Source organism: Lampris incognitus, chromosome 10 (assembly GCF_029633865.1).
Source record: "Lampris incognitus isolate fLamInc1 chromosome 10, fLamInc1.hap2, whole genome shotgun sequence".
Lineage (NCBI taxonomy): Eukaryota > Metazoa > Chordata > Actinopteri > Lampriformes > Lampridae > Lampris > Lampris incognitus.
In genome coordinates, this window is record NC_079220.1 from 6472622 (window position 1) to 6544710 (window position 72089).

General features: G+C 47.4%; 1 protein-coding gene across 1 annotated transcript; it reads right to left on the reverse strand.

Moving 5' to 3' along the window:
- Window positions 1–2380: 2380 nt before the first annotated feature.
- ciita (class II, major histocompatibility complex, transactivator) lies at window positions 2381–49643 on the reverse strand. The gene is made up of 20 exons (XM_056287629.1): window positions 49589–49643; window positions 49076–49120; window positions 46291–46353; window positions 45949–46041; window positions 44369–44422; window positions 40684–40719; window positions 38741–38953; window positions 36925–37038; window positions 35447–35512; window positions 34873–35093; window positions 30551–31887; window positions 24535–25074; window positions 23820–23999; window positions 21691–21762; window positions 20792–20872; window positions 20611–20694; window positions 17863–17946; window positions 17617–17700; window positions 12434–12517; window positions 2381–3333 (listed from the first exon to the last, which is right to left on the reverse strand). The coding sequence occupies exons 1-20, from the start codon at window positions 49641–49643 to the stop codon at window positions 3258–3260; spliced, it is 3582 nt and encodes a 1193-aa protein (XP_056143604.1). The 3' UTR covers window positions 2381–3257.
- Between the last annotated feature and the right edge of the window lie 22446 nt (window positions 49644–72089).

Here is a 72089-nt window from a genome sequence, read left to right on the forward strand (position 1 = left end):
CTGCATGTCCTCCCTCACCACATCCATAAACCTCCTCTTTGGCCTTCCTCTTCTCCTCTTCCCTGGCAGCTCCATATTCAGCATCCTTCTCCCAATATACCCAGCATCTCTCCTCCACACATGTCCAAACCATCTCAATCTTGCCTCTCTTGCTTTGTCTCCAAACCGTCCAACCTGAGCTGTCCCTCTAATATACTCGTTCCTAATCCTGTCCTTCTTCATCACTCCCAGTGAAAATCTTATCATCTTCATCTCTGCCACCTCCAGCTCCACCTCCTGTCTTTTCATCAGTGCCACTGTCTCCAAACCATATAACATAGCTGGTCTCACAACCATCTTGTAAACCTTCCCTTTAACTCTTGCTGGTACCCTTCTGTCGCAAATCACTCCTGACACTCTTCTCCACCCACTCCACCCTGCCTGCACCCTCTCCTTCACCTCTCTACTGCACTCCCCGTTACTTTGGACAGTTGACCCCAAGTATTTAAACTCATCCACCTTCATCACCTCTACTCCTTGCATCCTCACCATTCCACTGTCCTCCCTCTCATTCAAATATAGGTATTACATCTTGCTCCAACTGACTGTCATTCCTCTTCTCTCCAGTGCATACCTCCACCTCTCCAGGCTCTCCTCCACCTGCGCCCTACTCTCACTACAGATCACAATGTCATCCACAAACATCACAGTCCACGGAGACTCCTGCCTGATCTCGTCCCTCAACCTGTCCATCACCATTACAAACAAGAAAGGGCTCAGAGCCGATCCTTGACGTAATCCCACCTCCACCTTGAACCCACCTGTCAATATCTATCCACCCTTCGACAGATATTGTTTATCAAAAATAAATCAAACTAAAGCAAAAGCAACCACAGACATGTTGTACAGTGTTTGTGAGGTTTTCCCCCCCACTGCAGTTATTTTCCGAAAGCCGCTTATCTTCCCCTTTCACTGTTTACATCTGCTTGCTGCTGCACACTTCCTGTTTCATATGGGGACTAATAAAGCATATTCTAATCTATTTTGGCCCATATGGAAGTTTTTGGGGGTTTGTTTGTCCCCCCCCCCCATCACATCAACGGGCACAAAGGTGTACTAAGGATAGGAAAGGCCTGTTCTCAATCTTTCTCAAGCGTTGAGTCGTTTGGTTGATAAGTGACAGTTTGTGAAGAAATACATGATCAATTTAGTATCACCAAGGTGTCACTTTTCAACCAAATACAGAACAGAAACACACTGGAAGGAAGTGAAAGGAAGATTTTAGATAAAGCTGTGCGTGTAAAAACGTGAGACTCGATTATCAAAGCATAAAAACACGCACCCCACGGTGCGTGTGTGGAAATATACATATACATAATATATATATAAAAATCCAATGGGTCAAGGAAATTCTTTATGAGACAGTCTCATAAAGAATTTCCTTGACTCGCTGGATTATTTTGCTCCTTATTTGTTAAGCGCTTTCCTTACCGTTGAGCGTTTCTTTTAACAAACACACACAAAACACACGCACAAAATGCCTTTCACAATGAATATCCAGGTAACAGAAACTAACCTGACCTCGAATGCACGGCCTGTTTGATATCTGTGCGCAGATTTTCAACAGTATTCATGTCTGGGGACTGCGGTGGTCAGTCCAGAACCTTCTTCCATCTTTCCTGGGGGTACCTCATGGTACATTTCAGGGCCCACTACAGATAGTTGTTTTGCTGAAATACCCTACCTCCCTTCAACTGCAATGTCTGGACTGACCTCCGAACATTACCCTCTGGAGCAGGGGTGAGCAGTCTTATCCAGAAAGGGCCGGTGTGGGTGAAGGTTTTTGCTCAAACCAAGCAGTTACACACCTGATCCCACTAATCAACCAGTGGAGTCTTTGCTGAGGAACTTGATGAGGACACACAGGTGTGTAACTGCTTGGTTGCAACAAAAACCTTCACCCACGCCAGCCCTTTCTGGATAAGCGTGTCCACCCCTGCTCTAGAATTTCTTGATAATTTGGGGGAATCCATTCTTCCTTCCACCCGCACAACATTTCCTGTGCCGCCAGCTGCCACAACCCCAAAGCATGACGGGTCCACCTCCGCGATGAGCAGCTGGCAAGGTGTTCTTCTCTACAAATGCTTTGCCCTTGGGGAGAAATGCTCAGAAAGACCCACACAATCACTGCAAAAGAATAGCAGTTTCATGGCCAAAAGGGTACCATTATCCCGGCTATTTAAATGAACTCCCACGTTTAGTAGAGATGGAGGGAAGATCAAGTCATCAGATGACAGCTCAGAAAGGAATTTAAATGTTTTTCCCTTTAATATCCAAACGTGAAACGACCCCCAATTCTGTTGCAAATCTAGAAAGACAACTGAACTTGGTAAAAAAAAAAACCTGCTTTTATTTGTGTTAGTGTCATGGATCTTAAAATGCAAAGCAGCTCACAGTTAACAGAGTGCAAACCAAAACTGCAAAAAGTGCATTTACAGTGCCATCACACTTTGACAAAACAGAGTCGCACAGACTGATTTAAAATAAACAGTAAAAAAATAAGCGGATTTGTAGTAACACAAGATACAGCATCGTCGACAAAGTGGTAAAATCAGTGTAAATCGTTGTGCAAATATCTCGTATCTTACACCAACAACACCCACACACCTCCCAAAGTAAATAGCAGCCTCTCAAATTCTCTCTCTCTCTCAATCATACATACACACACACACACATAATCACAGCATTCCATGAAATTCCTGAAATACTGAGTTCATACCAGAATCAGAACCAGAAACCCGTTAGCATTTCATTTCCACAGACCACAGCAGCGCAACACAATGACAAAAACACATATCCAAGTACACATATATTCAACCTAACACACATATCTAAACTAAACCACAAAAAAAAAATCACTGCCCAGGAGAACGAGGGCCAGCCAGGATGACCGTCGGATATACCGGTCTGCATGGGCTAGCGGTTAGCTTAGCCTGCCCCGCGTCCACGTCCTGCCAGACCGCCCTCGGTGTTTCCTCTTCGGGCGCAGCTCCGGGCAGGGCCGTGGTCCCTGAGCCTACAGGACGCAGCAGACCAGGCTCCCTCAGCCGACCCAGCACCAGCTCTCCCAGCTAGACACCTTCGACACACCTCCACACGACGACACTAGAAACCCAGTCGAGGCCAGGCGAGGCCTCCGCCAGACCGCCAGACCAGACTGGAACTGCCGGTACCAGTGGAGGAACAAGGTCATGTCCTGCATGTGTTTGGGGGACCTTCTAATGGTAAAGGATCCTGTGGTCCCGCTGCTGAAGTCTCTCGAACGTTCCACATGGAATATACTGGTTCCACATCCTGAGGGGGAATACAGGATTCATATCAGTTAAGTTCATCATTTCCTTAAAGTCTATCAAATTCTTTTTTCTTTTTTTTTGGTTGATTATCTTTTCCACTCCAGACTTTTTTAAAATTATTATTATTATCATTATTATCACAATCCAATCTCTCTCCCTGCAAGTTTATTTCTGTGTTTTTTAACTAAAGCTGACTGCTCTGCCATCATTTCCAGCCAACACAAGCCGCGTTAGCTTAAAAGTGAGTTTACCAAGAACGTCACTCGCCGTCGCTAAAACGCGTCAGTTGTGCAAAGAAAGTTTGTTAATTTAGGGGTCATCACAACAATAACAAAGAATTTGGTAACACTTTAGTATGGGGAACATATTCTAAGTAAAAAAACTTAATTACTAGTGAAATAGTAATGATCAAGATGTCACTTTAGTATGGGGAACATATCCTAAGTAACAAAACATAATTACTAGGGAATTAGTAATGATCAAGATGTCACTTTAGTATGGGGAACATATTCTAAGTAACAACAACTGAATTTAGAGTAATTTAATACTATGAACACTTGTAGTTTTGTGTGTTGTTATGTAAGAACAGACCATATTCATTAAGTGTTAGTAAGGGAGAATAACTCTTCTTGTGGTACTACCACCTTATAAAGTCCATACTAAGCAAAGCATATTGAGATGGTACTACTGATAAGCAATACTTCTGAGGTTATAGAGGGAAAACTCATAGTTAATGGCTTCCGGTTGTATAATAAGGCCATGCGGAATACGGCATTAATAAGTGCTTCATAAAGACCAACGAAGAGCCAATATGTTGCTAATTTGCATGCTAATACGCACCTAATTAATGGTGTATATGTTCCCCATACTAAAGTGTTACCAAGAAATTTATTCAGCCAAAACACCACAGCAATACCGGTCCGCCATGCCGGAGTAATTCTGCAGAACAGACCGGGCGTCTATCCCAGGCGGACACGTGGCCTGTCTTGCCCGAACACGTTTCAGGGTTGAAAGAAGCTGAGGTTATTTTAAAGTCACGGCCAGCGAACTGTAACATGACATATATCTGTAATGTGAAGAGCCAACAGACGGCAGACACCTGTAGACTTATCGCGGCTTCCTGTTTACCCCAGGAGGCGCCCCCACCCATCTCTTCCCCACATCCATACGTTGCTATGTATATACCATCACTACATCTCCGCCTTTCTTTTTTTTTATCACTTTAGTTTTTATTGAAGTTTTTAGGTCAATACAAACATGGCATCCGTATTCAGAAGTAAACATTAAATTATCTCCATTTACTTGCACACAAGCCCAACAGGGCAACTCAAAACAAACAAACAAAAAAACACACAAAAAACTGAACTACAAGAGCTTCCTGTGGGACTAACTTTCCAGTCTTAAGTGTTGTCATGAATTATGTTGTCGCGTGTTTGCTCCTTAAACCATGTCCATTTCTTCCACTGGTCTTTCATCCGAGGTACTGTGAGTCTCAATCGATGAGTCAGTTTTTCCATTGTATGAATGTCCTCCACTATTTCCATCCATTGTCCTTGTGTGGGGGCCTTCTTGGCAGCAATCAGCAGTATCTTAACCAACCATCTATCACTTGGCCCTATATCGTCGTTTTTAAAATTACAGAGATAGAGGGTCATATAGCACTTAGGGAAGTCATATCCAAGTACCTTTTGTACTACATCATGAACCATCTCCCAAAACATCGCTAGCTTATTACCTTTCCAAAATATATGCGAGTGGTCTACATCCTCTGTTCCACATTTCCTCCAGCATGACATTTGGTGCTGGAGTATCTATTTTGGATTTTTGGTGTAGTAAAAAAACGTGTCAGATTTTTCCAGGAGAATTCCCTCCATATCCGCGAACTAGTGGAGGATTGATGGACTTTCCACATATTCTGCCAGTCCTCCTCTGCAATTTCTGTGCCAAATTCTAATTCCCATTGTTCTTTTATATATGTAGTTGAGTGTTTATTAGTTGTGAGAGCTTGATATAGTACAGATATAGTCCTAGATTTTCTCCCTTTATATGCGTTAATTATAATTTGAATCACACTGTTCACCTCCACGGAGGGTCCTCCCCTGATACGTTTGTTGTAATAATCCCTTAATTGTAAATATCTAAAGAAGTCATGATTCTCCAAATCAAACTTGTCTTTCATACCCTGAAAACTCTCCATCTCCCCTTTTTCCTCTAGAGTGCACCATGCTGTGATTCCCCAGTTAACCCACAGTTTAAAAACTGTATCATGCCTCGCTGGAGTAAAGTCTCTATCATATGCTACCCATCTCAATAACAGTATCTCATCTTGTAATTTGTTGATTTTTATCAATTTAAACCATAACTCCAGTGTAAATAATGTGACTGAATCCATGTGGGTTTTTGTTTTCTTGTATACTTCTTTATCCCCTAAAATATTCTGGATAGGGTACCCACCATATTCCCTTTCCATGACTTTCCACTTGGCCATGTAATCTTGCCTACACCAGTCAACAGCATATCTCAGCTGGGCAGCTTTGAAATATTCTTTTAGATTTGGTAAACCCATACCTCCCTTTTCCTTTGAGAGTTGGAGAGTTTCATACCTTACTCTGGGCTTCTTCCCTCCCCAAATAAATCTAGATATTGTCCTATCCCACCTATCAAATTGAGCTTGAGTCACCTCTACAGGCAACGATTGGAATAGGTAAAGAAGCCTTGGTAGAATATTCATTCTAACTGTCTCAATTCTTGAGCTGAAGTCAAGTGGCAGAGTGGACCATCTATCAATATCCTTGTGCATCACATCGTTGATCTTGCCGTAATTTGCTTTATGTAATTTAGACAATTCCTTGGTAATGTAAATTCTCAAATATTTGATTTTGTTTAGATTCCAATTAAAGTCAAATTTTCCCTTGAATTCTGTGGTTGCAGTATATTGAGAACTAGCACCTGTGTTTTTGAGATGTTAATTTTATATCCAGATAAATGACCATATAGTTCTAGTTGCTTCATTAGTTGAGGGAGTGATGTATGTGGTTGCTCAAGATAGGCTATGACATCATCAGCAAATAGCCCCACCTTGTGGACAGTGCCATTCACTGTCATTCCATTAATTCCTTCATTTTGGCGAATGGCCTCCGCTAAAGGCTCAATGAATAACGCGAACAGTGTGGGAGACAAACAGCATCCTTGTCTTGTCGACCTCTGCAAACTGAACTTGTCCGTTAGACTCCCGTTTATTTTAATCCGAGCATTAGGTTGTTGATATAATGTTTTAATGCACTGTGTTGACTTATTGCTGAACCCTAGTCGTTCCAATACTGCATACTCTGGTGACCCACATCTATATAACTAGAGACATTCACCTAAGAGGACGGTGTACCTTTAAGGGAAGAGGCGAGGGGTCAGATAATGCACTTCCGCTTACGGTTCAGTGTCATTGTCGAATGTATGACATGCTAAGTTGGAGCTACTAAACTACCTCGACTACGTCTACTCTCACGTCTCCTGTCTCGTTGTTTTCTAACTCCACAATACAAAAAATTACAAGACACCCGATCGAATGCTTTTTCTGCATCTAAACTTACTAATAGTGTAGCTTGTTTTCTCTTACTCGCTTGATCAACAATATGTAATGTCCTTCTGATATTATCCTGCGTTTGTCTTTCTCTCATGAATCCTGTTTGATCTTCATCTATCAAATCACCTATGAATGAGTTTAACCGTTTGGAGATAATTGTCGTATATATTTTATAATCTACATTTAATAATGAAATAGGTCTGTAGTTCCCACAATATTCTTTATCCTTTCCCGGTTTTGGAATGACTGTGATTATTGCCTCTGACCATGATGGTGGTATCTTATTATTGTGAAGTGTCCAATTGAAGGATCTCAGAAGTATCGGTGCCAGCTCTTCCCTAAACACTTTGCACCATTCTGCAGGGTATCCATCGCTGCCCGGGCTTCTATTGTTTTTCAAAGAATTTATTGCATCTATCACCTCTTCCATCTTGATGTCAGCTGTTAATTTGTCATTTTGGAGCCGTCCAATTGAGTGTAAATCTAATGAATTCAAAAAGGTATTAATTTCCGCTTCGGGTGCAGGTGTGGGTTGTGAATATAGCTCTTTATAATATCCCAAAAATATGTCCTCTATGCTTTCTGGTATATTCGTAAACTCATTTGAATGGGGGTCTCTGATTTTATGTATATGGCCTACTGCTTGCTGTTGGCGAATACGTTTTGCCAACAGTTTAGTTGCGCGCGGGCCTGTTTCATAATATCTTTGTTTGAGAAACAAGCTTTTTTTCTCAACTTCATCCAACAGTTCTTTAGTAATGTCTGACCTCTCCATTTCTCTTAACCTGTCCGTATTCTTTCTGGATATAATTGATCTTGCCTTTTTGATCAATGCTGAATGCGCTGTTAACTTTCCCCTGATGACCGCCCTCATGGCATCCCAAAATATTGTTGGGTCTACTTCCCCATTGCTGTTTTCTTCTAGATATGCCCGAATATCCGTCTTTAACATAATCTTACTCTGCTCACTATTCAGTAGACCCACATTAAACCTCCAAACCGTATTTCGCTTTCTACAATTCAAATTCATTTCTAAATATACTGGATTGTGATCTACATCTCCGCCTTTAAGCGAAGTATCAGCATGCCTTCAAATAGCTGTTATCTGCTTTTCCTGTGCTTACAAATAAACATGAGTTCCACTTTTTCACTTATGACTATGTAATAACCACTGTTACCGCACTTGCCAGGATGATGTTTCCCTTCAACACTATAAACCATTGAGACCAACTTACTTGTGTAGTGTGTGATTCTTTCTTTTTTTTTTGGACCCCCCCCCCTTTTCTTCCCAATTGCACCTGGCCCCAATTGCAATCACCCCACTCTTCTGAGCCATCCCGGTTGCTGCTCCACCCCCTCTGTCCATTTAGTCCATTTAGGGAGGGCTGCAGACTACCACATGCCTCCTCTGAAACGTGGTGTCGCCACCCGCTTCTTTTCCCCCGACAGTGAGGAGTTTCGCCAGGGGACGTAGCGCGTGCGAGGATCACACTGTTCCTCCCAGTCCCCCCTCCCCGAACAGGCGCCCCGACTGACCAGAGGAGGCGCTAGTGCAGCGACCAGGACACACACCCACATCCGGCTTCCCACCCGCAGACACGGCTAATTGTGTCTGTAGGGACGCCCGACCAAGCCGGAAGTAACACGGGGATTCGAACCAGCGATCCCCATGTTGGTAGGCAACGGAATAGACCGCTACGCCACCCGGACACCCGTGTGTGATATTCTTAAAACAAAACTAAGAACACAGGATGTGTTTCTCTACCTAGGAGTCAGGGAGGACGACCTGGCACCTTGAAGCTGTGCAGGTATTATTCTGCCCTGTATCACTACAGCTTTCTATCTATGGGACTGGTGACTAGAGGTCCAATCTGACTGGAGAAACTGTTGCTCCTGCAAGCTTGGCCAGGGTTTTGTCGATGACAGGCAAGGTGTGTCTTCGCCAATAGACATGCTCATTAACGTAGGTGAGATCAATGCAGATCCTGAGCCTTTCATTGGGCTTAAGCAGCACAACCATCTGCGCACCAAGCTGTGGGCTCTTCAATGGGCGCAACCACTCCCATCTTCTCCATCCTCATGGAGTTCTGCTTTAACCTTTGTCAGTCATCAGTAGTGGTACTCGACGTGGCAGCGACAAAGCGTCAGGCTTGGCTCCCTCCTTCAGCTTAATTCTGGACTCCCCTTGCAGGCATCCCAGGCCTGTGAAGACTTTGGCTTCCAGCTGTCTGATGTCAGCCAACAGCTCCTGAATACTGTCAACTGGGCACGGTAACTGCAGTGCCTCGATTTCTGGCAGGCCAAGCAGAGGAGTAGCTAACCTTTGTATCACAAACGCATGTTTCTACGTTGTCCGGACCTTGTATTCTGTGACACCATTGAACTGTCCTCTCACCTTTAGAGGGTGTTTCTTGGTCCACGTAGTGCCTTAGTTCCTCTGGTGAGTAGGCCACGCTCTTTGTCTGAGTAAATGGTAGCTGGAATGGCCGTCACTTCCGCACCAGAGTTCAGCTTAAAAAAGGTGGTTTGTTGCCCATTTAACTTCAGCGTCTTCTGCCAGGTTTTTGAATGAGCTCCCATGGACACTTGTCCTAGGAAAACAGTCTTCACCTCCCGTTTCTGGATTGCATCCACTGTGCCTGATGTACAAACAGCTGCATAATGGCCTTTCTTATGTCATTTCCTGCACTCTGCTTCCCGTGCAGCACAGTTCAGGGAATGCGTTGGAGCTTTGCCATATCGTCCACAGCTCTTCTGTCCTTGTTGGAACTCCTTTGACCCTTGCCATGGCCACTTGTTCCTGTCTGGCTTTCTCTGTGAAACTCTTTCTTGAATTTCACCATGTCCACATGTGCTTTTTTTCTGGTCTGTGTTAGTAGTCTCGCGCAGAGTGGGTTGCCGTTTCATGCTGTCTGATTTTTAGGACAGCTTTTGCCAGGGTTAGTCCACCATCCAGCTGCAGCCTCTCTGACAGACTGTAGTGTCTTATACCTGCCACTAACCTGTCCCTAATCATTTCCCCCTGCATACTGACAGTGTTCTGCCCGTTTATACGGTGCAGAGATGAATGATTCAGCTGACCCCCCTGGCATCTTTTGTGAAACCAAGCCTGTTCATAGACCACTTTATGTTTGCAAATGAAGTATTTCTCAAAAGCATCTCGTACTGCGCTGTAGTACTTCTTTTGGTCTGCTTCATTTACGCCCAGCGGGCTCAAGATGTCATCAGCTTTATCACCCATAGCGTAAACTATCGAGTTTGCTTGATATTCTTTAGGCCTTTTATTCGCTCAAGCGGCAGTCCAGAGCCTTTCAAACTGGCGAAGCCAGTTGGGTCAATTATAGATAAGTCTGAGAAATCAAAATGTTCAGGTAGGCTTATGGAGAACAGGGAATCCATTGTTTGTTTGTTTCTTTTTCTCTTTTTATTTCATCCACCCCACCCCACTCCCCACTCCTGGCTGGCTCCTAGCACACAGCCTCTACCCAACTCGCTAGCTCTCTCCTACACTACAGTTTCTAACTGCTAGCTAGCTTAACTTATCTCCGACTGGGACTTACTCCACACAGTTATCCACTTTTGCTTTCCACAAAATCGTTCTTCTTGGGCTCCGACATGATCTGTGACGGGATTCAGTTCTGACACCATGTCACATGATATATTCCTGTACTGTGAGGAGCCAACAGACAGGAGGCAGGTGTAGCCTTTTTGCAACTTTATCAACTTCCTGTTTGCCCCCCCCCGACCCCATCTCTTCCCAAAAATCCATACCATCCATCCATTATCTGAACTGCTTATCCTGCTCCCATCACCAACTTAAAGTCCTGCAAACGAAGAGGCTGATTGGCCTTTTTATTTATTTATTAACAAGAAGTGGCGATGCCAGACCCCCGAATCACTGGACAAAATGTGAAAAGCAGTCAGGGTGAGTGAAAGCAAGTGGCGAACAGTGATAGCAGATGAATTCCTGCGTTACCAACTGGCACCCCTGAGTGCTACGTATGAATCATGTAGTAGTAGCAGGAGTAGCCATATATTTGCTAAGCAGTAAGCATATCATAGCCACGAGTGCACGTCATGGCAAGTGCACTTAGCGTAAGTGCACATTAGATCATCAAGAGGCGATGAATATGAGACTCAAAATACAAAGATTTACACTAACTCATATCTGTATAACAGACATATTGCCATCATAAGAGCATAAAATATCAGGTACAGGTCGGAGGAGGACACAGAAGAAGACGTGTATAGTTGGTTTCTCAGCAAGTAAGGGCCCAACAGCAATGGCCAGCACCCAGCCACATTAGCTCTAATACCACCAGAGACCATTTACGGATGAATGTAGGTTCAGTGCAGGTCGGCTTTTCGACCTTTCTTTCAGGAATTGAAGAGACTTCTTAACATTTCTTCATTGGAGCCCTCTGGGATGCCACTGGCCAGGACTTCACCCAATTTCACCTTGGGGATGAATAAAGTATTTCTGATTCTGATTTCCTCAAGTTTAACGCTAATATTATTGTTCGAATAATAATAGAGAGGCGTCCGGGTAGCGTAGTGGGCAATTCAGTTGCCTGCCGACACGGGGCTCGCCGGTTCGAATCCCCGCGTTACCTCTGGCTTGGTCGGGCGTCCCTACGGACAAAATTGGCCGTGTCTGTGGGTGGGAAGCCGGGTGTGGGCATTTGGGAAACTCCTCACCGTCAGGTGAAAAGAAGCGGCTGGTGACTCCACATGTATGGGAGGAGGCATGAGGTAGTCTGCAGCCCTCCCCGGATCGGCAGAGGGGGTGGAGCAGCGACCGGGATGGCTCAGACAGTGGGGTGATTGGGCAGGTGCAATTGCGGAGAAAAAGGGGAACCCCTCCCCCAAAAAAGAGGGGAACCCCCCCCTAAAAAAACGAATAATAATGGAGGAAATAGAGGTGGCACTAAGCTGCTGGTGGACACTGCTGGCCCTCCTGACCCAAAATCAGACAGGATGACTGGCCTTTGGCTGTTTTGTCTCCGTTGACAATAATCCGGTTGCTACTGCAAATGCCTGTAGACTCAGATCAGGCACATGGTCCAGCAGCGATAACAGAAGCCGTCGCCCAAGCTTAGCGATGTGCTCTCAAGGCTCGGTGGCACAGCGCCAGAAGTTACTACACGGGCTTTTTAGTGTATTTGTGGGAATAACAGCCAATCTGGTCTGCCGCGCACAGTACGGTAAGGGTTGTTAATTGCATTTTTCACAAAAGTACGATCTTCCATCGCAAGCAGGATGCAATGATTGGGACGAGAACGTTTGATGTTTCCACGACAACCGAGCCGGTGACTGGATCAGAGGTCACTGAAGTTCAACCCGCTCTCAGGCCGGTGTTTTTTGTTCCGCTTTTGTAGGTCTTCAAGGGAATTTTGGAAATGATTCAAAATAAATCAGAGGAACTAAAAGTAATTTCCCCTTTCCCACATTCCTTCCTATTCACAAACACACACAGACACACACATGCACACACACACACACACGCACACACTGCTCTCACCTCAGGCTCCTGATCCACGGACAGTGTCTCAGACTGGCTCCTAGACTCTCTGCTCCTACGTTGGTCAGCTTGTTGTACATCACACTGTGAGACAAGATTTAAACAACGTCAGTCTTTATTTATACAGTACAATGATTGGGATGGAATGCCCAAATCGGAGAACCCCCCCTCCCCCCCCCCATGTTTGATTTACACATTAATTTGCCACCTGAACACAAGAGAGCGGCATTGAGAACAGGTCTGGTGACGTAATTCAAACTCCATTCACCTCCCAGCAGGGAGGGCTGGGGACGAGGATGGCATTACAAGGGATTTTTCGTCTCCTTTTTTTTACCCCCCCCCCCCAATTGTATCCAGCCAATTACCACACTCTTTTGAGCTGCCCCTGTCGCTGCTCCACCCCCTCTGCCGATCCGGGGAGGGCTGCAGACTACCACATGCCTCCTCCCATACATGTGGAGTCGCCAGCCGCTTCTTTTCACCTGACAGTGAGGAGTTTCGCCAGGGGGACGTAACACACGGGGGGGGGATCACGCTGTTCCCCCTCCCCCCCGGACAGGTTCCCCGACAGACCAGAGGAGGCGCTAGTGCAGCGACCAGGGCGCATACCCACATCCGCCTTCCCACCCGCAGACACGGCCGATTGTGTCTCTGTAGGGACGCCCGACCGGGCCGGAGGTAACACGGGGATTCAATCCGGCGAGTCCCGTGTTGTTAGGCAATGGAGTCGACCGCTACGCTACCTGGACGCCCGAGATTTTTGTCTGTGTGTGTGTGTGTGTGTGTGTGTGTGATGGCCTGGCAGCCTGTCCAGGGTGCCTCCCCACCTGCTGCCCAATGACTGCTGGGATAGGCTCCAGCACCCCCGCCACCCTGAGAGCAGGATAAGTGGGTCGGATGATGGATGGATGGTTTTAAGTTGTAGAGCTGAAAGGGTTTGTATTTGGATCCCGTGCCGGTCCACTATGGACTCCACACAGACGGGTATGTCCTGCTGCACACTGCTGTGGTCTTGTAGACTGTGATATATAGTAACGACTACATACTGTTGTTGTCCCGTTTCATATTCAAACCGTCTTGTGTTTTGAGCACTGAACCAAGGTCAGCCGTGTGACTTACGGAAAGACGCCAACTGCCTCGCCACGCAGGACCGATCTGGATGCCTGAGACGACGACAACAACTAAAGGCGCGAGGGGCGGCTCGCGGACGAACGGTTAGGGAGCAGATGTGGTGTTGTGCGATTAAATCTACAGAGTAGGCAAGAAAAGCTGCGGTCGGGAAATTATGATGTGAAACCGCCTGCCTTCCCCCGGCTGCCCCCCTGCAGCCCTGCCCCACGCAACAGTTCACCCACACACACACACACACACACACACATCACATGGACCCACACCAGGAAACCCCTCTGACATTTCTGCATTTACAACTTTCCATCTAGCACGCACTTGACATGTCGAGTGCAACACACAGCCGGGCTCAACGGTATCGCTTTTCCACAGGAAGACGTGCGGGGCGCCCCCTCTGTCAAAACTCCAGCAGCACAGAACGACACTCGGGGGCACATTTACAATTCGGAAAGAGCAGACTCGATCACATTTCTCCTATTAACTTGTTTTTGTTTTCTTTTATTTGGGGGGGGGGGGGGGGGTTCCACACTTTTCTCCCCAGTTGTACCCGGCCAATTACCCCACTCTTCCGAGCCGTCCCGGGTCGCTGCTCCGCCCCCCTCTGCCGAGCCGGGGAGGTGCTGCAGACCACCACACGCCTCCTCCCATACATGTGGCGTCGCCAGCCGCTTCTTTTCACCTGACAGTGAGGAGTTTCGCCAGGGGGGGGGGTGTAGCACGTGGGAGGATCACGCTATTCCCCCCAGTTCCCCCTCCCCTCTGGACAGGCGCCTTGACCGACCAGAGGAGGCGCTAGTGCAGCTACCGGGACGCATACCCACATCCGGCTTCCCACCCACAGACACGGCCAATTGGGTCTGTAGGGACGCCCGACCAAGCCGGCGGTATCACGGCGTAGCGAATTCGGGGGGCAGCCGGAAACCGCCACAGCCGGGAGGCGAACCGGTGTCTCCCGCACCACAGGCGACTGCGTCAACCAGTCGACTAAAGGGTCCGACCCGTTTGCCAAGGGCTAGCGAGTCTTTTCATCCATGCACCTTACAATGGGGATTCGTGTTGGTAGGCAACGGGACAGACCGCTACGCTACCCAGATGCCCCCCCTAATTTCTCGTATTAATTAATGAACTTTGCTGCCTTCAATTTTCGGGAAAGTTCTTCTTTAATCGTGTCCGCTTCTTGGACAAATATAAGCACATCGCTTCTGGTCGTCATCAGACGGGGTGATACCGATCACGGTTTGGTTTTAAAGCGACACTACACAAGTTTGGCACAGTAGCAGCGCCAGTTGGCTGTGAGCGGTACTTCCTCAGTGCGTTACAGGATGTGGTAAAAGACCAAGGCTTGACGCCAAAATATCCACTTTACTGTCGGCTGTACTAACCTGTTCCCATCTACTGAGGCCCGTCAGAGCTCTGTCTGCTTGTTGCCGGCAATATCGCAAGACTAAATGTACAGACAGGTGACAAATGAACCCGAACGCTTGACCCCTACAGTGAGGGGGTCTGGGGGCTCTGTTGTGCTGTGGGGGCATTTTCCTGGCATGGTTTGGGTCCACTCGTCCCCTTAGAGGGAAGGGTCACTGCAACTCAATACAAAGTGATCACCTGCATGATCACCTTTATCATATGATGAGACATGTCTATCCTGATGGGAGTGGTCTCTTCCAGGAGGACAATGCCCCCATCTGCAGGGCATGAGGGGTCACTGAATGGTTTGACGAGGATGAAAATGATGTAACTCACATGCTATGGCCTTCACAGTCACCTCATATCAACGCAGTTGAACACCTATGGGAGGTTTTGGACCGACGTGTTAGACAGCACTCGTCTTTGTGGATTTAGAGAAAGCATATGACAGGGTGCCGAGAGAGGAGGTGTGGTATCGTATGAGGAAGTCAGGAGTTGCAGAGAAGTATGTAGGAGTGGTGCAGGATATGTATGAGGGCAGTGTGATAGTGGTGAGGTGTGCGGTTGGAATGACAGATGGGTTCAAGGTGGAGGTGGGATTACGTCAAGGATCGGCTCAGAACCCTTTCTTGTTTGTAATGGTGATGGACAGGTTGACGGACGAGATCAGGCAGGAGTCTCCATGGACTATGATGTTTGCGGATGACATTGTGATCTGTAGTGAGAGTAGGGTGGAGGTGGAGGAGAGCTTGGAGAGGTGGAGGTATGCACTGGAGAGAAGAGGAATGAAAGTCAGTAGGAGCAAGATGGAATACCTATGTGTGAATGAGAGGGAGGACAGTGGAATGGTGAGGATGCAAGGAGTAGAGGTGATGAAGGTGGATGAGTTTAAATACTTGGGGTCAACTGTCCAAAGTAACGGGGAGTGCAGTAGAGAGGTGAAGAAGAGAGTGCAGGCAGGGTGGAGTGGGTGGAGAAGAGTGTCAGGAGTGATGTGTGACAGAAGGGTACCAGCAAGAGTTAAAGGGAAGGTTTACAAGATGGTTGTGAGACCAGCTATGTTGTATGGTTTGGAGACAGTGACACTGATGAAAAGACAGGAGGTGGAGCTGGAGGTGGAGGAGTTGAAGATGCTAAGATTTTCATTGGGGGTGACGAAGAAGGACAGGATTAGGAACGAGTATATTAGAGGGACAGCTCAGGTTGGACGGTTTGGAGACAAAGCAAGAGAGGCAAGACTGAGTTGGTTTGGACATGTGTGGAGGAGAGATGCTGGGTATATTGGGAGAAGGATGCTGAATATGGAGCTGCCAGGGAAGAGGTGAAGAGGAAGGCCAAAGAGGAGGTTTATGGATGTGGCGAGGGAGGACATGCAGGTGGCTGGTGTGACAGAGGAAGATGCAGAGGACAGGAAGAAATGGAAACGGATGATCCGCTGTGGCGACCCCTAACGGGAGCAGCCGAAAGTAGTAGTAGTAGTAGTGGTAGTAGTAGTAGTAGTAGTAGTAGTAGTAGTAGTAGTAGTAGTGTTAAGCAGCACTCTCCACCACCATCATCAAAACACCAAATGACGGAATATCTTCTGGTAGAATGGCGTCCATCCCTCCAGTAGAGTCCAGACTTGTAGAATCTATGACAAGGAGCATTGAAGCGGTTCTGGAGGCTCCTGGTGGCCCAACACCTGACTAAGACACGTTATGTTGGGTTTTACTTGCATTTGTCACCCGTCTGTACATGTGATATATGAGAGGACCGGGTGGCTATGCCACATTTACATCATATGGGAGAAATCAGGAGGACAGGAAGTCTGCAATTTCTCTGAATTATAGGCGCTTACACTAGGTACTCATAGTGGACGTGAGCAACAAAAACAAAGAAATACAGCTGCCATCCCAGACTGACACCAAGTAGTCATTAATGTTCACAATTTATTCACTAATGCTTCATCAGCAAATACTGAAATTAGCTTGCTAGCGCTGGTGAACGTTAGCGACCCACTATGGCTGCACCCAATCTCGGAATGTATTGAAGCAGAACTCAACAATTTCAGTTAATCACACAAAGAGTAGTGTCTGCAGATGCCCGTTATGGTGAATCCCCCCCCCCCTATTGTACACGGCTAATTACCCCACTCTCCCGAGCTGTACCGGTTGTTACCCCACCCCCTCTGCTGATCCGGGGAGGGCTGCAGACTACCACATGTCTCCTCCGATACATGTGGAGTCACCAGCCGCTTCTTTTCACCTGATAATGAGGAGTTTCACCAGGGGGACGTAGCGCACGGGAGGATCATCCTATTCCCCCCCGAACAGGCACTCCGACCGACCAGAGGAGGCGCTAGTGCAGCGACCAGGACACATATACCCACATCCGGCAATTGTGTCTGTAGGGACACTCGACCAAGCCGGAGGTAACACGGGGATTCGAACCGGCGATCCCCATGTTGGGAGCTAGGGTGAATATTAACTGAATTTATGAATTAATCACTGTGGATACGACTCCCACAGATGCTTGTGATTTTACTGTCGCACTTGGGAGCAACTGTTTGGGGGCAAAATGCATGTAAAATGCCCACCCAGTCAAGCCCAGCGCACGTGCACACACACACACACATGCACACACACATGCACACACACACACACACTTACTCCAGGTCAGTGAGAGAGGCCATCTGAGGAAGGAATGCAGCAAGACTCTTTGCTCCAACATCAGAAATCAAATTACTGCAGAGACTAAAAACACACAGAGACAGAGAAGTTAGCAAAAGTGTGTGTATGTGAGTGTGTGTGTGTGTGTGTGTGTGTGTGTGTGTGTGTGTGTGTGTGTGTGTGTGTGTGTGTGTGTGTGTGTGTGTGTGTGTGTGTGTGTGTGTGTGTGTGTGTGTGTGTGTGTACCTGAGACAGTGTAGAGAAGGTGGGGATCCCAGGGCAGGTGCCAGGTCCTTCAGGCCCTGGTCTCCGATACAGCTCTGGGAGAGACTGGAGAAAAAAGGCAGAGAAGAGGAAACACGTGGTTTAATATGCCGGAGAAACTGGGGCGACCGGGTAGCGTGGTGGTGGGCTATTCCGTCGTCTGCCAACACGGGGATCGCCGGTTCGAATCCCCGTGTTACCTACGGCTTGGTCGGGCGTCCCTACAGACCCGCCGTGTCTGCGGGCGAGAAGCCGGAAGTGGGTATGTGTCCCGGTCGCTGCACTAGCGCCTCCTCTGGTCGGTCAAGGCGCCTGTTCGGGGGGAATAGCGTGATCCTCCCACGCGCTACGTCCCCCTGGTGAAACTCCTCACTGTCAGGTGAAAAGAAGCGGCTGGCGACTCCACATGTATGGGAGGAGGCATGTGGTAGTCTGCAGCCCTCCCCGGATCAGCAGAGGGGGTGGAGCAGAGACCGGGACGGCTCAGAAGAGTGGGGTAATTGGTCCGATACAACTGGGGAGAAAAAGGTGGCCGCCATTTGGATGCTGCCTGCCCTTCCTCTCCTCACATCAGTTTTTCTTTTATGACATGATGATGCTGGTGGCGTGGCTTGGGTCCTGGACTGCTCCGTTGGCACGTGGACCCTGCCTGGCATCCTGTGCATCACGTTCTTCTTAAATGTTATGTCCATTATAATTCTGTTATCCTCTTTCAGTGTTGTATTATGTAAATTTCATGAACACAACATCCATTGCACGCTGTCCGTCTCGGGAGAGAGATCCCTCCTCTGTTGCTCTCCCTGAGCTTTCTTCCTATTTTTCTCCCTGTTAAAGGGTTTCTATTTTAGGGAGTCGTTCCTTATCCGATGAGAGGGTCTAAGGACAGGATGTTGTGTTGCTGTTAAGCCCACCGAGGCAAATTTGTAATTTGTGATTTTGGGCTATACAAATAAAATTGATTTGATTTGATAATAATATGAACATGCTGGAGAAGTTAAAGAAAAATTAAAAGAAGATCACACGATCACACCACATGATCACACCACAAGATCACACCACATGATTAGACCACATGATTAGAGAACAGGAAGCCAGTGATTATGCTCAACTTGTCAACAAACTGCTGCTGCGGCCAATTAAGCTCTTTAAAGACTGTTAAGTGTGTGTGTGTGTGTGTGTGTGTGTGTGTGTGTGTGTAAGTGTGTGTAAGTGTGTGTAAGTGTGTGTAAGTGTTCATGTCCGAGTGGCTCAGCTGGTACAAGGCCTCAGAGGTCCAGCCCTCCTGATCAGACTGTCTTTACTCCAGGTTGAACTAAGCACGCCCAGGCGACCATGTTGACGCAGTAAGGGTCATTTACACGCCCTGGTCATTGACATGCTTTTTCAAAACAAGCCCCACCCCCTTACCCCATTGGTTGTAATGTTTTCTACCCCACCATGGGTTGCTGTGCATCGTAACAACCTACCCCGTTGGTTGTAATAGTTCACACATCTTCTCCTCTGATCGGTTGCTGTCCACCGAGATAAGTGGCGTGACGCGGGGCGACGTATACTGTGTGTTTTCTTTGTTTGTTTTTTTTAAAATTTATTTCTGATTTTTCCCTTTTTCTCCCAATTTAGCGGCCAATCGATCCCTATTTTAATTCCAACACCCACCCTCGTGCTGCGTGCGTTCGCCAGCTGCATCTCTCCGGTCGGCAGTCTCGAAGGAGTCGCCTCGCCACTTTCGTGACGAGGCGACTCCGGGCCGAACCGCTGCTTTTTCCCCACACACACAGAGACGCATTCACGTGACGAACACAAGCCGACTCCGCCCCCCTCCCGAAGACAGCGTTGCCAATGATTGCTGCTTCATCGAGTCCGGCCATAGTCGGATCTGACGAGACCGGGGGCGCGAAACCCTGGTCGAAACCCCAGCAACGCCCTCCAGCTCCTCCTGGGGGATCCCGAGGTGTTCCCAGGCCAGATTGGATATGTAGTCCCTCCAGCGAGCTCTGGGTCTACCCCGGGGTCTCCTTCCAGTTGGCCGTGCCCAGTAAACCTCCAAAGGAAGACGCCCAGGAGGCGTCCTAATTAGATGCCCGACCCACCTCAACTGGCTTCTTCGATAGGAAGGAGCAGCGGCTCTACTCTGAGCTCCCTCCGGATGTCCGAGCTCCTCACCCTATCTCTAAGGCTGAGCCCAGACACCCTACGGAGGAAACTCATTTCAGCCACTTGTATCCACGATCTCACCCTTTCGGTCACTACCCAAAGCTCCTGACCATAGGTGAGGGCTGGAACGAAGACTGACTGGTAAATTGAGACCTTCGCCTCCCGGCTCAGCTCCCTCTTCACCACAACGGTCCGGCACAACGTCCACATTACTGCTGATGCTGCACCAATCCGCCTGTCAGTCTCCCGCTCCATCCTACCCTCACTCGTGAACAAGACCCCGAGATACCTGAACTCCTTCCAAGTACAAGTATTTGTAATAAATAATAATATGGCTATTATGACAACCCATCAACTTTGCTGTCGTAATACTGACATCACAACGCAATGCTGTAATACACAATAAGTATGTATGTGTATCCATGTATATGGATATATATATTTTTCTCTCTCCTTTTCTACTTGTGATGTGAACTCAAACCGGATGTGCGTTAAACGGTGCTTTGTGAACCACACACTGCTAAGCTGAATAAAATGACGGTACGAAGAACACAGAAATAAAGACAAGACGCTTACTTCAGTATCTCCAGCGAAGACATCGACTGTAAAACCTCAGCCAGTCTCGCTACTCCGCTGTCTCCTATTTTGCTGTTCTCCAAACTGCAGGAGAAAGACGTTGGTAAATATGAGGAACACACACACACACACACACACACAGACACACAACACTGAGATATAAATGTGTGTGAGTACTGACTCTAGGTGCTGTAGGTTGCATAGGCGTGGCAGGAGCTCGCATAACAAAGGAAGAGCCAGGGGGCCATTCTCTGGACCAAGACTAGAGAGAGAGAGACAGAGACAGAAAGTCTTAATCGCTCTTATTTCCTCCACCATCATCATCATCATCATCATCATCATCATCATCACCATTAGCATTCTGAATGATCCGTCTCAGCGGTTATTGACTCAGGTCCTCAGGTACCACCAGTACCGCTGGGTTTCTATCCTACCAGGAAGTTTATTACATTCACCTCCCTGACCAGGAATAAAAAAGGGGGGGTGTAGGGGTGGCGTAGTAGTCTATTCCGTTGTCTACCAACACAGGGATCGCCGGTTTGAATCCCCATGTTACCTCCGGCTTGGCCGGGCGTCCCTACAGACACAACTGGCCGTGTCTGCGGGTGGGATGAGGATGTGGGTGGGAAAAGGATGTGGGTATGTGTACTGGTTGCTGCAATGGCGCCTCCTCTGGTCGGTTGGGGCACCTGTTTTGGGGGGGGGGACTGAGGGGAATAAGCGTGATACTCCCACGTGCTACGTATGTCCCCCTGGCGAAACTCCTCACTGTCAGGTGAAAAGAAGCGGCTGGCGACTCCACATGTAGGAGGCATGTGGTAGTCTGCACCCCCCCCCCCGCCCAGATCGGCAGAAGGGGTGGAGCAGAGACCGGGATGACTCGGAAGAGTGGGGTAATTGGCCAAGTACAATTGGGGAGAAAAAGGGGAGGGGGGAAATCCACGACATACCTGGCAAAACAGAAAACTAGAACTGCCTCTGTGTGTGTGTGGTGGCGGAGGTCGGGGTGGTGGCGGAGGTCGGGGTGGGGGTGGGGTTGGGGGGGGTCAGTGTATGTGATTAAATGTCAGCGTTTCTTACTCAAATTCCAGTTTAAGAAGTTCTCCCACCGCAGGCACTCCCTCCGCAAAGATGGCGTCCGATTTGCTGGATCTGAGAGACAACAACACCAGAATCAACCAATCAACTCAGACTTGGTTTATGTGGCGCAGCTCGTACGTTAAAATGAAATACGGTACGCCCCGCCGCGAGGAAAAGAGCGTTGATGAACAGTCGACAAAGGCTGGGGGAAAAAGAGCGAAACAAACGCAAAAAGCTTAAAGAAGCAATGTGTGGGGGGCATCCGGGTAGTGTAGCAGTCTATTCTGTTGCCTAGCAACATGGGGATCACCGGTTCAAATCCCCCTGTTACCTCCGGCTCGGTCGGACGTCCCTATAGACACAATTGGCTGTGTCTGCGGGTGGGAAGCCGGATGTGGGCATGTGTCCTGGTCGCCGCAGTAGCGCCTCCTATGGTCGGTCGGGGGCACCTTTTCGGGGAGGGGGGGACTGGGGGGAATAGCGTGATCCTCCCACGTGCTACGTCCCCCTGGTGAAACTCCTCACTGTCAGGTGAAAAGAAGCGGCTGGCGACTCCACATGTATGGGAGGAGGCATGTGGTAGTCTGCAGCCCTCCCCGGATCGGCATCGGGGGTGGCTTAGAAGAGTGGGACAATTGGCCGGGTACAACTGGGGAGAAGAGGGTGGAACCCCCCCTCCCAAATAAAACAAAACAAAAACAAGTTAATACGAGAAATGTGATAAAGTCTGCTATTTCGGGATTGTAAATGTGGGAGAAAAAGGGGGTAAAATCCACACAAAAAAGGGATGTGAAAGCGATTGAAAATTAAACAAATGGAAAAAGGAAAGACCTCAGAATAAATAAACAGAGAAGTAAACACATACATACATTAAAAAGTAGCAATAACAATTGACCCTAAGTAAAGGCAACAATAATAGACGGTTAAAAGCTTCGGCTGCCCTCAGATCCAACGGGAGACTGTTGGGGCCCCTAAGTGCTAAAAGCAGCTTCACCGTGAGTCTGGGCGTTTCTAAATGAGGGCACTTGTCTTGTTTTGTTCTCGTAAACTCGTGAAATGTCATCTTTCGCAGCCCCAATCCTGTCCCAAAACAAAAGTTCTCATTTAGGCAAGAACGCTCGACGCGCCCAGATGAGTTCTCGATTCGCCCACCAAATGGAGGAGTCGTTGGATGGCGACTTGGCAGACTTGAGAGAAACAAAAGACCCCACACTCATTTCCACCTTAACAGCAATCGCAGAGAAAAGCAAAGCCCGCAAACGTTAAGTTCTTATATTTCTCGCGCTACAACTTATTAACACGGGGATCCTGGTCCAAATCCCCATGTTGCCTCCGGCTTGGTCGGGCATCCCTACAAACACAATTGGCCGTGTCTGCGGGTGGGAAGCCGGATGTGGGCACTAGCGCCTTCTCTGGTCAGTCGGGGTGCCTGTTCGGGGGAGATGGGGAACTTGGGGGAATGGCGTGATCCTCCCACATGCTACGTCCCCCAGGCGAAACTCCTCACTGTCAGGTGAAAAGAAGCGGCTGGTGACTCCACATGTATCGCAGGAGACATGTGGTAGTCTGCAGCCCTCCCCGAATCAGCAGAAGGGGCGGAACAGCGACTGGGAAGGCTCGGAAAAGTGGGGTAATTGGCCAGATAAAAGTGTGGGGGGGGGGGGATTTTCCAAAAAAAAATTAGTTATGAGAAATGTGTGGTGAGAAATCAAGAGTATATGCTAAATATTTTCCCTCTTTGGAAAGAGTAATACCGATATGAGAATCTGCGTCCACTTTTTCAGAGCCTTTCAGAAACCCTGCTAGCTCAGCGTATCGCACAATACCACCCAATTCCTCTCATCTCAAACTGTACATTGAGCATTTTATGTGTTAGCAATCTTGCTAGGTTGTACTCCCAAATCCAGTTTGTCAAGCGCATACTCCTCACCAACGAATGTTTGCACTTGGGAGTACTCAGAACCTATTGATCAACACATGGTGTTCATGTAGGAGGTAGTGAGGAGCAGAGAGTTAGTGGAACTGAGGGGTCTACCAGGGACATACTGTAGTTCATCAGCATAGCAGGAACATGAATAATACAGCTGGCATGTTTTGTCTCTTCCTGCATGCCTCTTCGGGTGTCTCACCTGTCTGTCAGCCTCCTGCATGTATGTATGCTGACCAGGTGTGCCAGGTCTTCTATATGACACACCCGTGTGGCCCTCAGAGGGTTGATGGTAAATTTGGACACTGCCCCTTGAAGTAGTTCCTCCTCCCCGCTCTCCTCTAGCTCCTCCCACAGAGCAATGACATCAGCAATACAGGCCCTGGAATTAAATGCATCCCAAATTTCAGTCTGGAAAGATTTTGTCTTGGAGATGAAGCTTGGCTAAACGGATTTAACAAGAAACATTAAAACAAGAAGCATATCATCCTGTGCATGTTAGAAATTTTAAATCTAAACTCATTGTGATGGATTACGTCACTCTTAAGTTGAGCATGTCAAAGTTACAGCCAGATATGAGGATGGGATTTTTCAACCCACTAGGTCAACCTCAAATCCAGAGCTGTAGTCACTGTGTTTAGATAAATATCCAATCGTCCGCGAAGGAGTTCTGGTCCCCACCCAACTGATGACACCCATAACACAAACAAATGCCTATTGAACTTTGCCAGATCACAATGAGGGGGAAAAATTGTGAGCTGACTTTGCTAGGCAAACACCAATGAAATTACCACTATCACTACAGGTGTCATTAGATTAGACAAAAACAACAATCTTCAGGACTGTGGCTATAAATCAAAACAAATCTATATTTTGCCCAGTTTCAAATGAGGGTTGATTTGCATAGTGAAAATTACCTGTATGCACAGATGTTGCTGAGCCCCACCAGAGTCCTGATCCCGGAGATCTGTATCCCGGTGTCTTCCAGATCCAAACAGCTTATTCTGACTCCAGGCCCACCTAGGCCCAGAACCTTACCCACCACAAACACATCCGGCGGGTCGAGGGCAACGCCGTGGAACGAGAGGCTTCCCAGAAGGTTCCTGGCGAGGCAATGGGCCAGTGTTCCTCTGCTACTATCCCTGCTGCCGTCCCTGTGGGCAACACTCATGTTGTAAATGCATTGACAGACCTCTAGGAGCTTGGCGGGAGTAAGGTCACCAGGGGAAAGGCTTTCCAGGCGTTTAGTCAGTAAAGCCCGCTTGGTCACCATCGTGTCCCTGGACACTCTCGATCTGCGTTTGTCATGCTCATGTACGTTTGTCTTGTTTTGGAGCAGCAAACCAACAAAAAACTTCTGTGTTAGATGCATTTCCTCCCTCTGCGTGCGCCGACGCCCCTTTGAGCCTGACTCGAAAAGAGAGGTCTGTTGGAGGAATGACCGCTCTACTGCAGTCCTGTGGAGAGAGATAGAGAGAGAATTTAAGCCCTGGAGATAAAAAATAGAAAGTGAGAAAGACAGACTTTGTCCTTTAACCTACTTTATTTAAACATATATCTACCACACACACTCCCACAAACACCCACCTCTCACAACACATTCTCACTCCTTACTCCTCCGCATCCCACCCACACCTGACCAACCACACAAAACACCTCCCCTTCCCCAGCTATACATAAAATGATATACCCCTAAGGATTATACATTTACATAACCCAGCCAATGAGGATGCACAAGCCAGTGCATCCTTAGTGCCCGTCCCAAGCCCGGATAAATGGGGAGGGTTGCGTCAGGAAGGGCATCTGGTGTAAAATCTTTGCCAAATCAAATATGCGGATCATAAATCAGATTCCCATACCGGATCGGTTAAGGCCTGGGTTACCAATGACCGCCACTGGTACTGTTGGCCAGCAGGGTGCCGGTGGAAACTGCTACTGTTGGGTGAAGGAGAACGAGAGGGGGAAGGCATGTCTAGAGGCAGTGGGAGAGGAGGCTGGAACTTTAAATGTTGGCACTATGACCGGTGAAGGGAGAGAGCTGGCTGATATGATGGCGAGAAGAGAGGTAGATATACTGAGTGTGCAAGAGACCAGGTGGAAGGGGAGTAAGACCAGGATCATTGGAGATGGATTAAAACTCTTCTACCATGGTGGGGATGGGGGTAATTCTGAGGGAAGAGTATGTCAAGAGTGTGTTGGAGGTGAAGAGAGTGTCGGACAGAGTGATTGAGTATGAAGCTGGAAATTGCTGAAGGTGTGATGATGAATGTTATCAGAGCATATGCCCCGCAAGTTGGGTGTGAGATGGAAGAGAGAGAAGAATTCTGGAGTGAGTTGGATGAAGTAGTGGAGAGTGTACCCAAGGAGAGAGTGGTAACTGGAGTGGACTTAAGTGGGCATGTTGGTGAAGAGAACTGAGGTGATGAGGAGGTGATGGGTAGGTATGGTGTCAAGGAGAGGAATGTGGAAGGACAGATGGTGGTGGATTTTGCAAAAAGGATTGAAATAGCTGTGGTGAATACATATTTCAAGAAGAGGGAGGAACACAGGGTGATGTATAAGAGTGGAAGAAGATACACACAGGTGGACTATATCTTATGTAGGAGGCGCGATACAAAAGGGATTGGAGACTGCAAGGTGGTGACAGGGGAGAACGTAGCTAGGCAGCATCAGATGGTGGTCTGTAGGATGACTTTGGAGACCAAGAAGAGGAAGAGAGTGAAGGCAGAGCCGAAGATCAATTGGTGGAAGCTGAAGAAGGAAGACTGTTGTGTGGAGTTCAGGGAGGAGGAGTTAAGACAGGCACTGGGTGGTGGTGAAGAGTTGCCGGAAGGTTGGGCAACCACTGCAGAAATAGTGAGGACACACCAAGTACCTTCCTAGCTGTCTAGCTAGGAAGGTCAGCTATCTGGACAGAGGAAGGAAGACAAGGAGACTTGGTGGTGGAATGAGGAAGTCCAGCAAAGCATGCAGATGAAATGGTTGGCAAAGAAGAATTGGGAGTCGGAGAGATGAAGAAAGTAGACAGGAGTACAAGGAGATGCAACATAAAGTGAAGAGAGAGGTGGCAAAGGCAAAGGAAAAGGCATACATATGAGAGGTTAGACACTAAGGAAAGAGAAAAGAACTTGTACCGATTGGCTAGACAGAGGGACCGAGCTGAAAAGGATGTGCAGCAGGTTAGGGCGATCATGGATAGAGAAGGAAATGTGCTGAAAAGCGTGGAGAGTGTGCTGAGAAGGTGGAAGGAGTACTTTGAGGGACTGATGAATGAAGAGAGAGAGAGAGAGGTTGGATGATGTGAGGACATTGAATCAGGAAGTGCGGTGGATTAGCATGAAGAATGTGAGGGCAACTATGAAGAGGATGAAGAGTGGAAAGGCAGTTGGTCCCGATGACATACCTGTGGAGGCATGTAAGTGTTCAGGAGAGATGGCAGTGGACTTTTTAACTAGATTATTTAACATAATCGTGGAAAATGAGAGGATGCCCGAGAAGTGGAGAAGAAGCATACTGGTGCTGTTTTTCAAGAATAAGGGAGATGTGCAGAACTGTAGCAACTACAGAGGTATAAAGTTGATCAGCCACAGCATGAAGATATGGGAAAGAGTAGTAGAAGCTAGGTTAAGAGGAGAGTTGACAATTAGCAAGCAGCAGTATGGTTTCTTACCAAGAAAGAGCACCACAGATGTGATGTTTGCTTTGAGAATGTTGATGGAGAAGTACAGAGAAGGTCAGAAGGAGTTTCATTGTCTTTAGAGAAAGCATATGACAGGGTGTCAAGAGAGGAGATGTAGTATTGTATGAAGAAGTCAGGAGTGGCAGTGAAGTATGTAGGAGTGGTGCAAGATATGTATGAGGGAAGAGTGACAGTGGTGAGGTGTGCGATTGGAATGACAGATGGGTTCAAGGTGGAGGTCAGATTACATCAAGGATCAGCTCTGAGCCTTTTCTTGTTTTCAGTGGTGATGGACAGGTTGACAGATGAGATCAGGCAGGAGTCTCCATGGACTATGATGTTTGTGGATGACATTGTGATCTGTAGCGAGAATAGGGTGCAGGTTGAGGAGAGCTTGGACAGGTGGAGGTATCCATTGGAGAGAAGAGGAATGAAAGTCAGTCGGAGCAAGACGGAATACCTATGCGTGAATGAGAGAGAGGACAGCAGAATGGTCAGGATGCAAGGAGTGGAGGTGACGAAGGCATATGAGTTTAAATACTTGGGGTCAACTGTACAAAGTAACAGGGAGGGCAGAAGAGAGGTGAAGAAGAGAGTGCAGGCAGGGTGGAGTGGGTGGAGAAGAGTGTCAGGAGTGATTTGTGACAGAAGGGTACCAGCAAGAGTTAAAGGGAAGGTTTACAAGATGGTTGTGAGACCAGCTATGTTATATGGTTTGGAGACAGTGGCACTGATGAAAAGACAGGAGGTGGAGCTGGAGGTGGCAGAGGTGAAGATGATAAGATTTTCATTGGGAGTGACGAAGAAGGACAAGATTAGGAACGAGTATATTAGAGGGACAGCTCAGGTTGGATGGTTTGGAGACAAAGCAAGAGAGGCAAGATTGAGACGGTTTGGACATGTGAGGAGGAGAGATGCTGGGTATATTGGGAGAAGGATGCTGAATATGGAGCTGCACGGGAAAAGGAGAAGAGGAAGGCCAAAGAGGAGGTTTATGGATGTGGTGAGGGAGGACATGCAGGTGGCTGGTGTGACAGAGGAAGACGCAGAGGACAGGAAGAGATAGAAACGGATGATCCACTGTGACGACCGCTAACGGGAGCAGCCGGAAGTAGCAGTAGTAGATTGTACATTTACATCATTCCCCCTCTCTAAACATGCAAACTGCCCCATTAACACACCAGATTGTCTGCAAGACCTTAAGGTCATTAACAAACACATATAATACTCATACTTAGCCCAAAGGTGTGCACATACTAACAACTTAAAAAACTAACAGTGGATCCTAAGGCCCACCACCCCTCAATTAATTTTCAACATCAGGTGAACCAAGAGGCCAATTTAGCCTGACCAAACAGAGGGCTGAAAACACAGCCTGGGTCTTTACCCATACAGAATACCTTGGCCCCGATATGTACAGACCCAGCGAAAACCCCATCCCTATCTTTCCACAGATCGCAGACAACACACCAGAACAGGTGACACATGAGAGAAAGAGAGAGAGCGAGGGAGAGAGAGAGGATTAATTAAGTCCTTGAGATAAAGCAACAGAGAGAGAAAAATACAATGAAGACAGAAAGTGGGGGAACAGAAGATGAAGAGAGACAGATAGAGGAAGAATATGTCTCATCTCATCTCATCTCATCTCATCTCATCTCATCTTCAGCCGCTTCTCCGGGGTCGGGTCGCGGTGGCAGCAAGCTAAGTAGGGCACTCCAGACGTCCCTCTCCCCAGCAACGTCCTCCAGCTCCTCCTGTGGGATCCCAAGGCATTCCCTGACCAATTGGACATGTAGTCCCTCCAGCGAATTCTGGGTCTACCCTGGGGTCTCCTCCCAGTTGGCCGTGCCCGGTAAACCTCCAAAGGAAGGCGCCCAGGAGGCATCCTAATCAGATGCCCAAACCATCTCAACTGGCTCCTTTCAATGCAAAGGAGCGGCAGCTGTATTCCAAGCTCCCTCCGCATGTCCAAGCTCCTCACCCTATCTCTAAGGCTGAGCCCAGACACCCTACGGAGGAAACTCAATTCAGCCACTTCTATCTGCGATCTCACCCTTTCGGTCACTACCCAAAGCTCATGACCATAGGTGAGGGTTGGAACCAAGATTGACTGGTAAATTGAGAACTTTGCCTTCCGGCTCAGCTCCTTCTTCGCCACAACGGTCTGGTACAACGTTCGCATTTCTGCTGATGCTGCACCAAGCCATCTGTCTATCTACCACTCCATCCTACCCTCACTCATGAACAAGACCCCGAGATACTTGAACTCCTTCACTTGGGGCAGCAACTCATCCCCAACCCGGAGGGAGCAATCCACCATTTTCCAGGAAAGAACCATGGCCTCAGACTTGGAGGTGCTGACTCTCATCCCGGCCATTTCACACTCAGCTGCAAACCGCCCCAGTGCGCACCAGAGGTCGCATTCTGATGAAGCCAACAAAACCACATCATCTGCGAAGAGCAGAGATGCAATTCTGAGATTCCCAAAATGGACACACTCCTCACCTTGGCTGCGCCTTGAGAGCCTGTCCATGAAAATCACAGACAGAATCGGAGACAAGGGACAACCTGGGTGGAGTCCGACACCCACCGAAAACGTGTTTGACTTTGTGCCAAGAATGCGGACACAGCTCTCACTTTGGTTATACAAGGACCGGATGGCTTGTAGCAACTGCCTCGGTACCCCTATACTCCCGCAGTACCCCCCACAGAGTGCCCCAGGGTACATGGTCCTAAGCCTTCTCCAAGTCCACAAAACACATGTAGACTGGCTGGTCAAACTCCCATGCCCCCCTCAGCACTTCCGCAAGGGTAAAGAGTTGGTCCGTTGTTCCACGGCCAGGACGGAATCCGCATTGTTCCTCCTGGATCCGAGGTTCAACAATCAGTCGGAGCCTCCTTTCGAGCACCCTAGAGTAGACTTTCCCAGGGAGGCTGAGCAATGTGATGCCCCGATAATTGAAGCACACCCTCCAGTCATATTTTCAGCCATGACAATATAGGACACACATCCTCGTCATCAGAAGAATATGTGTTATGGTGAAAGAAAAAACAGAAAGTGAGTGAGAGAAAGAGAAAACACAAGAAGAACCCCAAGCGGGGGTCAGGAAAAATGAAAGAGTGACAGAGAGACAGAGATTACAAGGCCTGGAGATAAACAGAAAGAGAGAGAGAGGGACAGAGAGAGAGAAAGAGAGAGAGAGAGGGACAGAAGAGTGAAAGTAAAGAGAATCAATAAAAATGAAGCACTGTACCTGTGCCTTGAAAGAGACAGGTGCACCGCTGCCAGGAAACTCTGCAGGAAGGAGTTGGCCCACGACAGGATGTGGCTGTCACGCATAGAATCAACTTTGCTGTCCGTTGTCTCTGCGTTTCTCTCTCTTTCCCCACCCTCTCTCCTTCCTCCTTCTCTCTCGCCAATTGAGTAGTCCGGCCTCCCCCACAAGCGGTGGCATTGGAAGAGTCCACAGCTGAGACCAAACCTCTTTAGTCTATCGTTTAACTGCGGCGGCAGTATGGGTGAATGAGTTTTGACGCCCTGCCAGGCCAGGGAGCTTAGTTTGAACAGTAAATTGCTCTCCTCTGTTCTGTCTTCGTTGACATTCCCACCTCCCCTTTCACCTTTTCCGACTTGGTCTTCCACGTCCATTTCTTCTTCATCTTCTACACTAGTGGTTTGAGAACAAGAGTGAGGGATATGACGTGCTTTAATGTTTGCTGCCTGAACTTTTTTGCAACACCTGCTTGCCCATGCCCTGTCTCGTCTCACATTTTCCCCATGGGAGTTCATGAACACATGTGTTTGATCAGCCGCATACGCATTCCGATGCTTCCGTCGCTTTTTCAGCTCAAGTGCTTGATAGCAGAGCTCAGTTAGCGTATTCGGAAAAGCGTTGGATTTATCGGAATGTGCTAAAACTGAACACACCAGCTGACATAGTGCAGGGTGCCAACACAAGCTGAACAGATACTTGCTGCTTTCCAACAATTTCATAGCAGAGGCACCGAGGGTGGGCCCAGAGAAGTACTGCAACAGATATGTCTTTATGTCCATGGAGGTGAAGCCACAGAGTTCCAGAAAGATGTCCACCCGCCGCAGGAGCTGGTTGGCGGTGCCTCTTGGCCGGGATGAGATGAGAAGCGTGCAGCCAGGCAGGAGGACCCTCTGGAGGATGGCAGAGTACAGCTGCTTCACAGTGTAGGCTTGTTTCTTACTGTCCTTCTGAAGGGAAGTCTGAAGGTCTTTTTCCAGAGTCTGGAGTAAGAGTTCGTAGTGCCGCAACTCATCAAACCCATCAAACATGATCAGGACACGGTGAGGAGCGGCCGTGATCTGGCTGAAGACGAGCTCGGAGTCTGTGCAGGGAGGGGCAGATGGGGAGAAATGGAAAAGGAGGGTCCAGAGGTTGTAGTCCGGCTCTGGTAGAGTGAGAGCTTTGCCGTCCAGCAAGAAGACAAAGTCGAACTGCGGAAGGAGCCCGTCAGACCAGTCGCAACAGAGCTTCTTCATCAGTGTGGTCTTTCCCATGCCAGCGTTGCCCAGTAACAAGACTGTACGTTTGGGTTTGGCTCCAGGTGAGGCCTCAAAGATCTGGGAAGAAACAAATAAACATGTACATGAGTAATAAACCAGAAAGGGTTTCTTAGATATTTATTTGAGACTGAAACAAGAATGCAAATATCAAGTTCTACTGCACTGTATCTGAAGAAGAAAGACACTTTATTTTGTCATTGTACAGGTTACAATGAATTTGTCATCTGCATGTAACCCATCCTATTGTATAGGAGCAGTGGGCAGCTGCAGCACCCGGGGACCAACTCTAGTTCTTCTTTCCATTGCCTTGCTCAGGGGCCCAGACAGGAGTATTAACCCAAATGTAGCCCGGGTGAGAAAAGGCTGGGTTTAGTACAGTTGTTAAATGCACATAGTTTTACTGTGTCATTTGGGATTTGCTAATGTCTGAGGTTCGCATCCCGTCTGGCCTAAAAAAGAAGAAAAGGAAAAAAAACTAAGCAAGTTTGATTGGAATGTACATGGGCGCACACACGGCATAGCGAGTGTACAACCTATTCTGTATGACATATAAGAGTTATTATTGGTTAATGTCAAATGTCAATAAGGGAAATCTTTATTGTGATTGGATGGGGGGCGGGAGTAGAGAAAAACTTTGGTGAAGAAGAGGAGAAGTTCTAGAGAGCTCGGGAGTGGAGGTCTGAAGTCAAGTGGCGTTCCACTGTCTGCAGTCTCCTCAGCATTATCCTGTATTCGGCTTTAATTGTATACTTGTTAGAGTCGACTATTATACGTTGATCAAACGTGTAAATTGCGAGGTATGTAGAGTCAGATTATATTCAGAGGTTTGAGATTGTGTATGTAAATTCTCACTGTTAACTTCGTTTGCTAGCTCAGTCAGCTAACGTTAGCCGATTGCTCCCGGTTAGCTTGGGTAGTTGGGCTAATCTCACCTTTACTTTAATGACGGCAGTTGTCATTCCAAATATGGTCTTTTACTGACAACATATAGGAGTCGACTCGGTTTTATAGCACGTTTTATTTTCTGTTCGACCCCAGTGTTCTTTACGAGTGTCTTGCTAGTCAGATATGCTAGCAAGTTAGATTATCTGTATCGGTTGTACTCTGCCTGGTTTCGGTGAGCCGGTAGCTCGTGGGACTGAACCATAGTATTCGGCAGTACAGCGACCAGCGCATGACGTTTCGTATACGGCGGTTCATCGCTGGATTGTGGTTATCGTTCCCGCCCTGTGCTACGTAGGTGAGTACAGAGCTCTCCTGGACTCGAACAGAATTTCCCTGGCATCATCGTTCCCGCTCTGTGCTACGTATGTGAGTACAGAGCTCTCCTGGACTCGAACAGTTTCCCTGGCATCAACGTTCCTGCTCTGTGCTACGTAGGAGCGTACAGAGCTCTCCTGGACTCGAACAGAATTTCCCTGGCATCATCCTTCCCGCTCTGTGCTATGTAGGTGAGTACAGAGCTCTCCTGGACTCGAACAGAATTTCCCTGGCATGAACGTTCCCGCTCTGTGCTACGTGGGCGCGTAGAGTTCTCCTGAACTCGAACAGAATTTCCCTTAACGTTAAACCTAACCACGACCTAACCTATATGTCATCTATAGTCATACATCAGGCCAAAATGTCACTATGAAGCTCCTGCTGCTTCTCTGTACAGATACCGAAGGGTACCTTGCACGTCATATATCGATGCTTTGGCAAAACAGTCAATATGTAACTGTTGGATGAGAATTTGCAGTTGATTTTTCATTCATTCATTTTTCATTCATTCATTCATTTATTCGTTCATCTTCAGCCGCTTCTCCGGGGTCGGGTCGCGGTGGCAGCAAGCTAAGTAGGGCATTCCAGACGTCCCTCTCCCCAGCAACGCCCTCCAGCTCCTCCTGGGGATCCCAAGGCGTTCCCAGGCCAGACTGGACATGTAGTCCCTCCAGCAAGTTCTGGGTCTACCCCGGGGTCTCCTTCCAGTTGGACGTGCCCAGTAAACCTCCAAAGGAAGGCGCCCAAGAGGCATCCTAATCAGATGCCCGAACCACCTCAACTGGCTCCTTTCGACGTGAAAGAGCAGCGGCTCTACTCCGAGCTCCTCACCCTATCTCTAAGGCTGAGCCCAGACACCCTACGGAGGAAACTCATTTCAGCCGCTTGTATCCGCAATCTCACCCTTTCAATCACTACCCAAAGCTCATGACCATAGGTGAGGGTTGGAATGAAGACTGACTGGTAAATTGAGAGCTTTGCCTTCCAGTTTCTGTTTATTTTTGTAACTACCAAGTCAGCTGACGACAGCTTCCATTTTAATATAACGACTGAAAGTAGACGTCTTCATCAGCCTATGCCACAGACCACTACTATCCCCATTACACCATGGCCATGTTTGCAAGTCATCTGGGATCTATGACTTCCCCCTGACTTGTGCAGCTTCAAATAGAATCCAGAGAAAGATGTTCACATTTATCCAACAAAAATCCATGTCGATTAGGACCTTATCCATCCATTATCCAAACCGCTTATCCTGCTCTCAGGGTTGCGGGGATGCTGGAGCCTATCCCAGCAGTCACTGGGCGGCAGGTAGGGAGACACCCTGGACAGGCCGCCAGGCCATCACAGCCCCCCCCCACACACACACACACACCTAGGGACAACTTAGTACGGCCAATTCACCTGACCTACATGTCTTTGGACTGTTGGAGGAGACTGGAGCACCCGGAGGAAACCCACACAGACACGGGGAGAACATGCAAACTCCACACAGAGGACGACCCAGGACGGTCCCCAAGGCTGGACTACCCCGGGGCTCAAACCCAGGACCTTCTTGCTGTGAGGCAACCGCGCTAACCACTGCCCCACCGTGCCGCCGGGACCTTATCCCAGTTTAGCAAATCAGATAAAGGCATTCACATGACGGTTTCAGTGATTACAGGAGGACCATGATCGGGGTAAGATCGTGCATGTAAATGCACCCACAACTTGATGATGACCACTTGTTATAACATGTTCGAATAATAATTGGATATTGTCCATTAAGATTGAAGCTCTGACCTGACTCCGCCCCAAGGAGTTTCTTTGCCGCTCTACGTCTCCCATGATGACCAGCTTCTTCTCCAGGCATTTGTTGGATATCTTGCCAGAAGAGAAAAGGCACTTCCTCTCAGTCAACCGCGTGTCCACGTAATGAGAGGTCAGGCGAAGGCCCATCCCCATTTCCATGCAGGTTTGCTTTATGTGAGCCTTGGCTTGTACAATGTACTCCCTTACACACCCTGGAAACACACACACACACACACACACACACACACAAACACCGGAGGAAAGCAAATACCGGTTTAGCTAGCCACAAAACATTTGCATCTTCATGTAACTGCAAGCGAAGGCTCAGATGAAATTCAGGATTGATAACCAGACACTAGCACACCTGGTGCCTTCTCCCAATTATTTCCAAATTAACTGATTTCACATAAATGAATAAATCTAGGAAATATGTATGGAAAAGACATTAAATGCTGGGACTGTAAATATTGACCTCAAACAGATCTGAAGATACACATTATAAGACAATGGAATAATTTACATAGTGTTAAATCTGACTCATGCTCTTCGGTGTGGTATGACTTACCTGGAACATCAAGGACGGGGGAGGGCTGAGAAGGAGGTGGAGGCGACTCTTTACAAGTGGTCAGCTCTTAAACAAAACAATAAGAACAGACATGACATTGTGAAATTTGTTTATGACATGACAAAGCATGATACGGCGCTATCCAGACAATAGGGATGGTGCAGGGGCTCCAGAGGACACCTCCGACCAGCCATCCATAGCTAAGGGACGAAATTGGTTAAAGATGCAGATCGGGCGTCCAGGTAGTGTAGCGGTCTATTCCCTTGCCTACCAATACGGGGAGCGCTGGTTCGAATCCCTGTGATACCTCCGGGTTGGTCAGGCGTCCCTACAGACACAATTGGCAGTGTCAGGGCGTCCGGGTAGCGTAGCGGTCTATCCTGTTGCCTACCAACATGGGGCTCGCCGCATCGAATCCCTTTGTTACCTCCGGCTTGGTCGGGCATCCCTACAAACACAATTGGCCGTGTCTGCTGGTGGGGAGCCGGGATGTAGGTATGTGTCCTGGTCGCTGCAGTAGCGCCTCCTCTGGTCAGTCGGGGCGCCTGTTCAGGGGGGAGGGGGAACCGGGGGCAATAGCGTGATCCTCCCACGCACTATGTCCCCCTGGCAAAACACCTCACTGTCAGGTGAAAAGAAGTGGCTGGCGACTCCACATGTATTGGAGGAGGCATGTGGTAGTCTGCAGCCCTCCCCGGATCAGCAGATGGGGTGGAGCAACGAGTGGTATGGCTCAGAAGAGAGGGGTAACTGGCCACATACAATTGGGGAGAAAAATCCCAAAAAGAAAAAAAGATGCAGATAATGTAATTCCAAACACAAAAAAGAGATCGAAAAATGGGCGACAGTAGGGTTCGTGTTACCTCCCTATATTTGGAGAGGGAAATGAGAAGAATCGACTGCTTGCAAAAAAATCCCACTTCCTTAATTTACTGTCACTACATTCAGTACACATTGACAAGGAGCGCTGGTGTTTTAATTCAATGCAACATTAGCAATGCTAACTGCTAATTCACAGCTAATTCGTCTCATCTAGCTAACTGCTAATCTACCGTCACTACATTCAGTACACATTCACAAGGAGCGCTGGTGTTTTAATTCAATGTAACATTAGCAATGCTAACTGCTAATTTATAGCTAAGTCATCTCAGATGTAATTGTGCCAGGGGATGGTGCCTATATGAAGCTGAAATGTGCTTTTCTTGAAATTTAATACTTGAGAAGGTCAGATTTCATTTAAAGGGAAGACATAGAATTTAAAAAAAAAAAATTTTAGTTGGTATATTGCCCTCCAGTCTACCGAAGCAATGTGAATCTCTTTAACTGTTTCCCCCAGCAAAACCCTTTTACCATTTCCCTTCACTTTTAACTGTCTTTTTTAACCAATCCAGCATTATCTATAGCGGAGAAAATTGCTGAACTCTCACTGGTGGATTGCTGTGTCAGTTATTTTGCCAGCGGCCGGCTGTGGTACTCACCCATACTGCTGGAGAGCGAGAGGGCTGAGGAGGGAGACAGGGCTTTGCTTGCAGAGTCCGACAGAGACCCGGGTGGAGATGAGCCCATGAGGACCGGCGCTACCGCTCCATCCACTACACACACAGGACAGCATAGGATGATGGGGTTGCATTCAGATGTACAAACACCGGGGAAACCCCTGGCTAGGGGGCCCCCTTATCAAGGTAACAACCTGGTAAGTAATGCCTTTTCTTTTCCCACCATGGATGAGTCAGATGATTTGTTTACGTTGTTGGTGGGTGGGGGGTTTGAGTTGCAGATGTGAGGGGGAAGGGGGGGGGCTGAGCCACATCATGTGGGTGGGGCCCAGACTTTTTCTTAACACAAACCTCCACTGAGAGCTTCAGAGACACACATATACTGCTTTCAGCGCACTTCAACTGCAAACTGTATTAGGTGCAAATAAGCTATCACTGAGCTCCACACAGCTTGAGGCCCACAGCGTACCCTGGTATCGTAATGACATGGTCCTGAAGACAGGCTTTGACACTTTAGATCAACACAGTGAAGTCCAATCGCCAAATCTTATCTTGGATTTGCACACCTCACATGTATCCAAGACACAGACACACACAAAGCGTGTATGCCCACACACACACATATCCCTACAGACAGACGTGTGTGGTTATAACACATAAAACAGAATGACAGACATAAAGGTACATCCATCCATCCATTATCCAAGCCACTTATCCTAATTAGGGTCGCGGGATGCTGCAGCCTATCCCAGCAGTCATTGGGCGGCAGGAGGGGAGACACCCTGGACAGGCCGCAGGACATAAAGGTTCACATACACACAAATCCGCATGCACACACTTGGACACACTGTTAAGCATCCATCCATCACAGGGCCGACACACACACACACACACACACACACACACCTAGGGGCAATTTAGTACGGCTGATTCCCTTGACCTACATGTCTTTGGACTGTGGGAGGAAACCAGAGCACCCGGAGGAAACCCACACAGACACGGGGAGAACAGGCAAACCCCACACAGAGGACGACCCGGGACCCAGATAGCAAAATTGCTGTGGCCCGGACCCGTCCCACACCGACACTTTCATCCGGCCCAAATACCATGTGGAATGATGGCACTTGGGCGGTCCGCTCCCGTTTGCCAGATCTGGGCCAGAACCAAGCCATAGCAATGCCACATGTGCCACATATTTGCCAAAGGTGGTCCATATTTGTTTTGTGATATTTGGGCCATATTCACCATTTACCACACGGGGCCACTTCAGGGTCACATCCAGATTACTTGTTGCCGAGAGCACCACATCTTTGCCAGAAAAGGCCCACATTTGATTTGGCATATTTGGGCCATATTTGCTATTATACATGTGGGCCACTTCAGGCTCACATCCATTTTGTCAGGACCAGAAGAAGGCCGCCAATGCCGCATCATGGCCTGAAGTGGCCCATGTTTGGATGCTATCTGGGGACAACCCCTAAGGTTGGACAACCCCAGGGCTCGAACCCAGGACCTTCTTGCTGTGAGGTGACCGCGCTAACCACTGTGCCACCTGTTGTTGAGCAGACAGATAATAGCAGACAGACAGGCAAGCACGTTAGATCGAAGGGTTTTACTCGCCTGGGGAGAGCGGTGGGATTTCAGGTGTGCAGGATGGTGAGGAAGCCGACACTGTGAGAGTCAGAGGTTCGAATACATTAACTATTATATATGCTATTCCACGATATTCACGTGCAGTATACGTACACACACACACACATATTCACAAAAATCAACATACTTTGCAACACATACTCACCAAATATGTATTTGGGTGGCGTGGCCGTGTTGGACAGTGGAAATCGGATGACCGGATGAGAAGAGTTACTCAACATCTCAAAAATCTGAGGATCTGAAAGTGGGATTAATTGGATGGGGAGATGGAGGGAGGGATGGAGCTCTATGAGCTGTGGTGGAGGTGTGGCGAGAGCGGCCTCGTCCGCTGGACTCAGTTCTGGAACCTCATCGTCGTCTGTAAAACAACCAGACAAGACTTTGTTTGTCGATATGCTTTGTCAAATGTGAGCATAGTAAATATATATTCTGGGGTGTTTTTTTTATTATTAACACGAAACGGCTTGAAGATTAAAGGATAATTTTTTCTATAATCATTTTTTTATAATCTGGGTCTAACGTTCATAGTTTTTGCCATCATGTAAATCAGTTACGCTATCATTGTACTCATTGGCTTCTTTTTTTGGGGGGGGGGGGTATTGTTCCCCTTTTTCTCCCCAATTGTATCCGGCCAATTAACCCACTCTTCCGAGCCGTCGCGGTCGCTGCTCCACCTCCTCTGCCGATCCAGGGAGGGCTGCAGACTACCACATGCCTCCTCCAATACATGTGGAGTCGCCAGCCGCTTCTTTTCACCTGACAGTGAGGAGTTTCACCAGGGGGACGTAGCACGTGGGAGGATCACGCCCAGAGGAAACACCGAGGGCGGTCTGACAGCACGCGGAAACGGGGCAGGCTAAGCTAACTGCTAGCCCATGCAGACCGGCAGCTCTGACGGTCATCCTGGCTGGCGTTTGTTCGCAGGACAGTGATTTTTTTTTTGTAGGTATATGTGTTAGTTTGGATGTATTTGTTCTTGTAGTTTTTGGGTATGTGCGTTTGTCTTTGTGTTGCTCTGCTGTGGGCTGGGGGAAGCCATGTTTCGTGTCATTTCATGTGTGCAAGTGCATGAAATGAAATGACAAATAAAGTGCTTCTGATTCTGATTGCAGACGTCACTCACACAGACAAAAAAGTAAGTCTGTTTAATGACGTTAGTCAACATACTAAATGCATAAACACTGTTAATGCTTAACTATGAACTGGCAAGTTATCTAATCTATCTATCTAATCTAATAGATCTGCAAATGTGCCGTGTATTTGTTTCATTTCTATTTGGCTTTGCTTTTCTTGCCTATTTTTAGAGTCACGTGTCTGAATGATGGAGGCAGACACACAACAGGTGGACAAAGTCCAACTCAGATGGTTACTACGATAAATTACAATATTACAGGATAGGAACACATAGAAAATACTGATGCAATATTCGGGAAACGAAAAGAGGCAGAAAATAGATTAAAAAGTTTGTACATTTTTAAAAGCTATCTATAATATATGAAGTCGAAACTGGAGTTTTATGTTTCGCTGACTTCATATGAAACTTTAAGGATATTTCTATGTATTATATATTTCTGTATCTATGATATGTATATTTCTATCCATCCATTAGCCAAACCGCTTAACCTGCTCGCAGGGTCGCGCAGTGGTGTCAAATTGGTGTCTGTGTATAGCAGGGCCAATGACCAGCATCTGAATTTAAATACAAAGTTTAGTGACAAATGTTTCATAGCAGCCAAGAAGGCCTCTAAATTAGCCACTGGAGTAGGATCATCAGCCCTTACAGGCACACACAGCTGAGTATCATCAGCATAACAATGGACATTTATTCCATAACTGTGTATAGTTTTGCCAAGAGGTGAAATATATAAAGAGAGAAAAGTAGACTAAAGGGTCGACTGCTTAACTTTGTACCTCATGGTGCGGGAGATCCGGGTTCGTGTTCTGGCTGCGCGGTTCCCGGGCTGCCCCCCAAATTCGCTATATCTATATTATATAGTTCTATATCTATTATGTATTTCTATATCTGATATATATTTCTATATCTGCTCAGAATTGCACAATTCTTCATCATGAGCAGGTGAGCCTTACCTGTAATGACGTGTGTATTTCTGCTCTTTGATTGACCTGCGAGTTAAAAGAAACAACATTAAAACACAGCTTAAAGGTGTGTCTGATGTTTCAGCCATTCAGACGTGTAAAACTGTGATGAAAGCCCATCGGCTCTCTGCTGTCCCAGATTTTTATTGCAATATTTTGGCTGAGAAACAGCAGCGTCATCTGTTAAGGCGCTTGTAAAAATGCAATTGTGGTTTTAGGGCTCTTGGACACGATTCTTAATTAATGTTTCAGGGTTAATGATTACCGCCTCCAAGGGTTAACATGAATTTGCGTGTTTGTTTTTTCTTTCATCAGCTTCAAACATCTTTTTCTATATGGTTGGTTTTACTTCCCGACTTGCATCATCAATCAGCCATCTTCTGCTTATCTCACTGAAACCATGATGCAGCTCAAGAAGTACAAAGGATTGATTATCGAGAGAAAAAGGGATAACGAAGAGTTGTGTTAACTGTCTAAGTTTTATTTATCTCTAAACATTTCTTATTAACATTTTTCTTTCTATGACACTGAGTGGATATTTGGGTAGCACTGAGATCTGTTTATTCTTGGTATGTGACATTAGGAATAGGAAGTCTTTTTGTTTTTCTTTCTCTCGTGTGCTTTTGACGTTCTTTTTTCTCTTATTGTTCACAGTAGTTGAGTTTGTATTGTGCAGCACAACTTGCACTGAATTTAAACTATAGGGACATCCGGGTGGTGTAGCGGTCTATTCTGTTGCCTACCAACAATGGGGATTCCGGTGTTATCTCCAACTTGGTCGGTCGTCCCTACTGTCAGGGGTGTAGCACAACATTCTGGGCCCTATACATGAGCAGTCTCTGTGGGACCCTTTCCTCTTTTGTCTCTTATGCGTCACTTTTTAGAGTTCTAGCATACTGCATATTATTTACAGTCACCATATGTTAATCTGTTTTAACCTAACTTTATCAATACTAGCTAGCTAACTACTACTGTGTTCAGGTAGTAGGAGTTAAGAGTTAGTTAGCTAAGCTAGCTGCTACCTAGCTGTGGTAGTAGCAGTTAGCTAGCCACCTTTCTTTTAAAAAGCTCTTAGCTCACCTTTCTTTTGGAAGAAATTACTCAACAGTTGTTTTCCCTCATGTTGCCTTCTCTCCCTTCCCTTTTTTCTTTTCTTTTCTGGAACCCAGGTTTTGCTTTGTTTGGGACAGACATGACTCTGTGCTCGTGCTTGTATCGGTAGTCACTCGCGACAGGACTTGATGAGCTGCATTGAGAGATGCTCATGAGGGGCATACTAAACCCTTTTGTACCTTTTGTAAGGGGTGAGAGGGGCCTCAGAGAGGGGTGAGAGGGGCCTCAGAGAGCCTCCACTGTTTTCGTCAAGTCCCTCAACCGATGTGTTGAGCCAATTTTAACTGAAGTTATGACACTAATTAGTTAGAAAAGAAAATTTGCAAACCAAAACAAACTTTTAATTGCAGGCTTCCCGAGGGCCCTCCCCCCCTCCCCCCTGAGCCCTGGTAGGTCCCCCCCCCCCCCCCCACACTACGACGCTGCTGCCTACAGTCAAAAATGGCCGTGTCTGCGGGTGGCAAGCCGGATGTGGGTATGTGTCCTGGTCGCTGCACTAGCGCCTCCTCTGGTCAGTCGGGGCGCCTGTTCAGGGGGGAGGGGGAACTGGGGGGCGTAGCGTGATCCTCCCACATGCTACGTCCCCCTGGCGAAACTGCTCACTGCCAGGTGACAAGAAGCGGCTGGTGACTCCACATGTATGGGAGGAGGCATGTGGTAGTCTGCAGCCCTCCCCGGATCGGCAGAGGGGGTGGAGCAGCGACCGGGCCGGCTCGGAAGAGTGGGGTAATTGGCCAAGCACAATTGGGGGGAGAAAATCAAAAAAAAGAAAAAGAAAAATATTTTGAACTATACGGTACAGTGGCAATTGAGTTTGAAATGTATAGTAGCTGAATTAACTGATGTGTGGATTTGTTCATCACTTCAGATTATTGGCAATGGCTTATCTGAATGTGACATCCTGCTCATTTACATGTTTGAAATAAATCATCATCATTATTAAATAATTTATTACTGAACAGCACTTTATACCTTTCCTGTGAGCTTGGCTCTGCCTCTTCTAGACAAAGTGAATGAGTGTTTGCTATCCTTCTTCCAGGCTAACAAAGAGGAAGCTGAGCCGAACCTCACAGAATATAATCACGCTTCTAGCCTCAATGTTCAACTCCAATTTATTTCCCCCCCTGCAGGTCTGTTTTGTTGTTTCACTGTCCCAATTTTTAAGTGATCTCCCAGATAGCAAAATTGCTGTGGCCCGGACCCGTCCCACACCCGACACTTCATCCGGCCCACATACCGCGTGGAATGATGGCACTTGGGCGGTCCGCTCCCGTCTGGGCCAGAACCAAACCATAGCAATGCTGGATGTGCCACATATTTGCCAAAGGTGGCCCATATGTGTTTTGTGATATTTGGGCCATATTCACCATTTACCACACGGGGCACTTCAGGGTCACATCCAGATTACATGTTGCCCAGAGCACCGCATCGTTGCCAAAAAAGGCCCACGTTTGATTTGGCATATTTGGGCCATATTTGCTATTATACATGTGGGCCACTTCAGGCTCACATCCATTTTGTCAGGGCCAGAAGAAGGCCATCAGTGCCGCATCACTGCCTGAAGTGGCCCACATCCGGATGCTATCTGGGCTAGATCTGATATAATTTCCAATTTCCATTACCGCCCAATTGTAATAAATGGCCACAGGTTTAGCTTAAACAGAGGTTTCTGCACAACAGATACTGAATCAATGACTTGTGTGTCTTTCCACTGACGGCCATTATTACTGTCCTCCATCTTTGTCCAGTCAGGTTTAGGCAAGACACTGAACTGTGAATTAAACCTGCCAAAGCAGAAATGATGACATGACTGCTAAAATAAAATCCATATGAATTCCAATTTGAGATGCAGTCTAAACATAGCCACGAAGCCCACTGTCAGACAGACAGACAGATGGATGGATGGACAGACAGTCGGACAGACAGATGGATGGATGGACAGTCAGACAGACGGATGGACAGATGGAAGGATGGACAGACAGACAGTCAAGACGGACAGATGGATGGATGGACGGATGGACAGAAGGATGGCTGGACAGACAGTCAGACAGACAGACAGATGGATGGACAGACAGTCGGACAGACAGATGGATGGATGGACAGTCAGACAGACAGATGGACAGATGGAAGGATGGACAGACAGACAGTCAAGACGGACAGATGGATCGGACAGATGGATGGATGGACGGATGGACAGAAAGTCAGACGGATGGATGGACAGACAGAAAGACAATCAGACAGACAGATGGACAGAAGGATGGCTGGACAGACAGATGGATAGACAGTCAGACAGTCAGACAGACAGATGGTCAGGGGGATGGATGGATGGACGGATGGACAGACAGACAGACAATCAATCAGACAGACAGACGGCTGGACAGTCAGAGAGACAGACAGATGGATGGATGGACGGACAGACGTACGAACGGACAGAGACAGACAGAGAGACAAGATAGACAGAAGGACAGACGGATGCATGAATGGACGGATGGACAGACAGACAAACAGATAGTCAGACAGATGGACAGACAGAGAGACAGACAGACGGACAGTTCATGGTCACCTGTTCGTCTTTGACGTTTTCTCCAGGAAGGCGTGTCCTCTTCTGCACACCTGTCTGATGTGGGAGCAAATCGGCAAGAAAAAAAAAACACTTTGAGATGAATGTTCGCTGTTTGGTTTTTAAAACAGCTGCTGGCATGGACTCCACGCACAGCTTCAAATGACATCTGGGGTTTTTCAGTGGGGGGGGGGCGGGACTGTGGGTTGAGACCTCGGAATGGGACCGACTAAAATTGCAGAAGTTAGTTGGCTCCCGTTGCCACGTCCGACAAACTTCCAGGATAAACGTCATCCTGTCTGCCATTTTCCAAAGATGTGGCTTTCGGAAACGAAGTGGCAGATCTTCGAGAAGCGAGCAGGAGAACAAACCTTCAGCGCTCAGTAGACGGCTTATAAAACAAAATAAAACCGGTCTTCGGCTTCGTCTGTCTGCTCTAGAGTGACCAGTGGTGCCTGAAAAGCTGCTCTCTGTTGTCGGAGGAGGTTGTGGGCTGCATCCACCGTCATTAGTCTGGAGAACGTGGGGGCCTTAACGCGGGAGTGCCACAACCTCTGCCACAAGAACAGCTTCTTCCCTACAGCAGTAGGCCTTTCTAACAAGGCCCGAGACCCCCACAGATCCTGACCCCCACCCCCCTTTATCTTCCCTACTGTGCTCCCTGTATATGGTTACCCTGCATAAAGCCTGCACTAGCCTGCAGGCAGCTCTTATTCTGTAAAGAACTTCTTAAATTCGCATTTAGCTTTTTGTAAACACCACACCGAAGCGGTGTGGGTCGATGCCGGCGCGAGTTTACGTTTGTGGCGGCCTCGCCGAGCGCCGTCCATGCGGTGTCTTTGTCCACGTCTAAGTTTGTGTCTTTGTTTCATGGCTGGGAGAGCTGGCGCTGGATCGGCTGGGAGAGCCTGGTCTGCTGCGTCCGGTGGGCCCAGGGACCACGGCCCTGCCTGGAGCTGCACCCGAGGAGGGAACACCGAGGGCGGTCTGGCAGGACGCCGAAGCAGGGCAGGCTAAGCTAGCTGCTAGCCCATGCAGACCAACAGTTCCGACAGTCATCCTGGCATTTGCTGTCTTGGACAGTGATTTTTTTAAGTTTGATATATGTGTTTTGTAGTTTTTGTAGTTTTTTTGTAGCTCGGATATATGTGTTGTTGTAGTTTGGATATGTGTTTTTGTCTTTGTGTTGCACTGCTGTGGGCTGGGGGAGACGGTATTTCGTTTCATTTCATGTGCGCAGGTGCATGGGACGAAATGACAAAGACATGTTCCCGATTCCTGATGGTGTAAATATAGCTTCTGCCACCCAGTGCCGGGCATCAGGGGCCGCCACGTGGTCTCATGTTCAACTCTGAACCGGTCTTGATTGCATTTTACTTTCATTTTTATTTTACTTTATCATATATATATATATATATATATATTTTTTTGTTTTTAACTTTGATCTTAACCATTTGGTGTTGATTCTTCCCTCTTGCACTTCCTTGTGCGTTCTTGTACTCGGCAGTAAACCGGATTCTGATTCTGACTAAGGCAAATGAGCTTTTCATATCACAGCTGACTGGCAGTTTCTGGTGGTTTACCTCTGAGTCTCTTCTGCCTATCAGACATCTTGTCCGTCTGACTTGGCAGCGGTCTGTCTGACTTGGGCAGAGCCGTCGTCGTGCTGATGTCACCTGGGAACAAGGAAGTGAGAGACTCAGCGAGGCGTTTCCTTGTTCATTACATGTCGTTTTATGTTTTATTTTTTTATTCATGTGGTATAGTATGTGTGTCTGTCTTTCTGTTTACTGTGAGGAAAGACAAAATACAAGCATTGTTTTCATTCTTCTCTTTTTTTTCCCCGCAAGCCTCTCACCTTTCAGCAGTTTCAGAAAGTAGGAAGTGATGTTTTGATATGAAATGGAAATACAAGAGAGCCTTACTGCTGCTGCTATCTTGGTCTTCATCACTGCTCAGACATCCCAAGTCGAAGAGCTCCTCTGGGTCTGAGGGGGCAAACACAGGAGAGACTTTGTCCAGGGGGGCTTTAGGCTTTGTGTGTGTGTGTGTGTGTGTGTGTGTGTGTGTGTGTGTGTGTGGGTGTGTGTGTGTGTGTGTATACCAGGTTTTTCCATCCTAATGTGCCCATTAAGATAGAAAAACCTGAAACCACCCACCTTGTGGGGACATTTTGTGAGTCCCCATGAGGAAAAGGGTCTATTTTAGGGTTAGGGTTTCGGTTTTTGGGGTTAAAAATCGGATTTGGATTGGGATTAGGATTAGGTTAGGGTAAGGGTTAAGGTTAGGTATGTAGTTATTATGGTTAAGGTTTGGGTTAAGGGCTAGGGAATGAATGGGGGTCCCCGAAAGTATAGGGTGACATGGTGTGTGGATGTGTGTGTGTGTGTGTACGTATACCAGGTTTTTCAATCCTAATGTCCTCATTAAGATAGAAAAACCTGAAACCAGCTACCTTGTGGGGACATTTTGTGGGTCCCCACGAGGAAATGGGTCTACTTTAGGGTTAGGACTTGGGTTTATGGTTAAGGTTAGAATTAAGATTAGGTTAAGACTGGGTTAAGGGTTAAGGTTAGGCATGTTGTTATAATGGTTAAGGCAAGGCAAGGGTTAGGGTTAGGCAGGGTTAGAGTTAAGGTTAGAGTTAGGCAGGGTTAAAGTTAGGGTTAGGCAGGGTTAGAGTTAGGCAGGATTAGGGTTAGGCAGGGTTAGGGTTAAGGTTAGAGTTAGGCAGGGTTAGGGTTAAGGTTAGAGTTAGGCAGGGTTAGAGTTAAGGTTAGAGTTAGGCAGGGTTAGAGTTAAGGTTAGAGTTAGGCAGGGTTACAGTTAGGGTTAGGCATATTGTGAAAATGGTTAAGGCAAGGGTTAGGGTTAAGGTTAGGCAGGGTTAGGGTTACGCAGGGCTAGTGTTAAGGTTAGGGTTAGGCAGGGTTAGGGTTAAGGTTAGTGTTAGGCAGGATTAGGGTAAGGTTAGGGTTAGGGTTAAGGTTAGGCAGGGTTAGGGTTAAGGTTAGGGTTAGGCAGGATTAGGGTTAAGGTTAGGGTTAGGCAGGGTTAGGTTTGGGAAGGTTTAGGGTTAGGCAGGGTTAGGGTTAAGGTTAGGCAGGGTTAGGGTTAAAGTTAGGGTTAAGGTTAGGGTTAGGCAGGGTTAGGGTTAGAGCTAGGGAAGTTTATTTGTATAACAGCTTATCATCGCAGAGGTCATTCAAAGTGCTTCATAGGCAAAAGAAGAAAAAAAGCATAAAAGCATAAATAAAATAAATAAAAGTACGGATTTTTTTTATAAAAATATAGACAAGTTTAAAACTGAGTTAGTAAAATTAATAAGAGTGCCATTAAAACTGATTAATTAAAAGTAACAACAATCAGAGTGGAAGATATAAAAATAGCAAAATATATAAAACACACACACACACACACACACACACACACACACACACACACACACACACACACACACACACACACACACACACACACACACACCAAGAATTTAGTCATAGGCTGTTGTGAAAAGTAGGGCTTTTAACCTGCTTTTAAACGTGTCCAGTGTGGGGGCCTCTCTCAGGTCCTCAGGCAGGGCGTTCCATCTACTGGGGGTGTAAATAGAAAATGCAGCTTCCCCTGCTCGAGACCTGGCATGAGGGATGGTTGAAAGACCACTGCCATCGGACCTGAGAGTTCTTGCTGGTTTGTAGGTCATTAGCATATCTTTTATATAGCGTGGTGCAAGGCCGCTTAGCGCTTTGTGTACCATTAACACAATTTTAGAATCGATTCTAGTTTTGACGGGGAGCCAGTGCAGAGATCTAAGAACAGGTGTAATGTGTTCATAACTGTAGTTGGCGCACAACTGATCTTGGGAGGCCGGTGAATGGACCATTACAGTAGTCAAGTCTACTTGTTCTAAATGCATGGATTCATTTCTCATGGTCTGGTTTTGATAAAAAGCCCCTAGCTTTGAAATGTTTTTAAGATGGTACAAGGCTGATCTTGTGGGATGGTAGAAGGCTGATCTTGTGAGTTGGCACAAGGCTGAACTTGTGGGATGATAGAAGGCTGATCTTGTGGGATGATAGAAGGCTGATCTTGTGGGATGATTGATGTGGCTCTTAAAATTCAGATCGCTGTCTATGATAACACCGAGCTTTCTAGCTTCGCTTTTGCACTGCAGAGACAGAGAGCTGAGATGAGTTGCAGTGCTCTGTCTCTGAGTCTTTGCACCAAAAATAGGTATTTCTGTCTTACTCAGACAGCAAAATGAAACTGGGCCAGATCCGGGCCGGATGTATCACAGCAACTGGCGCGGATCTGCAAAACGGATCCGCCCCAGTGTCTTTTTGCACAACGGGCCAGTACCAGCACAGATCCGGTTTATAGATCTGCACTGGCTTTGGGTCGTACCTGGCCCAGCTCATTTTAGATCCACAAGGCCTTAAAATGGGTTCTGACTTTAGGAGGCCACACTCTTGCCAGAGGAGCAGGGCGGTCTAGGAGCGGCTGTGATTGCTATCATGATCTGCCGGAATCGGCGCAGAGGCGGGGGGCGGTCTATGGGCGGATCGGTCCCAGTGTCAGGTGCTATGAGGGTAAGGTTAGGGTTCAGGGCTAGGGAATGAATGTAGTCAATGAGGGGGGGGGGTCCCCAAAAGTATAGGGTGACATGGTGTGTGTGTGTGTGTGGGGGGGGGTGATGAGGGATTAACTCACCTGGACACATGTCCCAGAATGTGACCATGCCCTCAAAATCCAATTCTGAAAGAAAGAAAGAACACAACCTTCACTGCCCTCTACATCCACACCCCTTATCTCCTCCACTACATGTCTGGAGACACAGATAGGCTAAAAACAAGTGCGGAAATATAATTTGGGACTGCAGGTGTAAATTGAGAGTAGCTACCTGACAGAAACCAGAGTAAATGTGGGAAGAGAGTGAAAGTCACCACAGAGGGCTTATAGTGACACAACATCCCTCATGCTGTGATGCAGCGGTGTTAACCACAAAGCTACTAGTCATGTGAAGTGTGTTAGCACGAGGGAGGTTGCAAATATACCACAATCATGATACCCCAAAAACAAACAAGTCTTTTGAGGGAAAGAAATCTAACCACCACAAGCTCCCCTACTACAAATGACATAGCAGGCCCAGCAGCTGGCGAAGAAATATGAGGTGTCTCTCAAAGCACTCATGTTGCTGAAATGGAGAACGCTGGAAATGTTTACCTGGGAGGTCGCCGTAGTCAGGGGACGGGGGTGGGTCCGTACCTTCTTCCTGCATCCTGGTACCTATTGAAATCACACACACACACACACACACACACACGTCAAAAGGGGGATAGTGATAAAAACAGTCCTTGATACAGGGACACCCATCCATCCATCCATCCATCCACTACCCAAACCGCTTATCTCGCTCTCAGGGTCACGGGGATGCTGGAGCCTATTTGAAATAAAAGCCTCATTAGAAGACTTGCCGGAAGACTTGCCACTTCGGTTTACGGTTTGGGAAGATGGCAGCGTTAATTCGCGGTGATTCGCGTATAGCATTGGTGCAGAACAACAGACCCATTGCTTTTGGCTCAAAACCCCGAACAGACCGCCGATCTAGATTCAGCCAGACAGAGTGTGAAATGCTCGCCATTGTTGATGGGATGCAGCGATACCACACCTACCAGTACGGGAAGTCATTCATAGTGACAACAGGTCACAAACTGCTTGTCACCATGTGTGCAAAACCACAGCATGTTGCACCGCCACGACTCCAGAGCATGCTGAGCAAGACAGGGGCACAACTATGAAGTAAGGTACCGACCTGGGGCACAAATGGTCTTGGCAGATACTCTAAGCCGGTTACCAAATCCAGAAAACCGTGGTGACATTGAGCTAGACGAGCGCATAGATGGAACTGATGCAGAGACCGAGGATCCAGAGTTGCACACCATCACCATAATACATCTCTCCTCTGAAAAACAGGAGGCGCCGTGAACAGAAACTGCTGCAGATCCTACACTTAGTGCGCTGAAAGAGCTGATTCACCCAGGATGGCCAGAAAAGATACAAGACCTGCCTAAAGACCTGCGTGCTTATTGGTCCTTTAGAGATGAACTCGCAGTGGAGTCAGGAGTCATATTCAAGGGCAGGCCGGTTCTCATTCCAGACTCCATGGCTGAGGCTATCCTAAAACAGTTACACGTAGGCCATCAAGGCATAGAGAAAACACAACGCCGGCTTGTACAAGTATTGGACAAAGATGAATGACGACATTGAAAGAGCTTGCAGATGTTTGGGGTTATCAGTTCAGACCCCCTCACGAACTAGCTAGCTAGCTAGCTAGCTAGCTAGTGCTTGCTAACAGTAGCCCCTAGACGTTTATGTTAGCTTAAATGAACTTGAACTGCTAATTTCGGGCACATGAGATAACATATTAGGTACATCTACAAACCAATTTGTGCCAAGGGTGTTGTATTAGTTCAAATGCATCTACTACTTTCATTCACAGAGTCGACATGAGCAAGAGGAAAGTAACAGAAGATATCCGGTGCTTTTTTGGTGTAAAAAAGAGAGTACATAAGTAAGACATATCCACAATAAACTGATGTAGAAAAAGAGCAAATTGGTGCATACAAATTCACCAGAATGCAGGAAATTAAATGTGTGACGCTCAAAATTTCCAGGGGGAGGACCCCCTGACCCCCGCTAAATGTGCCCCCCCCCCAATGTTCACTTGAAACTTACGCCACAGCCTACACCCTTAGAAATTTAGATCTCGGGGTTGAATCCATACCTCTTGGCATGCTGTTTTATCTTCCTGTTTCATGATAAACAGACAAACTGGTGAATAATTAAGTCAAGTCAACTTTAGTTGCCCATTAACCAAACCGCTCGTCCTGCTCTCAGGGTCACGGGATGCTGGAGCCTATCCCAGCAGGCATAGGGTGGCAGGCAGGGAAACACCCTGGACAGGCTGCCAGGTCACCACAGAATATATCCCAGTGTTACAAACTTGCCTCAAGGGGCTTTATATCAACATAACATCCTGCCCTGGGAAGGAAATGCCTGCACTGCAGTCTCAAAATGAGAATGGCTGTAATTGCACGGTTAGATGGGCTGTACAGCCAGGCTTTATTATGGTATGATTTCTAACCACAAGCAGAGTCGCATCACGTCCTGTTTATTCGTATGGCCCGAAATCAGAAGGTAGTCCCAAAGGGCTTTACAATCAGTACAGTATACGACAACATACAACATCCCTATCCTTGGACCCTTGACATGAACTACGAAAAACCCCTCAACAAAGTATGCTTATATCTTTATTGCTGAATGCAAATAGACAAACCGACATATACATTTGATTCAGTTTAACCTAAGATGGGCTAAATCAACCGAAACTGGAAATATCACAAAACACATAGACAGTAGCGTGCTAGCTAGCTAGCATTTTACTATCTATCTATCTATCTATCTATCTATCTATCTATCTATCTATCTATCTATCTATCTGTCTATCTGTCTATCTGTCTGTCTGTCTGTCTGTCTGTCTGTCTGTCTGTCTGTCTGTCTGTCTGTCTGTCTGTCTGTCTGTCTGTCTGTCTGTCCGTCCGGCCAGCCAGCCAGCCAGCCAGATAGACAGACAGACCGGAAAAAAGGACACTAAGGGCAGTTTGGTCCCTGTGTGATTTGACTGCATGCATATCCATCAACACAACAGAGACAAAAGGAGTACAAAATATTTTTTTTTATTCTTCTGTCTTCAAAATTGAAATACTGACATGTTTCTTTAACATGCACGTGCTCTACATCAAGCACCGCCCACTACTAAGCAACAGCCACTGTCTTAACAATGGACAAAAATAAATAAATAATCTATTACTACTACTTTCGGTTGCTCCCCTTATAGGGGTCGCCACAGCAGATCATCCGTTTAGTGCCGATCCCAAGCCCAGATAAATGGGGAGGGTTGTGTCAGGCAGGGCATCCGGTGTAAATAAATAAATAAATATTCATAATAATAAATACTATAAATAATATATAAATAATAAATAAATAAATGCTTCAAGTTCCTTGGTGTCCACATTACTGAGGACCTCGCCTGGGATGAACCCCACCGGCCATGTGGTGGAAAAGGTACAGCAACGCCTCGTCTCAGGCGACTGAAGGAGTTCGGCACGGGGCCCAGGATTCTACGGGCCTTCTACACGGGCACAACCGAGAGCGTCCTGACAGGATGCATCACCGCCTGGCATGCGAACTGTACTACCCACAATCGCAAAACGCTGCAGGATGTCAGTGGGTGTGAGTTTCCCTCCATCCAGGACATGTAACAGCAAAGCCCGTAGGATTACCAAGGACCACAGCCACCCCAACTACGGACTGTTCCAGCTGCTGCCGTCAGGCGAGCGGTACCGCAGCCTCAAAGCCCGGACCAGTAGGCTCTGGATCAGTTTCTGCCACCAAGCAACCAGGCTTTTGAACAAAGAACATTAAAGACACTAAGCCTGGTGCCGGACTGACTGGTGCTGACCTGTGGTCTTCAGTGGATCATCAGTTTCCACCAGGGGTGGGCCATCTTATCCAGAAAGGGCCGGTGTGGGTGCAGGGTTTTGCTCCAACCAAGCAGTTACACGCCTGTGTCCTCTCATCAGGTTCCTCAGCAAGGACTCCACTGGTTGATGAGTGGGATCAGCCGTGGAACTGCTTGGCTGGAACAGAAACCTGCAACCACACCGGCCCTTTCTGGATAAGATTGCCCATCCCTGATTCACACACACACACACACACACACACACACACACACACACACACACACACACACACACACACACACACACACACACACACACACACACACACACAGCCATAGCTTGGCATACACAAACACACACAACTACACACGTGCACATGTATTAAGGCAGAGCCTGCATACACACTGCACCTTACATACACACACAGTACTTACTATTATTACCGCTTCTTTGTTTCGTTTCGTTTTGTGTTGTGTGTTGTTGCTGCAGTGTTGAGGGACCCGAAAACACCAGAATTGCGGTGTGTTGTTGTTGCACCGAGAGCCGTAACAATAAAGGACCTGGACTCCTGAAATACCTGCTCCCTGATCACACCGCCATCCGTCACTGAAGCTCGCGTCCAGGTGAACGAACACATGGATGAGGAGGTTATTTTGATTTCTCCGGAAGTCCCCGTGACATAGAGTTTGAACCCCCTCCCCAAAAAAACGACCTCTTTCGGTGTCTTTGCGCATGCTCGATAATCCAGGTAAGAAAACCGATTCAACTTTGACCCCCCCCCCCGTCAGTACGACAGTCGACTCATCTTCGGTGCAACTCGCTACAAAATGTCCCGCTGTAGAAAGTCAGAGGCGCGCGAGGAAGCCCCCTTCCTTCTCTGTCAGGTGTATAGCGCGCGCGAGTACGCGGCTCAACCAAAACTGTGTACCGCTGCTCGCGACGGTGTGCGCAGAAGAAGAAGAAGAAGAAGAAGAAGAATAAGAAGAAGAAGAAGAAGCGTCACCTTGCTGGATGAGACCCGGGACGCTCCGTTCAGCCTGCGGACGCTGCGCGTTTTGTTTCCAACGCGTAAACTCGGCGATGGCGCAGCGGAGGATGCGCACCGAGCCCCCCCTCCTCCTCCTCAGCAGCAGCAGCGGCGGCGGGGACCACTTTTACTTTCACTTTGTGCGCCCTTGGAAAAAAAAAAAAAAAGAAACCGCATGCAACAACAAAACCCGCCGGAGCCCAGTGGGTTGGCCGGGACGCCACGCACCCCGCGCGCTTGGGGTGCCGTGACATCGGCTGGTTTCATCCAAACGCTTTGAGTCCAGAAGGATCGCGCACGCGCACGCACGGGATTAGAAGCCGGTGTCACTCCCACATCGATCGTCGGCTCTCTTAATACAAGCACTAACGCTGCACAACCACTTTTATATCTGAGTTTCTAACGGGTTCTGGTGCTGTAAGAGGTTTGTGCACGTCGCTAATGGTTGCGCAGATTGGCGCAAAACAAACCCATATTTTCAGTTACCATCAGCTGAGAAAGACAAAAAACAAAAACAAACTCCGCTTATTTTGCATCTATAACTTAAACTCTTCAGTTATGTACTATGTAAATATACCTCAGTTTTATAGCCATCCAGCCATCATCCCTGGACAGGCCGCCAGGCCATCACAGGGCAGTACTATTAAACGTTGAGACTCCAAAACGGGCGGCACGGTGGCGCAGTGGTTGGCGCGGTCGCCTCATAGCAAGAAGGTCCCGGGTTCGAGCCCCGGGGTAGTCCGACCTTGGGGGTCGTCCCGGGTCGTCCTCTGTGTGGAGTTTGCATGTTCTCCCCGTGTCTGCGTGGGTTTCCTCCCCAGTCCAAAGACATGTAGGTCAGGTGAATCGGCCACACTAAATTGTCCCTAGGTGTGTGTGTGTGTGTGTGTGTGTGTGTGTGTGTGTGTGTGTGTGTGTGTGTGTGTGTGTGTGTGTGTGTGTGTGTGTGTGTGTGTGTGTGTTGGCCTGGCAGCCTGTCCAGAGTGTCTCCCCGCCTGCTACCCAACGACCGCTGGGATAGGCATCCCTGAGAGCAGGATAAGCGGTTTGGATAATGGATGGATGGATTCCAAGCGGTCAGAATGACCGCCTTGGTCATTTACATGCCGGCTAATGGTGAGGTTGTCCTTCCGGATAGCGACGACCCATTTTCGCCTGGTTTCCTTATCGGAGGGAAACGCATTTGTTGTGTTCCGTTTACATTGATGGTCATGTTACCCTCTTGCACCACTAGGTGGCGCTATGTTAACACGCTGTTTCCTGTTTTGACGGGATAAACGGCGTGTCATGATGGCTGCCTACATGGTCCTCGAGTTAAGTAAAGGGCCGTTCGAATCCGACCTGCCTCCTCGTGATTGTGCGCCATCCAGCACCACAAACTGGGGACGAGGGAACCCAGAGGTTGTTTTTATGCTTTGGCTGATATTTTCTGAAAATGGCTGTGAATGTGCCCTCTCCCGCGTTGTTCCCGCCATTTCAGTGCAACCGGAAATGCTTGGCCTGAGGCTCGCAAGAGAGCTGTTCTGCTACACTGTCTGGGCACTGAAGGACAACGGGTGTTTTACACATTACCAGATACGGTTGAGTCATTTTCTTCTGCTGTGAACTGCCTTGCAGGCTTACTTTACACCTATGACCGCCGTCGTTGTTGAACGGCATATTCCCATGAAGTGGACACAGGCACCGCATGAGACTATTCTGCAGTACCTTGCTGCTTTGCGTGAACTGGCTGCTAAATACGACTTTGCTGACAAAATGGATGAGATGGTCCGCGACCAGTTAATCGAACACGTAGTTAGCCAGCGTATAAGAGAGAGACTGCTACTTTAACCTGAACTAACTCTAGATAAGGCTATCACGATAGCAACACAGATTGAACCTGCTACTGAACAAGCTAAAGCAATGGCACCAGACCACAGTGTCCCAGTACAGGCTGTACAGTCGAGGTCACGTGCCTTTAGGAAGCGGGACGGGCAGCCCTCCCCACCTGCTACTTCACAGCCTGCATCACCCCGCTCCTGCTTCAGATGTGGCTCTGAAAGTCACTTGGCTAACTCTCCACAGTGCCCAGCTGCAAATGCCGTTTGCAATGCATGCCACAAAGTAGGACACTTTGCTTGTGTCTGCAGATCCGCTCAAACCCGGCCTGTGCATGAGGTTGAACTCCCTGAACTGACGGTGCTCTACTTAGATGATGCTGACTATGCTCCAAAGAAAATTCTGTGCAATGTACATGCCCACACACCAACTACCCCTGGCCAGGAAATTGAACTACTTGTGGATACAGGTTCAGCAGTATCCCTAATGCCACACTCTACCTACGACGAGTACTTCAGTACCACACCACTGTCTTCACCTGCTGTTCACCTTGTGTCACACACCCGGTCTTGCATACCTGTTCTGGGGCGCCTACAGGCTCAAGTGTGTAGAGGTGACATCACTGCCCCTGCCACGCTCTTTGTAGTGGATAAAGGAACCCCGCTGCTTGGGATGGACCTGATGACTGTTCTACACCTCTGTATTAGTGGAAATACCATCCTTCCCTCTTCTGCTCCAGCTACATCTGCTCCTGTGATGGCCACTGCTCTCACCACTTCTACTGCCCCTGCCATCGGCTGTGCAAAGGACTTTGTGCATCGAGTTAAATCTTTTTCTGCACCCCTGCAACCAGTACCTCTGCCAGATGGCCCATGGAAAAAGCTAGGTCTTGACATAGTAGGGCCTTTTGAGACAGCTGTGCCCGCCTGCCATTATGCTGATGGACTACTACTCCAAGTGGCCTGAGTTGGCCTTTTCCACGCTGCAACAACTGCTGACGTAATACAGTTTCTTACCTCTGTTTTTAGCAGACACGGCGACCCAGAAAGTATCGTTACAGACAATGGAGCTCAATTCAAGTCGGCAGCCTTCGCTGAGTTTCTTGAGGAAAGGGGCATCCTCCACAATCGGGTATCAGTATACTATCCGGCGGCCAACGGGGTCATTGAACATTTCCACCGTGTTCTGAAGAGCTGCATCCAGACTGCAATCCAGCAGTCTCGGCCATGGAAAGAGGCTGTGTTGGATTGGCTGCACAGCTACAGGGCCACTTCACACGCCACCACTGCTGTCTCACCACATGAACTGCTTTATGGCAGAAGAATACGCACTAAACTGGATATACTGCCCCTGCAACCTACTTTGACAGCACAGGGTGATTCTGTGCACAGAATGGTCCAAGAAAAACAGGCCAAGATGAAGCGCTACACTGACACCAAACATGGCGCCCGCACACCTCTCTTTCAGAAGGGAGAGGGGGTTAGGATAAGAATACTGTGGAAAAGAAGGTAGGCACAAGCACCTTCTTGCTTAACGATGGAAAAAAATGGAATGCATCCCACCTGGCTCCCTTCCTTGCTGCACCCGAGTATGAACCTGTCAACAATCCTTCTCCAAATCCACATCACACGCACACTCCCCGCATCAAGCCACGTGCAAGAAACAAGCCTAGTTGGCGTAAGGACTATGTCCCGTACTGAAAGTGTGACTGTAAGTTTGAGCCATGGATGGCTAGAAAAAGGCACGGGAAAGAGAAAAAATAATATTACAAGCAAGCCTGTTATAAGGGAAACATACTGTTGACAAATCTTTATTTGATGTGTACTCTGGTTCTGAAGAATTGACCATGGCCTAGAGAGAAAGTATTAGAAAGAAATGGTAAATGAAACGTAATGTTATTGTAGGATTAGAGATGTTACGGTATATTGTTTACATACCAATAAGTGTTTTGTTACTGTTACCTAATGTTAGTCCTGATGTTAGTACTGATGCTGGTTTGGAACTAACATTCTTTTACAGAGAGAGGAGATGTGTTCTTTTTGTATTGCTATTCATCTTACCCTCTTGCACCACTAGGTGGTGCTATGTTAAACGCTGTTTCCTGTTTTGACGGGGTAAACGGCATGTAATAATGGCTGCCTACATGATCCTTGAGTTAAGTAAACGCTCTAATCCGACCTGCCTCCTCGTGATTGTGCACCATCCAACACTACAGTATGAAAACTAAGTAGCTTTGTTGTACTTACTGGAGGCTTGGCACAAAGGCACACAGCAATGTTCGGCTGTCGTGCCATCGGGACGTTGAAACTTAAACTTCTGAACGGTACGGATAGCGGAAGCGGAGCGGAAGTGAACAAGCTGGCAGAGATTTTACCGGAACTATGTCGGCAGCGCTGTGTGCATATAGCCCATTGTGTTCAATTTTATACGGTCAAATAAATCACAGATTAAGCTGAGGAAATCAACGTCTGCGGCACACAGTAGTACTGCGTAGCATCTCCAAAAGTGGTCATGTTGGTGCAAAACCACCCCATGACTGTTTGCCCCCTCCGATATCAAGTCAGTTCAATTTTATTTGTATTGCCCAATATCACAAATTACAAATTTGCCTCAAGGGGCTTTACAGCAACACAACCAGTGCATGCAGGCAGAGGTGTAGCACAAAATTCTGGGCCCTATACATAAGCAGTCTCTGGGCCCTTTCCTCTTTTGTCTCTCACGCATCACTTTTTTGGATTCTAGCATACTGTATGTTCTTTACAATCTATTTTAACCTGGCTTAACCTCGTATCAGCAGTCACTCGTGACAGGACTAGATAAGCTGCACTGAGAGATGCTCTTGAGGGGCGGGCTAAACCATTTTACACCTTTTGTAAGGGGTGAGAGGAGCCTCAGAGAGCCTCCACTATTTTCCTTAGGTCCCTCAACCAATTTTAACTGAAGTTATGATGCTAATTAGTTAGAAATTGAACAACTTTGGCATCATTTTGAATTTTAGAGTGGGGTGGCACGGCTCAGGAAGTAGAGCAGGCCGTCCATCGGAAGGTTCCTAGTTCAATCCCCAGCTCCTTCAGAGAGTACGCTGAAGTGTCCTTGAGCAAGACACTGAACCCCCAACTGCTCCTGATGAGCAGCTTGGCACCTTGCAATGGCAGGCTCTGCCATCAGTGTATGAATGTGAGACATGCGTTGTAAAGGGCTTTGAGTGGTCGCCAGACTAGAAAAGTGCTATATAAAGACCGTCTATTTACAGACAAATCGCTTTAATGTAATTCCAGGCTTCCCGAGCACCCCTCCCCCTTCTAGGTCCTGGTAGCCCCCCCCCCCACTACGACGCTGCTGCACGCAGGGGCAAATTATAGGGGGGGTACTGAGCACCCCTGCATGTCCTTTGAACCCCCATATGAGGCAAAAATGTCTCATAAGTAGGGGCTTTAAAGTTGATTGAAATATATATTGGCATTCCAGTTTCTGCTAATTGTGTCAGAGATGATTTCTTATGGCAAGAATAAAGACCTGGTGTAATTCACACACCGGGCGCGTAAGTAACGCTTTCACCCATACACACTGGTTACACAGCCAGAATCGCATTACTTCGTTCATCCCGAGGGGAAGTGATTACACACGGCTGGGATTTTTTTTGTTGTTGCTGTCTGAAGCCAGTTTGCAAACAATGATTCAGAGAGTACATTTGTTCTTCTATTCTTCTATCAGATCTGTCTTTCTCTCAGACGCCTGAACACGGAAGCATGGAGAGTTTCTGCCGGTCTGGAAAGTACCTGATATACCAGCCTATCAACGACATACTTTACCAGCGGGTCAGTAGCATGCCAGCATACCAAGACACAGACGGACACACACACGCACGCACAATAATTGCAAATACACAAATCAAGTGTCTCGTCGAGAGTTTGCCCTTTCATTTAACTCGTTCAGAGTGAGACAGAGGGAGAAGAAGAGGAGGTTGGGATGACAGGAAGGAAAGGAAAGTAAAGAAAGGGATAGCGGGGTAGGCGAGTGCGAGAAAGGAGGCATCAATCACATCAGTCACTATGTTATGGTGTTTGTCCTTATGCAACTACTTTGATAGTTATGTAACCTACTTCCCTCTTTCACCTCACTGTGCAGCCTATTCTACTCTATTTTTTCTACCTTCTTTCCTTAAAAACGTTTGTAATACAATTAATACTGGCACCGAACATCATTAAAAGTCTGAAGGGGCGTCCGGGTAGCCTGATGGTCTATTCCGTTGCCCACCAACACGGGGATCGCCGGTTCGAATCCCTGTGTTACCTCCGGCTAGGTCGGGCGTCCCTACAGACGCAATTGGCCGTGTCTGCGGGTGGGAAGCCGGGTGTGGGTGTGTGTCCTGGTCGCTGCACTAGCGCCCCCTCTGGTCGGCCGGGGCGCCTGTTGAGTTGGGGGGGGGGTAGCGTGATCCTCTCATGCGCTATGTCCCCCTGGTGAAACTCCTCGCTGTCAGGTGAAAAGAAGCGGCTGGCGACTCCACATGTACAGCATCCCGGTACCACGCCAAAGCGGGTAATACACCCACCGGTCCAGCTTGTCGGTGTCACGGGTCCCCTCGCTCAGGCGTGAAAACTACGCGCGTGTTTGAAGATGCAGTGCCAGCAGGGGGCGATGAGTAAGAGGTGAAGGCAGTTTGGGTTGGGGCAAAGAGCTTAGACAACAAGAGCGGACCCTCCGTTGGTTCGTCCATGTACCACCTACGCCCCATTGCTGAGCCGGGCCGCCGCCGCCATGGTGGACTGTTTATGTTGCCGTGCAGCGACCACTGTGCAGCGCTGATGGATTCCGGCGGATACCACGAGGAGATAGACCACTCAAAGAACCTTCAGTAGGCCTCGTAATAGCCTAGAAGGGCTTTGATTCCAGCCATGCTGATATTATAAAAAAACAAACATCAAGGCCTAATTTCCACTATTAAGATCTCACCTTTATGACACTGCAACTACTGACCCACGGACTGGACCGGAACAACGGACCTCTTTATGATGTGGCCCAAAGACGAGCAGCATCATTTGCCGGCTAAAGAGAGATGGCTGAAGTCTTCTTCATGGACCACCTCCTTCCAGGCCCGCACCTGGCTGAAGAAGCCAAGCGTCTGCACTGCAGGAGGCCTAGCCTCGGCAGAATGAGCAAGGGCACAGCCTGCTGCCAACCTTTCACTATGCACGTGTGAGCAGTGCCGGATACTACGGATGCAAATAGATCAAAATCATAAATGGAAAGAAGTGCCCTTGCAGTTCTGCAGACACTGAAGACAGCACTCAGAATTCAAGAAGAAATAAATAATTCACCTCGAGACAGAAATGTTAGACATATGTTCATTTGGTAGTATTATTAGTCGTTGGAAACACAAATTTACATTTCATTTTTACATTGAAATTTACATTTCATTTTGATTACATTATTTACATCTCATTTTAATGCAATGACAATAAAATCTATCAGTATTGTATTCTGGTAATCATTTGTTTATTGTCCTTTATTATCAGTTATAGGCCTACTCTGTTCTAATGTCCTGTCTTGACGTCCTGTCTTCGTGTCATCTCCTGAGGTGTTCGTTATGTAGTTATTGTTCACTTGGTATTATCTGTTATATTCTTGCACAGTTATAAAAAAAATCTATCTATCTATCTATCTATCTATCTATCTATCTATCTATCTATCTATCTATCTATCTATCTATCTATCTATCTATCTATCTATCTATCTATCTCTATTGATGACTGATTCTCAGAAATGTTCTGTTTCTCTTCTGGTTTGGCTGAGAGATAGGGCGGTTTTCCTCCTGCAGGATGTGATGGATTCTGATGCGTAGGAACAACTTGACCATGTAGATGAGTACCTCTTGACACTTCTTCCTGTCACGCATCACTCACTCACAACCTGCATGCTACTGGTAAATAACCCCCCCCCCCCAGGCCATCTCGGTGGACAACTGACGTGATGTTCTTTCCGAAGTTACTTTCCAGGGCTGTGATTGGATCAGCCAGTGCCAGGCTGGGCACCTTAAGGCCCTTCTCTCCTAGGTTGAGATCAGTGTCCTGTTTGTAGCTTAGAAATGTGTACCGTGGCTCGTCAGGGACATCTGAGGTCAAGATGCTACACTCTTCACAGTGACCACCGGTACTGTACTTCTGTACAACCTTACTGCCTATATACCCAGCTATATAAACCAGTACACTGCCATCATGACCCATTCCAGACAGACGCTGATATCAGTGGCGCCATCACACTCAGCAGGTCCGGCACACACTGTGGAAGGACACCCTCAGGGGGACTAACATGGGATAGTTCTGACGTATTTTAGTCAATGCTTCCGATAGATAGACATCGGATAGTTCTGACAGTTAATCGCTGAACACTGTTTTTGATTTGTTTTTTTTATCTTTCCGCGGAATCCGTGGCTGTTTGACGGTAAGTCTTCATGCTGACTGACTGGCCTTGAGATTTCTCCAGATTTCAGTCCATAATGGCGGGATCGCTACGTCAGCGCCCTCTTCAGGCTGTTACAGAAAAACGACCGAGTGTCCGCTCTTGTTACGTAAGCTCTTTGGTTAGGGTTAGGGTTAGGGTTAGGGTTAGGGATTTTGGAAAATGCTGTATGCTTCTTTTCCTCCGCGGGGAGCTGCTGGCATTGAGTTAATCATCGCCCCCTGCTGGCACTGCACCTTCATACACGTGTATGGGAGGAGGCGTGTGGTAGGCTGCAGCGCTCCTCGGCTCGGAGAGGGGGTGGAGCAGCGACCGGAGCGGCTCAGAGAATAGGGTAACTGGCCAAGTACAATTTGGGAGAAAAAAGGGGGGAAATCAAATAAACAAATAAATAAATAAAAGTCTAATGAACGTGCCACAGAACTTTGGCCAGGTTCAGCCAAACTTGTTGCAACAGAACTATAGCTAGCTAGCTAGCTAGCTAGATAGATAGATAGATAAATAGATAGTTTTATTAGCTACACGTCACAGGCCGGTGGAATTTGTTTTCTGTACACGTTAAACTCTGCGGCACAATACTTCCATGGACAACAGTGGACACTCCACATATTATCACGCACAATACAGTCACACAATCGCAGAAACAATGTGGCGGGCCGGCGTGGAGAATGCGAGATAGCGATCTCTTTCGATCGCAACTCCTGTGACCCATAATCCCTCACGCTTCCCCAGCGCGTAGCTGTAACTCCATCACCCAAGACATAGTCCCCCCCCCCCGAATGTCCAGGGTGCCACCGCTGGCGAACAGGCCGCCCAAAGCACCGTGTGTCGTCTGCCGCACTCTGGAACCGGTCCTGGAGCTCGTCGACAGCCAGGCCAGTAGAACCGGCCGGGGGCGGTGGAGGGTCTTGGCGTTCCCGTAGTGCCCCGCCCCCACCGAGCCATGGACCATCTGGAGAACCTGGGGACGGAGCACACGGGGCACCAATAGCTGCAAAAGGCCTGTCGTAGAGCTCAAAGTTGCCCATATGCGAGTAGTAGGCCTCTACCTCAGGCCCCAGAGCTGACACCAGGGGCGTCCATTCACCAGAAGCCAAGGTATGGCAACGTCAGTGACGTCACATCTGACGTCACGTGACATCAAATCAAGTCCCTCAAATTCTCATTCCAGCTCCACCATGTGGCTCTGTGCCGGTAGTTAGCTACAACCATGTATTTCATTTACACAACCGCGTCACCCTAATACAGCCAGAGCCTTGACTGATCCACCCAGACAGTCCTCATCGCCCGCAACGGAATCTGGATCCCCCGCCACAGGAGGAACGCCTCGGCCCTGCTGCAGATTATAAACACGGCAAGCATGTCTCATTGTTTTTCAGGTTTTCAAAGTGAAACTTTTTTTTCCAACAAAATTAAAGATGGCTACTACAAATAAAAAACGGTCACCGGTTAAATGGACAAAACCCCACTGGAGAAAACCACACAGTCAATTTATTTTTCCAAGATTGTCAATGTTTCAAAATTGCTTTGCAATAAGGCCTGTGGTTACAAAGCTATGCCACTGGGAATTCCAACCACGTAGTTTGACTTTCTGACCGGGGGGGGGGGGCAGTTGCCAGAAATAGATGATATAGGGAGTGAAAATACATGGCCTGCATGAATACTCTATTGTGCTCCTCCGCCTCTTCTGTTACTGTTAAGATGTCCAATAACACGCGGAGGTTATGGTTTAACCTTTTGAACTACACTTTGTTTGCATTGGGCGTGCTAATGGCAGTTTCCTTTTGCGGTTGCCCCCCCCCCAATTAGGCTACAATATTATTGTTTGCATTCAATAAATAAAGAGCAGTGTAATGTTAGTTTACTGCATCCTCTTGGACACTCCCTTGTAACATTTTATAGGCGAATGATAGGCTATGTTTTACTGATCAACCTACATTAAGTACACAAATAAAAACAAAAGGCCTACTAAAGCTATCCAATTAATTGATTCTGCGAGTTTCTTAAAACATGGGAAACATAGCTTCCTGTCAATATGGAGCCGCCGTGGCCTCTGGTCCTAGAATCATAAAGAAATACAAACAAGAGATGTTCAAATAAATCACCGTAATAAAGCTGGGTCAAAGGCTATGTTGCTCTGTGCAAAGCCCATCCTCCTTCACCAACTAAACTGGCTACGTCAATAATAAACCAAATATTATGCTCAGTAATAATATTTATAATTGATACATTATAATAACCAAATTAAAGATGTCCATTTTCAGGATTATGGCTCGCTCTTGGCTGTTTACTGTCTACAACCAGGGGCGCTGCAAGATGGGGGGGGGTTGAAGATGGGGGGGTGGGGGGGGGAAGATGGGGGGGGCAGCCGCAGTTTCATTCGCTCGGTTCATTCTTCCAGGACAGGAGAGAGATTCACGCATTGGAAATAAAAAAACAACGAAACAAAAATTAAGACTTGCTCATCATGTCATTTCATTTTTATACTGGTCCCTTCTTTTTGGGGGGAGCTTGGCTTCTATGAATAATCGTCCATTCAGTTAGATTCAAAAAACGTTACTTCTCGCTGAGGGTAAACTAACTACTAACAACAAATATGGCCACGACCAACAGCCATGATAAAACTGGCCTACCACAGTCACCTGGCCTACCACAGTCACCTGGCCTACCACAGTCACCTGGCCTACCACAGTCACCTGGCCTCTGTGAACCTTATGTTTATAGCATAGTATAAGCAAGCACCGGAATACAGGAATTGTCAACATTTGGCATTGACGCATTTTAGAGCTTACTTGCGAAAGTCAACAAACGTTCAATCTTACACAGAATACGTGTTTTGGGCGAGTTGCAGTTTGCACCTCTGGACGCCAGGGGGGGCAGTGACCTCACTTGCCCTAGCCAAACTACGCCCATGATTCCAACATAGACCCGGGTTATGATATCTAGAGCGAAATTCCCAAGTGGGATTACGGACATTAAAGCTTCTCAGAGTATTACACCTTAGGGTTATATCACAAGTTCTGATGCAAGTATTTGTGCAGTATAACTGGACGCATTACAGTGATATACCACTGTAGTTTTTTTCCCCCTGCCACGTTTATTCCAATCGGTGAAGAGTTATACCTTGCAGAGCGCTCACAAGCTCCATTAAATAGACCAAAACCACAACATTTGACCCATATACAACAGTCACGTATTGAAATACTTCCAAATTTTCCATCTGGCGCCGGACACTGAACCATATCTGTGCTATCACACTTTCAGAAAAGTCATCATGCTCTTGAAATGGGACAGTTCACTTACATCTTCAGACAGGCTTAGCTAATAGAACCGGTTATTTTCTTGCCCGGTGCGGGATTCGATACGGGGTGTATTGCACCACAAGGCCACATCACTAACCGCTCGGCTAAAGGGTCAGACCCGTTAGCTAGGGGCTAATGTGTCTTATTAGTAGTTTACAGTCGTCACCCTCCCGGAAGCGCGCCCTCGCGCCCTGTTATTCCCGCGCTCCGAAGAGACTTCTGAGGATCTGCACACTTCCGGATCCCACCGCTGCCGCCAATGTAACCGGTTATTTTCTTGCCCGGTGCGGGATTCGATACGAGGTGTACTGCACCACAAGGCGACGTCACTAACCGCCAGTGGGTCTTATTAGTAGTTTACACTAATAACACCCACAACCAGCACACAGAAATAAAAATAAATCACAGAAAACCAAACCAACTGTAAACTACTAATAAGACACGTTAGCCCCCTAGCTAACGGGTCTGACCCTTTAGCCGAGCGGTTAGTGATGTCGCCTTGTGGTGCAGCACACACCGTATCGAATCCCGCACCGGGCAAGAAAATAACCGGTTACACAACTAATTACGTTACCTCTGACACACAGTGGTCCAAATCAGCAACACGTAGGCTAGTGCAGTGGTTCTCAACCTTTCTGGGGTCCTGGACCCCCTGCGTATTTTTGATCTACCCTGAGGACCCCTCCACCTGATCTTGGGGGAGGGGGGTTGCAATCTGATAGAAACAGTAGAAACTGCATTTTAAATTGCATTATAGCATTTATTCACTCTTTGGGGCAAAAATAAGAGCTTTCAGTTGTAACTTAGATATAGTTAGCAAAACAGAATTCTTATGCAGTAACTTTCAGATATATGTAACAAAACAGAATATGTATTCAGTAACTTTCAGATATATGTAACAAAACAGAATATGTATTCAGTAACTTTCAGATATATGTAACAAAACAGAATATGTATTCAGTAACTTTCAGATATATGTAACAACACAGAATATGTATTCAGTAACTTTCAGATATATGTAACAACAGAATTTTTATGCAGTAACTTTTAACAATGCAAACGGGAGCGAGATCTCTTATTAAAATACAATAAATTACACTTGTGAAACAGATGTAATTAGAGAAAAAAGTCCTGTTAGCCTTTATAGTTTAGGTAGATAAAGGTCTCAGTCACATTTGAGTAAAATAATCCTATTTCTATAAATGTCATAGGATCTTTTTTTTAAAGATATTTTATTTTCACGGACCCCTTGCAATTACACCACGGACCAATAGGGGTCCGTGGACCCCCGATTGAGAAACACTGGGCTAGTGGACTTAGCCTACACACTGCTAGCTAGGCACGGCGGCCATCACAACAACACAGCAGTACAATAATAAACCACTTTTCCATCTTACCTGTTCGCAGCAACTCCAATAAAGCAGCGAAACGTCACCCACCGAATAACTTGACAAGGCAACGGTTCAATAATCCAATCGTTGCCAAATGAACATGTCTGAGTAACACTTAACAAACCATCTCCGCCAACCGGACTTGACCAAGGCAACGGTTAAAACACGTTAGACTATTAGTGTCGTCACAACGAGGCCATTCTGTTTCCATCACGAAGCCTCCCCCATGCTCATCTGGGATTTTAAGAAGCTCTCCCTTTGAGAGTTTTCGTTTAACTTCGAAATCGTCGCGTATGCCACAGTTATTAGCTAGCTAGCTAGCTACACAGCGCGCGCACGCTCTTCTTCCGGTTTCTGGCGCCCGCGGCAGTTAGCAACACACGTGACACACGCGCAGAGAGAGAGACAACTACTCTCTATTGAGTCAGTGACGACCGGAAGACAGGAGGGGAGCCGATTCTCTCGATTTTATTCGTGCAATGAGTGGTTTTGCTGCAGTACTAGGATCATTTAAAACACGGAGAAATGTGTAACTGAAATATACTGTGGCGAATTGGGGGGGGGGGCAACCACAGGAACTGCCGCAGCCGGGACGCGAACCCGTATCGCCCGCACTGCGGGAGACATCGCAGACCGCTCGATTAAAGGTTCTGACCCGCCAGTCGAACACCAACGTGTCGACTTATCCATGCACGTTACAATAGTACGTCACTCTGACCAGGCAGCCATACCCAACTGACGCCCCTGGCTGACACCTCTGTCCATTCGGGGCGCCGCCCTGTCTCCAGCCAGCCCTTCACCAGCAGCAAGGGTCACGTCTGCCCCCTGCTGCTGCAAAGGGGAACAACCCCTCCTCGCTGCTGACGGTCTGGACCCCGCTCCTCCTCCTCGGTGACTGGCTCGCTGGTCCCTGAGCCCTCTCCTCCGGAGCGCCACGGTCTTCATGCCGAGGGTGATGGTTGCCTCCGACACGTTAACACGGGCTCCCCAGCGGATCAGCAGGTCCGGGCCGATGATACATGGGTCCAGGATGTTGGCGAGCCAGAACTCGCGCGTCAGCTCCTGGTCTCTGCCCGGACTCGCAGTGATTGTATCTTGGGATGAGGAGTAACACAGCGTGGTCAGACTTCCCTAGCGGAGCCCTCGGGAATGCACGGTAAGCATTCGAAATTGAGATGTAGCAGTGATCCAGTGTTTTGTTTTCTCTGCTAGGGCAAGTGACTTGTTGCTTATAGCTCGGGAGTTCGAGGGACAGGTTTGTATGGTTGAAATCACCTAACACGATGACAGCCGTGTCAGGATTGGAATTTTCAACAGGAAATGTGTTACAAGAGTTCACCTGTGCAGTGTTTCTCAATCCAGTCCTCAAGGAACCCCTATCCTGCAGATTTTCTTTGCAATCCTGAACAGGTACCTGTTTGTAGTTATTCAACCAATCAGCAATTAATGTCTGAGTTTGTACACCTTGCATAATTAAGTGCTATGAGATGACTGGTTGAGTAAGTACAAGCAGGGCTACCTATGCAGGGTTACAATGAAAATCTGCAGGATAGGGGTTCCTTGAGGACTGGGTTGAGAAACACTGCACTAGTGGCTGTGTTAGCATTAGCTTGTGGTGGAATGTAAACACCCGCTAATACAACTGAAGTGAATTCTCCCTGAAGGCGATATGATCTGCATTTCAAACTGATGGATTCAAGATCCACGAATTCCTTCCAGGATCTTTGTTATCCAGGAGCAGAATGTAGCTTTGAACGTCATTGGCTCCAGAAGGGCACAGTGGTTAGCACGGTCGCCTCACAGCAAGAAGGTCCTGGGTTCGAGCCCCGGTAGTCCAATCTTGGGGGGGTCGTCCTCTGTGTGGAGTTTGCATGTTCTCCCCGTGTCTGCGTGGGTTTCCTCCGAGTGCTCCGGTTTCCTCCCACAGTCCAAAGACATGCAGGTCAGGTGAATCAGCCATACTACATTGTCCCTAGGTGTTTGCGGTCTGATGGCCTGTCCAGGGTGTCTCCCCACCTGCCGCCCCACCCAATGACCGCTGGGATAGACTCTAGCATCCCCGCGACTATGAGAGCAGGATAAGCGGTTTGGATAATGGATGGATGGATGGATGGATGGATGGAATTCAAGATCATAAGGGCAGTAGCGATGAAGGATTGTTGGGTTGTTACACCAGCGCTGATTGACCACGAGACATCCAGCAGGGACCAACTGGTCTTCTTGAAAGAATTCAAGGCCAAATGACGATACATTCAGTTGTTATTCGATTTACTGGATGTCAGCGAATGATTACCAGAGAACAAGTATGAGAGAATTTAATAAAGCGTCGTTTGATCGGAGGTTTCCCTCTTGTCACAGCTTTATCAAACCTACAGCATAGATAGGCCATGAAAAGCCTCCTTGATGGGCCTCGTGATTTAACAAAACCTCAAGTAAACGGGGTCACTGTACGTCTATCTGCTGGTCCTCAACATGACCAGCTACCCTGGCCGTTCAGCTCTGAACGCAGCCGGGTGTAAAATGTTTCTGAGACGATCTTTAAGTTTGGAGGGGACATTTTCAAACAAAGGAGGTCCACGCTGCACATGTTCTGAAGATATGCTAGAGTGTTACTGGTTTATTTTGAGTTGCATGTTTATATCTTATTGAAAGCTAATGGGCAGAAAGAGTGCCGCTTGCAAAGTCACCTCAGACATGTACGTGTTTTACTGGATTGTCTGCGGATAAAAAGACCACCAGAGAAGGCAAAATCCTGTGTCACCGTTCCTGCTTAGGCCCTGTGTTCGGTTCCCTTGCCCATTCTGTCTCTGCCCCTGCCTTCAGCATGCTCTACTCTAGTCTTTGTCGTTTCTCAACCGGTCCGCCAGATACCCCTGGACTTTCCTCTCTGTTTACCACACCCACCTGGACACCTGCTACCCATTCCCTCACCAGTTCTTCAGTACTTATACTGGGCTCAATCATCCATTTTCTGACAGGTCATCATAGTTTCTTCCGTGGGCTCTTTCGGTCTTGCCAACCTGACTCTGATACCGATTCCCGCGCAGCTGAGGGCTGCCTGTGTGTGTGTGTTTCCGTCTGCTGTTCCTGTTTGTTCCTGCACTGCCCTGTGGTTTAGACCTTCGGCCTGTTCTTGCTGCCAACACAGTGGCCAGGCCAAGTCAAGTCAAGTTTATTTATACTACTAGAGGAACCCCGCTACAATGTAGCGGTTTGGTTCTCCACCCATCTAAATCCCCCTCCTCTTCCTCCTGCCAGCTAACCGCCTTCCCCCTGCCCCTAACCCCCCCCCACTCCAACTCCCTCCCCCCAAATGCTCAGAATCATCTGGAATGCCGAGAAAAGTGGTTTTTAGCCATTTTTAGAAAATGCATATTTTGCATAATTATGCGTAATTATTATAATTATATTTTAATGTTCTGCTATTTTTCTGGTCCTCTCTGGAACAATACCTACCACCTCCAAAAAAAATTAGGATCATAAGTGCATTTTTGCAAAAATGCATTTATTTTGCATAATGCCAAAACATTTCTAAGTCCCAGAAATTTTTTTTATATATAGGTGAAAAAAATCAAAGATGCTCAGAATCATCTGAAATGCCGAGAAAAGTGGTTTTTAGCCATTTTTAGAAAAATGCATATTTTGCATATTTATGCAAAATTATGCATAATTTTAATTTTCTGGGATTTTTCCCGTACTCTCTGAGACAATACCTACCACCTCCAAAAAGAATTAGGATCATAAGTGCTTTAGTTTTCGGTCCCGCTATCTACACTAACTAACACACACACACACACTAACACCACACACACTACGAAAATCTATGAGTGATAGCACATTTAAAACAACCACAGTTGAACCAAAGTGCTGCACAAGCTTAAAATACAATATAAAATAAGTAACGCATGAATATAAAAATATGTGTAAAAAAAGACATGGTGAAATAAAGAAATTAAAATGTAAACGATAAAACACAAGAGTAAAAGTATATTTCCACAATAAAATCACGGTGTCAAGCTCAACTTGAATTGAACGCCAGCGAGAAGAGGTAGGTCTTTTAACCGAGATGTAAAAGTCTCTAGGGTCTGAGCAGATCTTATGTGTACTGGTAAGGTGTTCCAGAGATCAGGGGCAGCCTCTGCAGAGGCTTTTTCACCCCTGTTCTTAAGCCTGGATCTGGGAACATGTAGGAGCATCTGGTTTGCTGACCTGAGTGCTCTGACTGGTGTATGATAACGTATTAGCTCAGATAAATAAGATGGTGCCAACCCATTTAAAGACTTGAAAACAAGTAAAATCTTAAACTGGATCCTAAAACAGACAGGAAGCCAATGAAGGGAGGCCAGTACAGGCGTTATGTGATCACGGCACTTCTTTCCTGTCAGCGGGCGAGGGGCTGCATTGTGTACAAGCTGCAGGAGACGAAGCGACCACTGAGCTATGCCAACATGCAATGAGTTACAATAATCTAAACGAGAGGTAATAAATGTATGAATGAAGAAGATGGTGAGGCCCCAATAGCAGAGCTCTTATCTGTAGAAACTTTAAGAAATTCTTCGCAGAGCGTGGGCGCGATGCAAGGAGACTAGCATGGGTTTAGAAGAGAGTTAATAGTATTAAAAAGGACCTGAGGCCTATGACAATTGTTGGACACCAGGTTCGATGGAAACTGTGTTTTTGCAGATTTAACAGCTCTCTGGTACGCTTGATAAGCAGTCTCTCGGAATTCCTAAGGAGACATGAAGTTTGTCTTTCTTCCACTTTCTCTCAGCACGTCTACATGTGCGTCTAAAAGCGCGGCCACATTTCTCAAATCTGCAAGTGTGTGATTGAAATCCTTGACACAAAAGTCTCCTCTTTCTGATTCTACAAAAACCTTCTGTCCAATTCTTAGCTTCTGAGCTGTTCTTTCAACATTACGTTGTATCTTCCAACATTATATTGTATCTTCCAACATTACGTTGTATCTTCCAACATTATATTGTATCTTCCAACATTACGTTGTATCTTCCAACATTACATTGTATCTTCAAACATAACATTGTATCTTCCAACATTACGTTGTCTCCTCCAACATTACATTGTATCTTCCAACATTATATTGTATCTTCCAACATTCCGTTGTATCTTCCAACATTATATTGTATCTTCTAACATTATATTGTATCTTCCAACATCACATTGTATCTTCCAACATTATGT

Excerpts from the sequence above, each read along its gene's own strand:
- ciita (XM_056287629.1), bottom strand. The coding sequence starts at position 49,643 with ATGCAGGAAGAAGGTACGGACCCACCCCCGTCCCCTGACTACGGCGAC. Across the intron at positions 24,000-24,534 it reads AGCAACATCTGTGCATACAG|GGCCTGTATTGCTGATGTCA; the intron begins GTAATTTTCACT and ends ATTTAATTCCAG. Across the intron at positions 20,695-20,791 it reads TGCAACCTACAGCACCTAGA|TTTGGAGAACAGCAAAATAG; the intron begins GTCAGTACTCAC and ends TTTCTCCTGCAG.